Source organism: Thalassophryne amazonica, chromosome 5 (assembly GCF_902500255.1).
Source record: "Thalassophryne amazonica chromosome 5, fThaAma1.1, whole genome shotgun sequence".
Lineage (NCBI taxonomy): Eukaryota > Metazoa > Chordata > Actinopteri > Batrachoidiformes > Batrachoididae > Thalassophryne > Thalassophryne amazonica.
In genome coordinates this window covers 20,732,928-20,805,016 of record NC_047107.1, presented here as the reverse complement: position 1 = coordinate 20,805,016, position 72,089 = coordinate 20,732,928, and the positions used below count along the sequence as shown (strand labels likewise).

The 72,089-nt window shown below is 40.6% G+C and overlaps 1 protein-coding gene across 1 annotated transcript; it reads right to left on the bottom strand.

Annotated features, from left to right (window-relative positions):
* Positions 1 to 20,598: 20,598 nt before the first annotated feature.
* On the bottom strand, positions 20,599 to 60,238 carry angptl2b (angiopoietin-like 2b). The gene is made up of 5 exons (XM_034169772.1): positions 59,697 to 60,238; positions 44,891 to 45,789; positions 30,082 to 30,275; positions 26,883 to 27,153; positions 20,599 to 20,999 (listed from the first exon to the last, which is right to left on the bottom strand). The coding sequence occupies exons 2-5, from the start codon at positions 45,762 to 45,764 to the stop codon at positions 20,800 to 20,802; spliced, it is 1,539 nt and encodes a 512-aa protein (XP_034025663.1). The 5' UTR covers positions 45,765 to 45,789; positions 59,697 to 60,238; the 3' UTR covers positions 20,599 to 20,799.
* Between the last annotated feature and the right edge of the window lie 11,851 nt (positions 60,239 to 72,089).

Below are 72,089 nucleotides of genomic sequence, written 5' to 3'. Positions count from 1 at the left end.
GTGCCCACCACTGTAAATGACACACTAAAAATTCTGTCAGAACTGTTAATTTCACTAAGCTCAGTGACAAAGAATGACAAGTGTCTGTAATTGTTAACAGCGTAAAAAGCGGATTTAATAAATTTGCTAAAGACAGGTAATGGGACAAAATAACTATTCTTTTCAATGCTGAAAGGATACAAATGGGCGAACTCCATCACTGAAGCAAGGGTGAAAAAGTTTCACTTGAAAGTGGATGGAAAAACCTCTTCTCACATCAAGCTTCACCGTCTGCATGGGAGAGGCTCAAGGTCCCAAAGATGAATGGAATATTACGTGTCATAAGTGCTTTTGCAGTGTGCCCTATGGGGGTTGTCTAGACAGGTCGGACTAAAGTCTATCTGCCATGTGCACCTCTGGGGGTCAGATTGTTGTCTCTTGCACTACACTGACCCTGCACTAATGAAGGATTATTTTTAAAAGGAATTTTGTTCAGCTATATTAATGAATTTATCATTACACTCATGCATGTACACATGCATCTTTGGGGACCGGTGCTCAAGCCCCCCAAAAAGAGCACCCATCGTCAAAATTTTTCATAAAATTAAAAAAGTAGGATATTTAACTTATTTTTATTTTTGTAAACACAATCAATACACATCTCATAACATATCTCAAATTGCCTAAATAAATTAAAAACAGGCAAAAACAAGGCCATATTTTTGCATGTTTTTTAAAATAACCACACCATACATTAACTAAACATCAAACAAGATTCTAACTTAGAACTAAGTAAGTAAGTAAGTAAGCTTTATTTATAAAGCGCCTTTCACAGACCAGGGTCATAAAGCGCTGCACATGGCATACAAAAATAATCTAAAAATAACATACGAAAACAATAAAATACAATATTAGGCTAAAAAGCTAACTTAAAGAAATGCGTCTTTAGTTGCCTTCTAAAAGTATCTATACAGTCCAGAGAACGAAGGGCACAGGGAAGATCATTCCAAAGGCTAGGCGCCACTGCTTTAAAAGATCTGTCCCCGCAAGTTTTAAAACGGGTCCGAGGAACCATCAACAGGTTCTGATTGGACGACCTGAGGCTCCTGGAGGAAGCATAAAGCTGGATCAGGTCCCTGATGTACTCCGGTGCCTGTCCATGCAGAGCTCTAAAAGTCAATACCAGGATTTTGTAATGAATCCTGTAGGAGACAGGCAGCCAATGCAAAGTATTAAGTAAGTGTTTACTTACTTAATACTAAATTAACTATTACATAAAAAAATACTAAGGAGGTGAGGCTCTCTACTGAGGTGAAGGAAGCAGGATCCTTCAAGTAGCATGTACATTAAATAGATGCTTCACAGGAGCATCCTGCTTGGTGCCATCTCTTGGAAGGTTTTTATGGCCTCACTGTGGTTTATTTGTATATCCTGTTTAATGTTCAAGCAGGATTAATTCAGAGAGTCCGTCTTCCTCACAGAGACTCCTGAGCCTGTTCTTTATGATCTTCAGTTTTGAAAATGATCTTTCCACTGAAGCTGTTGTCACTGGCAGTGTTGTGTAGATTTTTACCATCTTCACGAATGTTGGAAAGATGAGCTGCCCAATCTTTTCCTGCACAATGGCAAAGATTTTGCTCAGGTTCTTTGATGGAAATCTGGAATGGAACACTTTCAGCTCTGTCTTCAGCTGGTCCTCATTTCCCTCGTACAAATCGCAAAGAACATGGACGTCTCCCTCTGCCTCTGGATTTGGGGTGCTTGTCCAGTTGGCAGAGAGTAGAAGGACTGTATGATTGTGCCAGTGGGACTTCCACTTGATGTTCCCCTGGAATTTCCTGTTGTGTTCTGCAGTCAAGGTGTCTTTTTAAATGTATATGTGACCGACCTATTCTTCACTCTGCGTCGTGTTGTGATACTGGTTCATGTGATGCAGACGAACTCACAGGACACCATATGGCTCATTGGAGGGAGGAGGCGCTCACTCCATTTAATGACTGTGATCTGGTAATATGCATAAAACAAAGAAAAAAAGACAGGCTCCTTTAAGTCTGGTCCGTCCCAACTCTCTTCCATAAGAGCAAGCAAAAGAGGGCACACACAGATGACAAGAGAATAAAAGAACATGCCTGGTAATATGCATAAAACAAACAAAAAAAGACAGGCTTCTTTAAGTCTGGTCCGTCCCAACTCTGGATAACATACACACATATTAACATACACCACATGTGCACCCGACTAGATATACCAACTTAAGTGCACCATCCAGCTCCATAACACAATGCACACGTGGTTACATTGATGTAAATGATATTAAAAGTCGAAATGAGCAAAATAAACATTTAGAAACACAGGATGGAAACAGATGACATGGTCCACCTACCTCTTCCATAAGAGCAAGCAAAAGAGGAAGAGGTGGGCAGATACTCCCGAATTTATAGCGGAATCACACGAAGAAGAAAAAAGAAAACCATCAACGAAGAAGAACCTGGAGGACCAATTAAAATACAGAGCAATACACTAAATAAAATATAGTACCAGGTAATAACAAAAATACAAGGAAACAAAAGAACAATAAGAAAAAAACAATTTACAAGGATTTAACAGTCCATATTAACTCTGTTACATACACCCCCGTAAATCCTGCTAAATTGCTGCACGTACACCCAAAGTGTGGCACAGAGAGCAAATTAGTTCCAATCAGCATCAGTAACCATCCCCCATGGGATCAAGCTTGGAGAAGGAGCGGCTAACCCGTTCAACAGCAGGGACTCGATGGATGCCGTGTACATCCATCATGGGTGAACAGTGCTCTCAATTCATCAAAATAAAACAAAAGCAAAATAACTCTCGGCCTCTCTACCCAGCCAACATACATCCGACAACAGAAACAGAAACCACAGTACCCACGGAACTTGAATCATCCAAAGCTTGTTTGTTCATTTCACATATTAAACGAGCAGGAGGTTTAACCTGACGACCAGCCCTAGTCTGAAAGGGTCAAGACTGCTCATGGGCTTGTGTATGGCCACTCATATTGAACAGGGCCTGAAAGGAGACACCCTGGGGTTCATCACAGAGTGGAAAACTTCCACTAGAACCACACGCCACCGCTTCCACATCATCCTCAGCGACCCGGCCATCCACAGACTCAGCATCAATCTGACTGACAACAGTGTCCTTATCACTGGCATCGTCCGTACACAAAAGCCAGTTGATAGTCCTTGTCTCACTGTCCTGCACTTCCACAGGAACCTCCGAATCAGTATTCACCATGAAAGGGCCGTCAGACCCAGGCACGCATCGCCAGCTGGGAGGAAACTAACTGGAAGCAGGAGGTTCCTATGAACGACTTTGACTTTCTGGGTCTCAGGGTCTCTGATGGAATAGACATTGATTCCTGGATTTACAGAAATCACTTCATATACCTTAGATTCCCATCTGTCTGCAACTTTCCTTTTCCCTCTGTCTTCACGTTTAGCGAGCAGAACCTGATCTCCTACATCAAGAGGTGAGCCTTTAACCTTACAGTTGTAGTGCTCAGCCTGACGTGCTTGCTCTGACCTGCTGTGTTGTTGGGCAATGCATGCAGCTTCAGCCAGATCACGCCTCAACTTTGCAACAAACTCACAATGATCGACAGAATTGTTACCAAGAACATGTTTGAAAACTACATCCACAGACAAGTGTGGGATTCTACCAAACATAAGGTAAAAAGGCGCAAACCCTGTGGTCTCATGTTCGGTACAGTTGTAACAAAATGTCAGCATCTGTAACATTTGTGGCCACCTGGCTTTTGAGTTTGGAGGCAAAACACGGATCATGTTTCCAAGAGTCCTGTTGTATCGTTCAGCAACACCATTTCCCATCGGGTGGTACGGTGTGGTGTGAGATTTTTGAACACCAGACATTTCCAACAGTTCTTTCATGAGTTCAAAATGAGTTCAAAATTTGCAAGGCCTCACAAATGGCTCCCTACTAAGTGCATCTGCCACGACATTCTTAGCACCTGGGACATAGTTAAGGTCAAAACTGTAAGCAGGAAGCTTTGACACCTACCTCTGCTCACAAGCGTCCAATCTGGGCTTCGTCAAAATGTAAGTCAGTGGGTTATTGTCAGTCCACACAGAAAGTCTGTCCTTTCAACCAATGATTAAATTTGTCACAAACTGCCCACTTAAGGGCCAAAAACTCCAGGCAGTGTGCTGGAGAGTTCAACTGGGCATGAGACAGAGTCCTACTAGCAAAGGCCACAGGTCTGGTGACCTTACCACCAGGTGGCAGTTGTGAGAGGACTGCACCTATACCATCAAAAGAAGCGTCCACAGCGAGAATAAAAGTCCAGGTGAGCTAAGGTCACACTGTGCACCAAATCATGTTTCAGAGTCTCAAAAGCTTTTCTGCAGTCATCAGTCCAGTCAGCAGGAGTCAGCCACACTAAACCTTTCTTAAAATTAGGCCAGGGGTTCCGGCCCCTTCTCTTGGCAGTAGTGGGTTCTGACACAAGAGCAAACAACGGCCTAGCCTTAGCTGAACAACCTTCAATGAAGTGGTGGTAATACAGGGTCATACCTAAGAAAGATCTTATTTTCTTATCACTGGGAGTTATACCATCTGACTCCATAAGGCAGGGGTGGGCAATCATGTGCCATAAAGGGCCGAGACACTGCAGGTTTTCCGTGCAACCAATTGCCTCAGCAGGTGATTTCATTAATGATCAGGTGTCTCAGCAGGTGATTTCATTGACAACCAGGTGTTTATGTTCAGAGCAGAAGCTCATCAGCAACCCACCTGCTGAGGTGACTGGTTACATGGAAAACATGCAGTGTCTCGGCCCTCGATGCCCACTCCTGCCATAAGGTCAGATTCCTGGACATCACTGATGGCCTGGACTTTACTGGGATCGGTTTTAACACCTTCTTCACAATGTGACCTAGAAACTTCACAGAGCGCTGGAGAAAATTACACTTTTTAGGAGAAAGCTTAAGGTTGTTAGCAGCCAGATGTGAGAAAACCATCCCTAAGCGCTCCAACGCGACTTGTTCAGAAGGCGCATACACCATGAGGTCGTCTAGGTAACACAACAGACTGGTGAAGTTTTCATTGTCAAAAATTGACATCATCATGCACATAAATGTCGCGGTACTGTTTGTTAGCCCTTGCGGCATCCTGTTATATTTGTGCAGGCCAAACAGGGAGGAGAACGCTGTGTACTTCTTGTCCTCTTCATGCAACTTGACATTATAAAACCCTGAGGTAAGGTCCATGGTGGAAAAGAACACATTGCCACCAAGTGCAGCAAGCGCATCTGTCTGGTGAGGCAAGGGGTGCGCATCCTTAACAGTCTTTGCATTGAGCCATCTGAAGTCATTACAAATGCACAAGTCACCGTTGGGTTTCACAATGAGGATGAGGGGAGACGAGTACTCACTTTGAGACTTCCTCATTATTCCCAACTCCTCCATGTCATTCAAAGCAGTTCTAAGTTTCTCATAATGGCAAGGGGGGACACGCCTGTATGAGAATCTGAATGGCTTGTAGTCCACTAACCGTATCCTATGGACAAAGTCCTTTGCCTCCCCACAATCCATTTTGTGCCTTGAAAACGTAGAGTTGTACTGCTCAATGATGTGAAGCAACTTGTTCTTCCACTTCAGAGATACCTCACAAAATGTAATGTCAAGATCCTGATCCATAATCAACGTCTTATCAGAAGACACAGTGCTGCTAACCGTGTCACAAAAGGAATCATACTCAACATCCAGGTCCTGGTTGGTAGGTAGACTAACCTGGTCTGCGCTGTCCTCCCCTGAACGCAAACCAATCAGTTTCCCTGCTGCCCCGAGGGAGATGGCTTTTTGCCTTGAGGGCAGGTACGGCTAAGGTGACCAGGTAAGCAGCACTGAAAACACAGGTTATTCTCACGACAATGGGTGATTGTATCATGAAAGCTATCATTGCAAACAAGACATGGCGTCCGGTTTACGCCCCTGACTCTCGGATATTTCTGGTCACATGGTCTCCACCCAGTCTGAACACTACTCTGGTCCTGCAACAGGACTTTCTCAAACATTGTAATCAGTCTCTCCATGGCAGAGTTATCAGGAGCATTTTCCACCCCAGGGTCATCAAACATTTTACCCTGTTCTTTAAGACAGCTCACAGCATTATCAGCAGCCTTATTCAATGGCACTATGGAATAAAAGTCAGCAAGTGGTACAGAAGAACAAAGATTGGCACCAAAATGTTTGCGCAAAAGACTGTAAATGGTATTTGGATTCTCAGAAGCATCAGTTCCACCATTTCTTAAACCAAACTTAACAATGTCCTTCGCTCTGCCCCTGAGATGGATGAGAATCTCCTCAGCCTGATTCTCAATCATAACTCCACTTTTCCGAATGAAGTTTCTCATGGACTCATCCCACTTATCAACAGTCATAGTGTCTGAACCATCCCCCCTAAACACAGGTGGCTCTTTTGGACCTTTTGCCACAAGTGTGACTTGAGAGAGGTCCAAAGTGCGGCTATGGACTGAAGCAAATTTATCTGGTGTACTATCAGGACTTTTAGGCACTTCAGCAGTGGGGTTAGATGTATATAACTGTGTCATAATACTGTCTGCTAAATGCTACCCAATCTGTTTTACAACGTCACTCACATGGTTAACAAGATTCACATTTTCTGCAGCAGCCACCTGTGCAGTACTGCACCTAGGCACCCCCTGTCCCAAACCTACGCTGGGTTCATCACGTGAGGTTAGCTTGACATCACGTGTCACAATATCATTCAGATCACCAAAAGGAAAAGAAACAGGAGAAACAGGTGACCCACGCCCCCTACCGAACCCAAAGGGCGTGTTTAACTTGCTCCAACTCATGGTGATCGCTGCAACAGTCTATGTCAGAGAGAAGAGCTGTAAGTCTCCACCAATCAGCGTGACAGCGATGAAACGACAGCTGTCCCTTGGTGAAGCGGCGGAAGTGCAAACCCAGTCCAAAGGCAATGGGTCACGGCACCAATGTGACCGACCTATTCTTCACTGTGCGTCGTGTTGTGATACTGGTTGATGTGGTGCAGACGAACTCACAGGACACCATATGGCTCATTGGAGGGAGGAGGCGCTCACTCCATTTAATGACTGTGATCTGGTAATATGCATAGAACAAACAAAAAAAGATAGGCTCCTTTAAGTCTGGGCCGTCCCAACTCTCTTCCGTAAGGGCCATGTCCCACTGGCATTTAGGAGGATTTGCGCATGAAATGAGGAGACAAAAGCTGAGCGTCTGCAACAAAGGTGGGCGGAAATGACAAATGTCCCGGGGTGGATCAGCGAATACATAAGGAAGAAAAGCGGATATAACAGGGAACAGAAGCGAAGGCGACCGCGGAGGCGCCCCCAGGAGGGGCACAGCAGCCATGATGCACTCGCTTCATCCGTGCCCACTCTGTCTGCATGAGTGACATACCATTTGCGACCATGATGTGGCCGTGCTGGGCTTGCGTCATATCTGTTTTGCACGCTGTCTCGGTCCGCCACCAAGCCGCGCCAACCCGTCGGTTACGGATATCAGCGGATGACAGGGGATATGCAGCGCATTGATTGTGTATGTCCTCAGTATGTGTTCAGGCAGTGATGTGGATCTCATCCGCAGCAGGATTTTTGAGCCGCTCAAAAATCCTGGCTGCAGACATGCGTGCCTCTGCGGATGATCACGGACGTGTTCGGATGGCGGCCGACTCATACAGGAATGTTACACGGTTATTGCGGTTGTTTGGCAGATGTGGGCTACTTTTGTGTGCATTCCATCCACAAATCCTCCTAAACGCCAGTGGGACAGGGCCCTAAGAGCAAGCAAAAGAGGGCACACACAGATGACAAGAAAAAAGAACATACCTGGTAATATGCATAAAACAAACAAAAAAAGACAGGCTCCTTTAGGTCTGGTCCGTCCCAACTCTGGATAACATACACACACACATTAACATACACCACAAGTGCACCCGACTAGATATACCAACTTAAGTGCACCATTCAGCTCAGCTCCATAACACAATGCACACGTGGTTACATTGATGTAAATGATATTAAAAGTTCAAATGAACAAAATAAACATTTAGAAACACAGGATGGAAACAGATGACATGGTCCACTTACCTCTTCCATAAGAGCACGCAAAAGAGGAAGAGGTGGGCAGAATTTATAGTGGAATCACACGAAGAAGAAAAAAGAAAACCACCAATGAAGAAGAACTTGGAGAGCAACTAAAATACAGAGCAATACACAAAATAAAATATAGTACCAGGTAATAACAAAAATACAAGGAAACAAAAGAACAATAAGAAAAAAACAATTTACAGGCATATAACAGTCCATATTAACTCTGTTACATATAGTACACATTTGTCCTGTAGTATGGCTCCACAGAGTCAACCTCATCACTCACTTGAGTGATGCAGTTGTGCTATGTTGGAAACCCACTGGCACTTTGTGTTTCTTTTCTTGACCAGGCACTACAGTAGGTAAAGGAATGTTGAGAGTCTCCGAAAACCTTTTCTGACGCACCTCGAAATATCTCAGTAAACTTCTCCTCAGACCACTTGCATTGTGTGAAGTCCACCATCAAGTAGGCTTGTAGGCTGTGGAGAGGTCCAGGCTTTCTTTTGCAGAGAATCTGATGCAAGAGCAGTGACCTTGATTGATGAGGTGGTGATTTCCATGCAGAGGATGAATGAGAAGTTTTTTTTGTACATTTTTAACATTTTGCAACCCCTAGGGCCACACTCAAAACTCAATTCAATTATGTACAGGTTTTCCATCTAATAAATATATGTAGCCCCAACTCAAATAAAATACATCCTTGCAACATAATGCAATTTAATTTAGTTGGGACTACATATATTTGTTAGGTGGAATCCAGTCCAATGAGTCCAATGAGTTTTTTGAGTGTATCACTCAATCAACTGACTCATTGGATGAACTCAATTCAGTTATGGCAGGATTTCCATCTAATAAATATATGTAGTCCCAACTAAATTAAATTAAATTATCTCACATGGATGCACTTTATTTGAGTTGGGGCTACATATATTTATTAGATGGAAATCCTGCTCATAACTGAATTGAGTTCATCCGATGCATCAGTTTTGGAGTGCACGTCAGGTGGATCTCTTTCACAGATCTCATCATGGAGCACCATTATAGCTTTCAGATTTCTCTGAAGGGCCTTCATTGTTTGTTCCCTGCAAGCCCAGCGGGTATGTGACAGCCTCTTAAGTTCCCCAGTGGGTCCCTCTGCAATCAGTGACTGCTGGAATCTCACTAAAGAAGCACGGTGCTTTGGGGAGTCGTTGTAAAAGGCAAAAGGTGAAGAAGGTTACAAAGTGCTTCTTTGACTTTGAGAATTCCACCAAGACCAAATTCAAGCAGTGTGTATAGAGAGGGCCTTCGTATTGAGTGTGTGTATTCTGGCCTTTAAGACCTTTGTACATGCAACTAATGTTGGCTGCTCCATCGTAGCCCTCGACACATATTTTTCAGCTCCAGACCATTCTTCTGTATTAGGAAGACTACAGTATTCTTGAGCTCCTGGCCTGTTGTTGCATCGATGTTGAAAACTTCAAAAAATCTCTCCTTTATATGCTTTTATTGGAGATATTGCACTACAAATGACAAGTGTTCTTTGTGGGAAACATCAGTGGTCTCATCCAAGAGAATAGTGTCATGTTTTGGCCCCGGTCTGGCCCTGTGCCATGTGTATGCCTTTCTATGTCTGCTTCCCTCTCTTTGTTCTACTGTCTGACCCCGACTTTTGTTTAGCTGTTGTTATAGTCACTTGATAAGTCTTGCCTTCGTTTTGTTTTGATTATCTCTATTCTGTATGTTATACTTTTGCCACATTGTTAGTTCAGTCCTAGTTTAGACTTAGCCTTCCATTTTCTTGTTGGTCTCTTTTCAGTTTTTACATTTGGTTCCTGGTTTGATTCTTTGTTCCTTTTACATGTGGGTTTTGCATTTACTTTGTATTATTCTTGCAATTCTGGTTTTGTGTTTTTCTTACTGTACTATCTTGCACCAGCTTCCCTCAATTTCATTCTAATTCTGTCTGCTTTGTCTTACTGCACTGTCTTGCAGCAGCTTCCCTCATCTTTCATTCATTCATTCACACCCCTTCCTGAATATTCTCCACGTGTCTAATTTTCTCCTATTGCCACCAGTGTATTTAAACCCTGGTTGTCCTCTGCTTGTCCTCATTGTGTACCCTGCCTTGTGCATTTGCCCTTAACAGTTTGAATTAGTGCACCATGAAACATCACACTGACAGGCAGGCGTGCACGATTCCAGTGCGAGGGTTCATGCACGCAACGGTGTCTTTCAAGCAGGAACTCAGTGCGAAGTGCGCCACATCGCGCCGCTGATGTGGATTAAATAAAACATAAAAACCAGCTGGTACCTGTGGAACCACATCGCGCTGCTTATGTGGAAAAAAAAATATCACCCACAGGATTCATACGTGCACTTTACTGATTTCCAGCCTGAAGCTTTACTGCTGAGCTACCATTACTGGCCTATAAATGGTGCAGGGAAAGTGCCTGAAAAAACAAAGAGATGGACATATTTTAAAAAAATAAATAAATAAAACCATATACCATAAAAAACAGAGCATTTTATATTGACTCCCTCTTATCAAGCAGGCAATAAAAATATGATCCGTCTGTTCCTCTGCAGATGACCTATGGTCACAGACATGCAGTCATAAAATGACATGAATGAAAAGCAGTTTGTTCTTCTCGTGTCCACATCTGCTGCCACGTGTCCAGCTGGCCCGTGCGCGTGTCCTGCCAACACGCATGTCTTGTGGATGGTGTGCCAGAACTAACACTGCATCATATGGAAGAGAGCTCATGTGGGTGAAGTGAAAGTCAGATCACTGTGTGTTCTGATGTGACGGCTCATTTCAACCTGGGGCAGCCAATGGGCTGCAGTGAGGGAGCACGCACATGCTACAGCCCACAGCACATATCACCACAGTGATATATGTATTTATTTATGTCCATGTGATGACAGCAAACAGACACACAAGCGTTACAGTGGGCAGTTGTTAGTCCATGTCTGTCCAAACACAGTATGTGCTGTCCAGCTGGGATGTCCAGATTGACTGATCTCCACAGCTGCTTCTATCGACGGACACACTTCCTGTCAGTTCACCGCACACACCAAAGCCACACTCGTGGAGATCTTAGACAAATTTCACTGCCAGCACAACAGTGATTGTCTGCAGTCTGTTGTCGTGCCAAGAGTGCGACTGGCCATCACAGTACACAAGGCATATATATATATATATATCATTTTGTAATTCATTTACTGGCAGGGATTTTCATCATTCTGCAAATCTGCTGTACATTGCTGATGTACAGTTTTGGAAACACTTGCAGGCAGTGGATTTTATCATTGTTGGACCAGAAACAAAGGAGCAGTATTACATAGAAAGTGGAAGTTATTGTGTAAGGAGGTCATCTCACAACTGCTTTATGCAGTATAGCTTTATGCACTGTTTTTTCTCTCTCTTTCAGTGTGTTTTTATTACTATTTTATTTTTTGTGGGTGGATATTGGTTAAAAAAAAAAATCAAAAGTTACAATCAAACAGTTCCTGTTTGGCGCTGCTCTGCTGGCGACTCGGGCTCTCGCTGTTGTGACCGAAACAAAATTGTTTGTCTGTCGTTTATTGTCTTTTGTTCCTTTTTGTCATATATTGTTTTGTTTTTGGGACTGAGTGGCTTGTTGGTGCTCCAAGCAGTGGTTCTCCAGGAACTGCCAGCGTTTTTCTGCGCAGGGATTGGCGTTGCCAGTGTCGACCTACAGGGCACGACATGGCGCCCAGTTCCGTATTCTTCCTCCTCACTTTGCTTCTGATATATCTGGTCACTTCTTGTCAACAGTTAGCATGTGGCACAACTGCAGTATCACCGCTAACATACACGAGAGATATCCTTTTGTCCCTGCGGTTCTCAAATATCTCCGTTGCTCCGGACCTGCCTAATGAAATTAGAGCCCAGTTCACAGGCGGACGCCAACGGAGGAGAGGCCGCAGAGGAGGCGTCAGACAGCGGGTTCGCCGGCGTCAATACAAACCACCCTTGCCGTCAGTGATCCTATCTAACAATATGTGAGATGTGCTACACGAAATAACAGCATATTAGACAAATGCTACGGAAATGTTAAAAATGCCTATACTGCCACCTTGAGGCCCCCTGTAGCCAACTCGGACCATAGCACTGTTCACTTATTATCTTCATACAGGACTGTATTAAAGAGCTCTAAGCCAAAGACAAAATGGGTAACATTATGGTCTAATGACAGCATTGAGACTCTAAAAGGTTGTTTTCTCAGTACAGACTGGAACATATTTCACAGCCAGGACCTTGAGTCTGCTACAGAGGCAATTACAGACTATATTCATTTCTGTATTGAAAGTGTTGTCATAAAAAAGGATGTTGTTATATATCCAAATAAACCCTTCATTACTAAGCAAATCAAAGACTGTATTAACAGAAAGAAAATTGCTTTTAAAACTCATGATAAGGCTGCACTGATATCAGCACAAAAAGAACTTAATCAGCAATTGCGTGTAGCAAGGAGAAAACAGAAAGAGCTTTTAGAACTTAATTTTAATATTTCAGACACCAAGAGAGTCTGGGATTCTATGAAGGCTATCACAAACATGAACCCTTATAAAAAGCATTTTATATCACTTGATGACTCCAAAATGGCCAATGAGTTAAATGATTTTTATTTGAGATTTGAGACACATGATTTCTCTGAAAAGTGTAACAAGGAGCTGGACTCCCTACCCCACTCTGATAATGCGTCACATAGACTGTGGATTGATCCACAACAGGTCGAACGTCTCTTTCAGCGTGCTCCGTTAAAAAAGGCTGCAGGGCCAGATGGGATTTCATCATTTTTGTTAAAAACATTTGCACAGGAGCTTACTGCAGCTTGGTGTCCTGTTTTTCAACAGTCTATAGACACCCATACAGTCCCTGCCCTGTGGAAACGTTCTGTGATCATCCCGGTGCCCAAGAAGGCAAACCCCAGCGAAGACAATGATTTTAGGCCTATAGCATTGACATCAGTTGTGATGAAATGTTTCGAGAAATACATTGTGAGCAGGCTGAAAATAGATGTAGATGACAAATTAGATCCATTTCAGTTTGCTTACAGACGAGGGCGATGCACAGATGATGCGATTTCCACCATCATGCATCTTGTTTTAAAACATCTTGATGACAAGTCATCATATGCCCGATTACTTTTTATTGACTTCAGCTCCGCCTTTAATACGCTTTAGCCATACTTACTAATTCAGAAACTTAAAGCATTGGATGTCAACCCGTCACTTATACGGTGGTTTCACTCTTTTTTGACAAACAGAACACAGCAGGTTAAGGTAAATTCTAGCCTGTCCCAAATCAAAGACATCAGTACTGGAGCACCACAGGGATGTGTGAGCTCACCTGTCCTTTTTACTTTATATACTAATGAGTGTTCAGCCAAGCACCCTGGGAACTAGTGCCACCTTAATTGATAATATATTCAGCAATGATATTGAGAATAACACTGTGAGTGGATTATTAATCAATGACATTAGTGATCATCTACCAGTTTTCATCGTTTATAATAGAAACCATCGGCGGAATCAGCCAGAGGAGAAAATAAAATACAGGCGAGTGCGGACAGAGGAAAACATGAACACACTAAAGAAGGATTTACAGGAGCAAAACTGGGAAAAGGTATACAGTGAAAGTGATGTTGATAGTGCATATGAAACTTTTTTACAAATATTTACATCATTATATGATAAAAATTGTCCAATTAAACAAGACTACAGAAAACAAAAATACACTGTATAGAGAATTCATAAAACTAAAGACTAAAGAGGCAGAAAATAGATATAAGAAATACAAAAATAGATTAACTAATATTATACGGGTATGTAGGAAGGAATATTATAGTAACATATTATATAATAACAAAAACAATATTAAAGGAATATGGGATATATTAAATAGCATTATCAAAAATGGTAATAAAAAACAGAGTTACCCTCAGTATTTCATTGTTAATAATGTCAAGAAGGAAAATAAGGATGAGGTAGTCAACGGTTTTAATAATTTTTTTGTAAATATTGGACCAAGCTTGGCAGAAAAAATTCCCGATTCCCAATCTGAGGATTGGGATAATAATCTTATAGAAAGAAATCCCTGTTCAATGTTCCTCACAGCAGTGGATGGAAATGAAATTATAGACATTGTGAATAATTGTAAATATAAAACATCTACCGATTTAAATGAAATTGATATGGTGGTGGTAAAACAGGTCATTGAATGGATTGTAGAACCATTAACATACATCTGTAACTTATCATTTGAAACCGGTAAATTTCCCAATCAAATGAAAATAGCTAAGGTTGTGCCGCTGTATAAGACTGGGGATAGACACCACTTCACAAATTATAGACCTGTTTCTTTGCTTCCACAATTTTCCAAATTATTAGAAAAGTTATTCAATAATAGATTAGACAAATTCATAAATAAACATAAATTACTTACTGATAGTCAATATGGATTCAGAGCACATAGTTCAACATCACTTGCATTAATAGAATCAGTTGAGGAGATTACAAACGCCATAGACCACAAATTACATTCAGTTGGAATATTTATAGACCTTAAAAAGGCTTTTGATACAATTAATCATGACATATTAATCAATAAACTTGAACAGTATGGGATTAGGGGGTTGGTGTTGCACTGGGTGAGAAGCTACTTAAGTAACAGAAAACAGTTTGTGAAGTTGGGGGAATATACATCATGCTTGGACAATGCTTGTGGCGTCCCACAGGGGTCAGTATTGGGTCCAAAACTGTTTCTAATTTATATAAATGATATTGTCAATGTTTCCAAAATATTAAAATTAGTATTATTTGCAGATGACACAAGCATTTTTTGTTCAGGGGGGGATTTGCAGGAGTTACTGAGGAGGATCAGTATAGAAATGGGAAAATTGAAAATATGGTTTGACAGAAACAAATTATCATTAAACTTAAGTAAAACAAAATACATGTTATTTGGCTATTGTAATACAGACATACAGGTTCAGTTACAAGTCGAGGGGGTAGATATTGAAAGGGTACATGAAAATAAGTTTCTGGGGGTGATAATAGATGATAAGATAAACTGGAAGACTCATATAAAACATATACAAAGTAAACTGTCAAGAAGCATTTCAGTTCTAAACAAAGCGAAACATATTCTGGACCACAACTCACTCCGCATTCTTTACTGCTCACTGGTTTTACCATATTTACAGTACTGTGCAGAGGTATGGGGTAATACTTATAAAGGTACAACACAATCACTATCAGTAATGCAGAAAAGAGCTATAAGAATTATTCATAATACTGGCTATAGAGATCATACAAATCCACTATTTTTACAATCCAAATTCTTAAAATTCACAGACTTGGTTCATTTTCAAACAGTACAAATTGTGTATAAAGCAATAAACAATTTACTTCCAGCAAATATTAAAAATATGTTTTTTAACAGATCAGGGGATTACAGTCTGAGGGGGAAATTTCATTTAAAGCATCAGTGGGCACGAACAACATTAAAAGGTTTCTGTATTTCTGTCTGTGGGGTGAGGATGTGAAACAGATTGGGAGTGGGGCTCAAGCAATGTCCAAGCATGAACCAGTTCAAACAGCGGTACAAAAATATGTTTTTTTCTGGGTATAGGGAGGAGGAAGGGTAATGAGGGTTAGGGCGTTTTTGTTTTTTGCTTCGGCTTGTAAATATATAGTATTTTGTATGTAAGTAGGTATGTGTAGGTGTATATTTATGTTTGTGTATATATATGTGTATATATGTATATGTGTATATATGTGTATGTATATGTGTATGTATGTTGATGTGTGTATGTATATATATATGTGTATGTGTATGTATATATATATATATTGATATCGGTTTAGGTGTGTAGGAATCTATGTGTATATGTGGCAAAGGGTATTACTGGTTGTGGGGAAGAAGGGGTAGGGATAAATAAGCTGATGCTTCACCCTACCCCTTTTCGGACATGTTGGGTACACAGTAGGAACTTTTTTGTTGTTGTCTTTACTGATCTATCTTGTAATTGTTGTTGTATCAATTGTTCGAAATAAACAGTTTTCATTCATTCATTCATTCAAAATATTCAGACGACTCAGCACTTCTGTGCTTACTTCAACAGAATGATGATTTGAATATCTATCATTCAGAGGTGAGGCAGTTTGTTGAGTGGTGTGATTCCAGTTACCTTACTTTAAATGTTAAAAAGACAGAGGAAGTCATTTTTGACCCAAAGTTAGTTGGCAATCACAACCCTGTAATTATACACCAGCAACCAATCACACTGGTGCAATTGTACAAATATCTTGGTGTCTGTATAGACAGTTCCCTTACATGGAACACTCATGTTGACTGGTTATGTTCCCGCTTGAATCAACGACTCTATTTTCTACGGCGTTTGCGTTTTCATGGAGTCGACCAAAAAATTATGTTACTGTTTTATCAGACAGTTCTTGAAAGCATTCTAAGATATGGCATAACCACTTGGTTTGGGAACCTTCCTGTGTCCCTAAGATCAAAATTAAACTACCTTGTTCTCACAGCAATGAAAATCATTGGTTTGAAACAGTATAACAATCCTCAGTCAATTTTTGATCAGTGCGTGATGAAGCAAGCGCACAGAATTCTTTCTGACTCCTCCCATGTTCTGCACACGCAATACGAGTTGCTACCATCGGGCCGGCGTTTCAGAGTCCCCCATTGCAGACTGAATAGATATAGGAACTCTTTTGTTCCTATATCAATCATAGCCCTTAACAAATATCATAATAAACACCGCTAACAATCAGGCACATTAGGTTTTAGTACTTGTATGTTTTTTTATTTATTTTTATTCTTTATTTATGTATTTATTTATTTATTGTTATGAACTGTTTATGTCTTGTTCTGTATCTTTGTATGGGTCATGATTTTTGAGAAGTCCAAGACAAATTTCCCCATGGGGACATTAAAAGTATATATCTATCTATATCTATAAAAAAACATGGCTGCTGTTACAGTGAATGTTTGTTTTTAATTATAGTAACTGTACCATGGCTTACGAGGTGCCTTAAATAAGTTTTGAGACTTTTTTTTCATAGGGACAATTTTTCTCAGACAAGCATGAAACTCTAGTCCCCTTCAAAGTACTCCCCTCCAGATGCAACGCACTTGTTGTATCATTCCAAAAACTTCTGGAAGGCCCCCTGGAAGTCCTCTGGTGTGAATGTGTCCACAACCCTTGTCACAGCCTCTTTCATCTCCTCAATGGTTTCAAAATGACTGCCTCTAAGGTTTTCCTTGAGCTTGGGGAACAACCAAAAGTCACAGGGAGCGAGGTCTGGACTGTAGGGAGGGTGAGGAACTGTCTTGATGCCCATCTCAGTCAAATAGTTGGAAACACGGATGGAGTTGTGGACTGGTGCATTGTCCTGAACTTCGCACAAATCTTCCGCATGTTCAGTTCATCATGAATAATCGTGTGCACAGTTCCCACACTGACTTCAAACTCTACACTTATCCTCATGTATCAACGTTGCGTACGGCGATATTTGAGCGTATATGGGGTGTACGCCAAAACGGCTGCGCTACTTGGCATTTATCAATGTGGTCGTTGGCGTACGCTGCACTGAAAATATACACCAGGTCGAGAGGTGGCGTAAATTATACACCAAAATGAACCAGCGCTGGAATCCACATAAAAATGAAGATGATCAACATGATAAACAGTGCCATTATACAACATAAATAACACTTTCCTGATTATACTACATAATAATCAATACAAATCCCGCTGTTGTGGGATTGTTATGGAGCACGAGCCGTGGCTACAGTGCTGACAGGAAGGAAAGCGCTGCACACCTTTTTCTCCAGACGTCGAGCCTGGAGTCAGAGCAGCGCTGAGCTTAACTTCATGTGGTGTGATCGTTTTAGACAATGAAATTTATAATAACAACTGTAGTTTCGTCATTCCCTTAATTCGCCCGTGCTGCAACCAGGTTTTGTCGTCTCCATTTGGTTGTCACAATAAAATAAATACAGAAATACATTTAAAAAATAAAGAAATCTGACAGATTAGGCGTGTCTTATTAATTGAGCAAGCAAATATCCACATGTCAAGAATTATTGACATGTGAAAAGAGAATACAGTGGTCCCTCACTATAACGCCGTTCACCTGTCGTGGCCTTGGAGTCTTGCGGAGTATTTAGTCCAATTTTGCATGCCTTTTTTTTTTACAGTGTTCTGTGTTCTGTGTATCTGTTTATAAGAATCTTGTTGCCCAGAAGAGAAAAGAGCACCAACAACTATTCACAACTGTGTTTGTCACACGGAAACAAACACCTGCTGCAGCGAGGTGTGAGTGGGAAAAGGCGCAGCGCCAGGACGCAGAGGCGCGATCTGTGAAATACTGGTGAGTCACTATTAACAATTTCTTATGTGTCCGTCCTCATTCGTTGATCGTTAAAATTAATTTGTTAGTTCTAAATGCCATCATAATTATTTATAGGAAAACATTCTATTTTTATTTCTTAAACAAATGTTTGGGCCTGAAAACAGTTCGGTATTATTTCCCTACTAAGGTTTGAACTTTGAGAGTGTTTACACACGAGAGAAAAGTGAGAAAATGTTCATGCCTGATTGAGAAAGTGTATAAACTGTGTAGTGAGGGGTTTTACAGCTTTGAAATGTCTATAATAATTGTAAAAATAATGCTGACTACGTTGCGGATTCGCGTATTACAGGCTATTTTTTAGAACGTAACTCCAGCGATTAATGAGGGACCACTGTAACACTTTATTGATTATATACTACAAAACAATTGATACGACAGCCGCGTTTGATGCTCTGTTGGCACGCGTCGTGATTGGTGGAGTTCTTTTTCATTGCTGTCTTCCCGGCTTCCATGTCGTAAAATGAGGGTGTGTCTGAAGCGGAGTCTGAATATTTATGGGCGTGTTTATTATAATTACGATCGTTTCCACCCGCCGCATTTATCAAGATCACATCAGGCGTACGCCAGAAATGGGCAGGTGCGCACTGCTTGATACATGTCACGGCGACTTTAGTGTATTTCAAGTTTACGCCGTAAATTTATGCCACAAGTGCGCAACATTGATACATGAGGCCCATTGTCTCTATTGACACTTGACGGTCCTCATCCATAAAAGTATGACTTTTCCTCACCAGCTCCAGTGTTCTGACTTCCCTCCCCCTCCTACACCTCTCATCATCTCTCACAGACTCTCTGCCACCCTTAAACTTTTTGTGCCAATGAAACACCGATGCTCTGCCCATGCAATTTAATCCATGAGCAGTCTGAAGCAGTTCATAAGTCTGCGTAGCGTTCTTTCCGAGCTTAACACAAAATTTTATAGCGTATCACTCTTCCAAAGTGTCCTCCCGTCCCGACTGCATTTTGCAAAAAAGTCAGCTGTGACGAGCGTGATTTAGTAGGGTCCACTTAATGTCCACATACAGCCGTCTCGTTCAACCTGGATTATCTCCTTAGACATATGGTAATGACATATCAAAATTACAAGAGTGTGGGATGATTATAACTGCCCCTATGAAAGACTCAAAACTTATTGAAGGCACCTCGTACATCTAAAAATACACAAGAAGAAGAAATGCACAGGCTGTACATATTTTATTGCAACTTAAAATGTGACATAATGGGATTTAATACATTATATTACAAATCTTTATGTACATACGCCTTGTGTCGACTCAGTTGACATCAACAAACCATTCAATTTATACAGTAAATACAGCGCTTGATTCATACAAGCAAATGGGTGATTAACTATGGGAACTTGACTTTGAAGAATGTATTTCAAAGTTTTTGTACTGAGTTCATTTCTACTACTGAATGTAAACATTAAATGTATGATAAAATATGTAACCCACAACAGGAAGTGACGAGTAAATATTAGTATAATTGAGAAGCCTGGCCAAAATGTCACCCCTTTATCACAGGTCAGTAAATATTTATTTTTCCCAATAAATTATATACCTGAAGAGTTTGGAATGAAATTTAAAATTATTCACTGGATAGAATTCCTGTGTCATCCTCATTTCTGTGTTACTGCATTAAACACTGCATACCTATTACATAACTAAAGTAAAACTACTACTTCAAAGCTACTGCACTCATTTATTCAATCAAAATTCGCAAATGAAAATGCAAATGGAAAATAAAAGTCTTACTATAAAATAGATGTTTTTGGGGGTTTTTTTCTGCCTTTTTGATTTTAAAACCTTTATTCACACCCCGATTTCTGTTCTAGGCCAGGCCCAACCTTTTCAATGAATTCTTGCGGAGTGGGTTGTGAATCGAGTAATCCTGTTAACAAAACAACCAGTATTATACAGAACACAAACTATATATATATATATATATATATATATATATATATATATATATATATATATACATATATATATATATATATATTAGAACTTGTCAGAGGCACCAAAATAATGACCTGATACTTCAGTATTGCACTTTGGAAAAACAAAAATCACCTTTCTCTCTTACTACTTGTTCAGTATCGTGCCATTCCAGCAGTAATAACGAAAGAAAGAAAGAAAGAAAGAAGTAACCGGGATTTTAAGACCTCTGAAGTTCTTTGCTTTGTGAGACATACTAGATATGTTCTTTGGATATTCTTAGTGGAAGGTGTTGGGGTTTGGACGAATCATCATGACCACTTTTTTTAGTGAATAGGCCCCTCCTCGGAACTCAGCCCAGTAGACGCCATCCTGGTAGCGGCTGCGGTAATGCCCCCCTCTATACCAAACTCCATTCAGATTCGAGTGGGCACAAGAGTTGTACCACCAGCCTCCCTTCTGGTAGTGGGCGCAATTACCTGGAAATGTGGAAAAATAAAAAAGTCACACTGCATGCATAGAAATGTGCCAAGAAGTGTTTTTAATGCTGAAAGTATTGGACTGTTGTGCTGAGTGTTCCACGAAAAAAAAAAAAAAATTAAATAAAATAAAATACTATCTGTGGTTTTATATATGAGATACATAAAAGTTAATTAGATTTATTTTAGAATAAGATGCACTTTCAGTGTGAAGAGAAAAAGAAGGCTGTGGTCAGCCTGAAATCAGTTTAGCCACAACATTTTCATGTCTGAAAGAAGTATAAAAATGAGCACAATAGCTTTTCAGACCACAATAGCAACAACATGCACATCTCCACTGACCACCCAAAAATCCAGTGTATTCCAAAAGACATATTATCTCAAAATACAGTGGAATATGGCTACAGACCACACTCCCCTTGGACTGCTAATGTGGGTAGCAGTTTATACTGACTGTTTGCATGGTTAAGTGCTCAATACCCTGCTCCTCCATTTTACTAAATTAGAGTATTTTCTAAACAAAGCACGACAATGGATTGCACATGGGCGTTGTAAAATTTCAACAGAAATTTTACTCTACTTTGTTTTTCTTTGTCACGTCATGATCAAAAGCACAGCCAACACACATCTCCTGCAGTGAAGGTAGGTACTGTTTGTTTGTAAAACAAAAGATTACTTTATTCATTCATTTTGTAAACCTGCTTATTTTAATTAAGGGCCACAGTGGGGGGCTGGAACCTATCCCAGCAGTTATAGAGGGAGAGGAGGGGTATACCCTGGACATGCAGAGCCTACACAAGTAGACAGACAATATGGCCAATTTTGAGTAACCAGTTCACCTAAGGCTGGTCTGCCATTACAGATGTTTCCCTTCCCAATTCCAAAAAATAAGGAAATTGGGCCAAATTAATCACAACAGCAGTCCAAAGTTGTGAGTCATTGTATTGTACATGATTATGCACTAGGTCCCTGCTGATTACAAGCAACCCTCAATGCAACACCATGACATGGGATTTACTGGGCATGTTCACAATAGTACTATGTGCAGACTGTGTCCTGCCCTTCAGACACAGCTGAAGCCAGAACCAAAGGTTCTGAAACGAGATGATTGAGTCCACGGTGCATTTTGCTGTTGCATCATTAGCTTTCCCCACCATTTTATCAACCGTTTTGTCTAAGAAAAAAAGATTGCAATGACTGATGAGATTGTTTAAGCTGTGAAGGATACACCTGATGTGTCATTTGCCTTATTAAAAAAGAAGGCTGTGCATGCCAGTCGCATTCCAAGCAGCTTTCATAAGTGTCTGACAATTGCAGCTGCCGAGTTGGGATACAGCCTATGTGCTTAACATTATGAAGTTAAATTGTATCTGCTAACATCTGAAAACTGTTCTGCCGATGAATGCTGCATGCCTTTCATGGAATTGTGAATGTACATTATATTTATGAAACTGATTCAAAGATGTCAGCAAGCGGTGAGTCTATGAACAATGAACACACATACACACACGCAGACAGGCTGCTGTACTGCACTGAGCTCTGCTGGCTGCTCTGGTTAATGAAATTGCTGTGCTCCAAAACAGAAAACAATCTGCATTATTTTTGAAGTTTGCCTTTAGTTTTAACAAGTCATCAAATTGAGTGTGCAGCCAAATGGGAGTGGGTGTCTTCTTCTGCAGGCCTCCCGTCCTGTACACCAGCATGGAATCCCAAAATTTTGTGCATATTTGTATTGTCAATTATGTAGGTAGCATAGCCCAAGCAGAGGGTCACCCCTTTGAATCTGGTCTGCTTGAGGTTTCTTCCTCTACTCATCGTAGGGAGTTTTTTCTTACCACTGTCGCCTGTGAGCTTCCTCTAGGGGTTGGTAAGGTTAGCCCTTAATTGTATGAAGCGCCTTGAGGCAGTTTTGTTGTGATTTGGCACTACATAAATTAAATTACTTGAAATAAATTAAATTAATTTACAACCCCAATTTCAATGAAGTTGGGACATTGTGTAAAAAATGTAAATAAAAACAGAATACAATGATTGCAAATCCTCTTCAACCTATTCATTTGAATACACCACAAAGACAAGATATTTAATGTTCAAACTGATAGACTTTATTGCTTTTGTGCAAATATTTGCTCTTTTTTAAATGGATGCCTGCAACATGTTTCAAAAAAGCTGGAACAGTGGTATGTTTACCACTGTGTTACATCACCTTTCCTTCTAACAACACTCAATAAGTGTTTGGGAACTGAGGATGCTAACTGTTGAAGCTTTGTAGGTGGAATTGTTTACCATTCTTGCTTGATGTACGAATTCAGTTGTTCAACAGTTCGGGGTCTCCGTTGTCATATTTTGCGCTTCATAATGTGCCACACATTTTCAATGGATGACAGGTCTGGACTGCAGGCAGGCCAGTCTACTACCTGCACTCTTTTACTACGAAGCTACGCTGTTATAACACATGCAAAATGTGGCTTGGCATTGTCTTGCTAAAATAAGCAGGGACATCCCTGAAAAAGACACTGATTGGATGGCGGCATGTGTTGCTCCAAAACCTTGATGTACCTTTCAGGATTGATGGTGCCATCACAGATGTGTAAGTTGCCCATGTCATCAATCAATCAATCAATCAATTTTATTTATATAGCGCCAAATCACAACAAACAGTTGCCCCAAGGCGCTTTATATTGTAAGGCAAGGCCATACAATAATTACGTAAAAACCCCAATGCTCAAAACGACCCCCTGTGAGCAAGCACTTGGCGACAGTGGGAAGGAAAAACTCCCTTTTAACAGGAAGAAACCTCCAGCAGAACCAGGCTCAGGGAGGGGCAGTATTCTGCTGGGACTGGTTGGGGCTGAGGGAGAGAACCAGGAAAAAGACATGCTGTGGAGGGGAGCAGAGATCAATCACTAATGATTAAATGCAGAGTGGTGCATACAGAGCAAAAAGAGAAAGAAACACTCAGTGCATCATGGGAACCCCCCAGCAGTCTAAGTCTATAGCAGCATAACTAAAGGATGGTTCAGGGTCACCTGATCCAGCCGTAACTATAAGCTTTAGCAAAAAGGAAAGTTTTAAGCCTAATCTTAAAAGTAGAGAGGGTGTCTGTCTCCCTGATCCGAATTGGGAGCTGGTTCCACAGGAGAGGAGCCTGAAAGCTGAAGGCTCTGCCTCCCATTCTACTCTTACAAACCCTAGGAACTACAAGTAAGCCTGCAGTCTGAGAGCGAAGCCCTCTATTGGGGTGATATGGTACTATGAGGTCCCTAAGATAATATGGGACCTGATTATTCAAAACCTTATAAGTAAGAAGAAGAATTTTAAATTCTATTCTAGAATTAACAGGAAGCCAATGAAGAGAGGCCAATATGGGTGAGATATGCTCTCTCCTTCTAGTCCCCGTTAGTACTCTAGCTGCAGCATTTTGAATTAACTGAAGGCTTTTCAGTGAACTTTTAGTGTCATGGGCACTAACACATCCCCATACCATCACAGATGCTGACTTTTGAACTTTGCACTGGTAACAGTCTGGATGGTCTTTTTCCTCTTTTGTCCAGAGGACACAACGTCCATGATTTCCAAAAACAATTTGAAATGTGGACTCATTAGACCACAGCACACTTTTCCACTTTGCATCTGTCCATTTTAAATTAGCTCTGGCCCAGAGAAGGCGGCGGCATTTCTGGATGTTGTTGATGTAAGCTTTTGCTTTGCATGGTAGAGTTTTAACTTACACTTGTAGATGTAGCGACGAACTGTGTTAACTGACAATGGTTTTCTGAAGTGTTCCTGAGCCCACACGGTAAGATCCTTTACACAATGTCGGTTTTTAATGCAGTGCCGCCTGAGGGATTGAAGGTCATGGGCATTCAATCTTGGTTGGTTTTCGGCCTTGCCACTCATGTGTAGAAAGTTCTCCAGATTTTCTGAATCTTCTGATTATATTATGGAGTGTAGATGATGGAATCCCTGAATTCCTTGCAATTGAACATTGAGAAACATTGTTCTTAAACTGTTGGACTATTTTTTTCATGCAGTTGTTCACAAAGTGGTGATCCTCACCCCATCTTTGCTTGTGAACAGCTGAGCCTTTTGGGGATGCTCCTTTTATACCCAATCATGACACTCACCTGTTTCCAATTAGGTGTTCATCAACTTTCCCAGTCTTTTGTCGCCCCGTCCCAACTTTTTTGAAATGTGTTGCAGGCATGCATTTCAAAATGAGCCAATATTTGCACAAAAACAACAAAGTCTATCAGTTTGAACATTAAATATCTTGTCTTTGTGGTGTATTCAGTTGAATATAGGTTGAAGAAGATTTTCAAATCACTGTATTGTGTTTTTATTTACATTTTACACAACGTTCCAACTTCATTGGAGTTGGGGTTGTAATTGAAATCCACATTCAAGCACAAATTATTCGTACTGAGATGCAGTAATGAAATTAAAACTGAAGCTCTCTGTAAAATTAACTTAAAAGACATATTTTACCCCTCACCTGCACAAATTACATTAGTTCAGTGCCAGTGTCAATGTGTGTGTGAATGAGTGAATGCAAGGCATCACTGTAAAATGGTTTGAGCTTTTGATTCTGATGGAAAAGTACTATATAAATGCAGTGCATTTACTATCTATATGAAGACTGCTATGATGAAAGGTGTGACAGTTTTTCTACCATCCGTATGTGAAGGCAACATTATAGTCTCTATCTTGATAACCAATATATTCCCACACTCCTTCAGCCGTGAGGCACGGGTTTTACCTACACAAAGCTTACAAACTTAACCATGTCCAGTGATGCCAGCTTTGTGTGTGGAGCTCAAACAATGGAATGGGAAATCTGTGTAATTTTGGAAATGTGGAATTTTTAAAGTATATCAAAGCCATGTTATTTAAAATTTCATTCAATAAATTTATCATTGTCTTTCTTGTATACTGAAGTTTTCTTCAAGATCATTTTCTTACAACCTTAATTATGCAAAACAATTATTTGGAATCAAACCTATGGCAAACTCAGCCGAGTGCCCATGTGTCCACCCTGACCAAACCATGCATCATATTCTCCATGATTGCAAACATGGGCCCAAATGTCACTCAACAAGACCTATATGAAGCCAACCAATAAGCCCTGAACTGGTTGCAGCACTGGCATGACAACATATGATAATGATGAGATGTCCATGTTTTTTCTGAAATTTTGTATCAGTAATATGGTGATTTAAAAAGTAGCTGGTGAGTGTAATTTTGTTGCTCTTTAATAATCCTACAGATGCTTAACTCCAAGTACAGCTGCTATGCTGTCCCTCATTCTTTACTTCTGAAATCAGTATTTCAACAAACTATTTCTCTTAAACAGAGCAAATGGCAAAGGTGAAAACAATAAGCAGAGGGTTGATTGCTCACAAAGCACAAATAGGACTAAGAGGAAGAGTCAGTCCTGCATTGGATCTAAGGCCCATTGAGGCTGGTGTTTATCTCCACATATCAAAGAAGCAGATGGGAGTCTACAGGATCTGTTGTATAGGTTGCAGGTCCATCGCATGATACTTCCTCAGCTAAGGCTGGTACCAATTTACAGCTAGGTGGACTGGGACAATGCAGATGTCTTGTCCAACAATAAGAAGCATGACCAAGAATTGAAACCAGGTCGATGTATTGGTGGGGAAGTAACCTGCCCTCTGGATGGAACTGGCATCCCATCCAGAGGGAGTCACAGACTCTTACCTGCTTTCCCCACAGAATTTGCCGAAACTATGGACACCAACAGGCGTCAGGACCTACAAAGGACTTACTTTCACATCTTGGAAAATTCTTTCAGCTCTACTTGGTTTTACAGTGCTAAACATGGTCTCATGCAACATTTGCTAACTGTGGTTCGCTGAGTACCTGTATATGCATCATGGTCTCTGTCCAGTGTTGTGAACTGTTTGCCATTATGCCAGGTGAGGGAGTCTCCAGCATTGCCATGGTATCTGCCTACTCTGAGCTTGTAGAAGTCAGCTTCAGGTTCCACTCTGAAGCTGGCGTACTCTGCAAACACCTTCCGACCAGACCAGTCCTCCAGTGTGATGAGCAGTTTGTAGTTTCTTTGATTTGTCAGCCAGTAGATATTCTCCAGACCCAGCCAGTACTCGCCGTCAATATTGCCAAATCCTTGCTGTGAAGCACAATGATAGAAAACTTTATTATGATGAAATCCTATCTGAATTACCTTAGAACAGGGGTGGCCAAGTTCGGTCCTCGAGAGCCACATTCCTGACACTCTTAGTTGTCTCCCTGCTCCAACACACCTGAATCCAATGAAAGGCTCATTAAAAGTCTGTTAATGAGTCTTTCATTGGATTCAGGTGTGTTGGAGCAGGGAGACAACTAAAAGTGTCAGGAATGTGGCTCTCGAGGACCGAACTTGGCCACCCCTGCCTTAGAACATCTTAGAACTGTTAGATTGGATATCTACTGGATGATCCAGGGTCATTGGTTTGTGGTCTGGAGGCAATTATGAATTCAGCTCCTCGATAGAGTTATTTATCATCAAAGAACATTCAAATAAATGGACCTTTTGAGTCATGCTTACTGCTACCATCAGGTTATTTTCCTTTATAGAACAGCTTAGTGGATCCTTGTCATTTGATTGGTGGCTTGTATGTCACGTGACATGCATTATTCATACCATTTGCCATTGTAATTCATTTTCCATGCAATAGTTCTTTTTAGTGTGCAATTTTAGTGTTATACAAAATGTGCTATTGCACGCCCCGACCACTGCGCATACTCACACTACCAGGGGTGGTATTTAGCTAAAGATGACAGAGTTTGTTTTGCTGGCGGACAGCGATTTGAAGGAGCTAGTTGATGCTACTAATTACCGTCTGGAGGCATGAAGAGCTGTTAGGATGAAGTTAGGATGTAAAGCTGGAAAAATTTCTGACGAGATTTTTCACTGGAGTGAGGAAAGCAGACGGCAGTCTGTACTGAATTCAGCACAATGGCATCACAGACTACATCATCAGAATTGTTTTTTTCCAAGTTGACTGAGAACAATTTTGGACTCCTACTTAGAGCCCCTTCACACATCATGTGAAGTTTGGACAAGGTGCGCACTTAGTGCGCATGATGCAGGAATCGTGTGCAAACCGTGTGAAATCGTCCCTGCCTCAAACACCTCATACACCTGTTGCTACAACTATTTGCGCACACCAGCGGCTGAATGAGAGAGTGTGCGCTGTACGAATCCATCGCACCCTCTTGCAGCAGGTGTCACCCAAATTACAGGTGACACACACAAACATCAAACACCACTCACATGCCACTTAGAAAATGTGTGGCCAGTCGCACTATTGGCACGACAACAGACTGTAGACTGTCTACTGTCGTACTCGCAGTGAAATTCGACTCAGTTCCCCATGACTGTGGAGTTGCTGAGATGTGGCGTGCTGTCGGCTCCCCCAATCAACGTGTGTGTGTGTGTGTGTGTCGCATGCTCCCCCGCAGGCGAGGCGCATCTCATCCGATCAGAGAGTGACACTTTGGTCTGTACTCTGAATGGACGGGGGCGTGGCAGTTGTTGACATGGCTGGTCCTGGACATCAGAGCTGCAGAACATGCACCATGTTTTGACGGACACGCACGTGTGCGCTTGCTGTACTCACATCAAAAAAATATATCGCTTGTGATGGGCTGGAGAGGGCACACACTGACAGGTCCAGCTGGACCGGACCATCAGTTTATGTGGACATGCAGCAGGCGATCTGCATGTCATGTCTGTTTGACAGGACAGTGAGCTGTGCACTGCAGAACCATATGCCAGGCCAACAGTATGACAAATACGCCACTTTCAGTCACATATCAGCAGAAATACACCATAGCAAATGCTGTTTGGTCAGTTATCACAGTGCTCTTCTTCTTTTTTTCGTAAATATGCTTGTTGATTAGAGCCATTTCATGCTCCTGTTATTAGACAGTGATTGTGGTGCAGTGGTAGAGCTGCTGTCTGGTAATCAGGCGGTGTGGGTTCAAATCTTAAGAGTGGTGTTTGTTTTTTTACCAGGGTTGTTTAACCACAGAGTTCTGTATTGTCCCCCTTTTATGTATTATTTATATCAACCCAGTGATATTCACGAATTATACAGCTGGTTTTTATTTAATTTTCCTCCAGATTAGCAGTGAGATGTGGTGCAGCTCATCCCATGGAACGCAATGCGAGCTGCTGCAGCAGTGTGAGATGCTGTTCCTGCTCGACAGACACTGTCATGTGCACAAACCGTTGCGCCGGCATCATGCACACCTGCCTGTTGGCGCGACGTTCCGTAGTGCGCAAATTCAAAGTGTTTCGCGCTGTTTCGCCGTATTTGTCCAAATGTCACCCAAACTTTGCACTATGTGTGAAGGGGCCTTAAGGTTCATGTTGGACCGCTGATGACAAAGCACCAGCGAGGAACACCAAAATGTAAGTCCCTTTTCTGTTGTTTATGACTTCATAAAATATCAAATGACAAGGATCTGTTTTCGCCGTTATTATAAAAGCAATAATGAATGCTTTTTTATTCCACACTATGGATGCTTTGAATCACTGAAACACATTTTCTGATGAGTTTATGCATGTGGTTCAAAGAGTTTTCTTAAAGTCTTCGAAAAGTATTATTTTTTGTTGTTTTTAGGGAAGATTTAATCAGGAGTCTTGAAAATCGTTGGCCTAATGTTGTGTCATTGAACTGTTTCACCCTGTTCTCAGGATTTCTGTTTCAAAAGACAAAGAAAATATTTCCCCACTCTCCTTTCATGTTTGCCTCAGACCTGGTCATTCGATTAAATAAGTTACTTATTGATGAAAGATTCAAAATCAGGAAATAGGATTACTTTGCATGAAAACAGGAATGCATTCTGTCAAGTAACTTTACTAAAACCAGCTGATGCTGCTGGAATAAATGACTCAATAGACTCCAGCAGTGAGACGGGGACTTCATCAAACATTTAGAACAAATACCTATTCATTACATTTTCACATCTGGTTAATATCAACACAGTGTGTGTAAACTCGCTTCCCTCCAGACTATGAACTCCTTGATTTGGTGTGAAGGTGTCACACCTTGTATGTCTCCCAGTTCCTGAAAAAGTTGACAGAGCCGTCCAGTCTCCTCTGGATCACAGTCCAACCACCGGGGTCGTGTCTCTGGTCACACCACACCTGCATGAGGCGGTTGGCATTCTCTGGTTTCAGTAGGCACATGCCGCTGGTAGTCTGTCCATCTTCCAATGCCTGCAGACAATCCTTAAATGGTCCTGAATATGAAAAACGAGAGCGAATATAAGTTAACACACCAGCACGTAAAATGCAGCCCTTTACCTCCCTGCTTGTGCCATCCACCTACAGATTTTCTCAGAGGCAAAAAAAAAAACCCATCCATTGTGACAGTGTTTATAGTCAGCAAAGGGGAACACCATTTTCATTTCAACACTAGATTTGACTTTGGCTGCGAAGTTAACAAAGGAAAATGTGCCGAGTGAGCAGCCAAAAGCAACACTGGCGTGAAGGCAAAGGGAATCCTGACTATTAATGATGAAATGGCAGCAAACACCACTTGATCATTTGGGATCGTGAGCTGAGCAGCACTACAGATGTTCTCGTTTTACTTAAATGGCAAATTGGATATTTTTCAACATAGTCATCTTTTCAGCTGGTACAAAAATGTATTTATTCTGCACTTAATTGATTTAGAACACAAACACCATCACGGGCTAACTGGCTCTCTTTTGCAGTCGGCGAGTAACATTTTCATATGTTCAGTGCAACAAGAAGCTGTTTGATCTGAATGATGCTAACTGATCCCATCCAATAACATTAATGTGAGCCCGAGGCAGTGTTTGTGTTCTAAATCAGCAATGTACTGATAGCCTCAGTTTTTGATGCAAAACATTAACTATATATATTGAACAAAAATATAAATGCAACACTTTTCTTTTGCTCCCAATTTTCATGAGCTGAACTCAAAGATCTAAAACATTTTCTATAAACACAAAAGACCTATTTCACTTAAATATTGTTCATAAATCTTTCTAAATCTGTTAGTGAGCACTTCTCCTTTGCCGAGAAAATCCATCCCACCTCAAAGGGGTGGCATATCAAGATGGTGATTGGACAGCAGGATTAATGCACAGGTGTGCCTTAGGCTGGCCACAATAAAAGGCCACTCTGAAGTGTGCAGTTTTGCTTTATTTGCGGGGTGGAGGAGTCAGAAAATGAGTCAATATCTGATCAGACCAACATTTGCCTTATGCAGTGCAACACATCTTTGCATAGAGTTGATCAGGTTGTTGATTGTGGCCTGTGGACTGTTGGTCCACCCCTCTTCAATGGCTGTGTGAAGTTGCTGGATATTGGCAGGAACTGGAATGCGCTGTCATATACGCTGATCCAGAGCATCCCAAACATGCTCAGTGGGTGACATGTCTGGTGCATATGCTGGCCATGCAAGAACTGGGATGTTTTCAGCTTCCAGGAATTGTGTACAGATCCTTGCAACATGGGGACATGCTGTAAGGGTTCTCAAGACCAGGCACCTAAGTGGCTCAACTCTACTCTTTTCTACTCTCCTATTTTACTCTTCCTTTTTCGATATTTAGATATACCTTTGTATACTGGCATAGTTCCACCTTAGAATTGGAATACAATATATAAGATATACCTTACTGAATTTTCATGCATTATCATGCTGCAACATGAGGTGATGGTTGTGGATGAACGGCACAACAATGTGCCTCAGAAAATGTTTTAGAGCTTTGAGTTCAGCTCATGAATAATGGGAGCAAACACAAAAGTGTTGTGTTTATATTTTTTGTTCAATATATATATATATATATATATATATATATATATATATATATATATATATATATATATATATATATATATAGTAGAAAAATAAAGTTCTCCTTTAAGGGTTTATAATTTACATCTTTGACTACTCATGTTCAATCATTATTATTATTATTATTATTATTATTATTATTATTATTATTATTATTATCAATATTTATTTTTAATAACCACACTTATACTTTGAGGATCTTCAGTGCAAATGTAGCTATCTGTTTTGTTGATATTCTGAAGAAAGGATTTATGCTCAAGTGCTCACAAACCACCTTCAATAATATAATGCTTTTCCAGCAGACAAGACAAATATATAAATAAAAAATAAAGTATTTTGACTATAAATATTCATCCGTTGCCCTTGCTTATTCTGTGCATGTTCACATTGTATGAATGGATTTTCTGGTTTAAATCAGAAATGGCTAATTTCTCTCTGCGTAGTTATTATTGTACCCTAACATTCCAAACACAGTATGGAAAACACAATGAAGCGAGCTGGCGCCTCTTCAGAATGCACGAAGGACCTGTTTGGGACACCGGAGCAGGTGTTGTTTTTCAGGGTGTTTATTGACAAAATGATTATTTATGTTGATTTCAGACTGCAGCGGGTCTGCTTGAAGCAATGAAGCAGCGCTGGTTCTTTCCAAACATTATAATACAAACAATAAACTACAACCGACCAAAACCATTTTTTTCCCAAAATGAGATGTCCTGCGTTTTTTATGAATTACATCCTGACGTGCAGTGCAGTGGACTGAAGAGCTGAGCTCAGAGTCTATGGAGTTACATTTGTGTCATTAATATCTGAAAGGAAATGCTTTTGACAAAAACTACAGATTTTGTTTATTTCTATTTATGTCCAGAGATCAAGGATCCGTCATGTACATCAACAATCTAATGGCCATGTACTGATTTTAATGATTTTTATTTTTGTCCAGAGATCAAAGATCCAGTAACCAATTTCATATTTATTTACTTTAAGACTCAATAAAATGCTAACATAGAAAACCTGGAAAGCCTACTTTTAGTACACAGAAAATTCACAAGAGGTAGAACTGATAATGGCATCGATATTGATAAACTCTTATCAATACCCATGCCTAATCATATTGCACCAAGGTGCATCGTATCGCATTGTGAAGAACTGAATTGCCATCAAATATATATTAAACCCATCAAATTGGGAAGTGGGGTGAATCGTATCGCACTGTATCATCAGTGTCATCATGTATTACTATATGTATCGTATCGCAGGTAGTGTATCGAGGTGCATATCGAATCATTGTCAGTGATGAGATTCACATGCCTATTACACATGCTTCAGTATGATTGGTTGAATATTTATGTTTGTTTGTTAAAATCAACAAATAAATCACACATGATTCATATACAGTCCACCCAGAAAGTATTCACAGCTGTTCATTTTTTCCTCATGTTATGTTACAGTTTTACTTCAAAATGGAGTTTTCCCCTCAAAACTGTATCCACAACACCCCATAATGAAAACATAAAAAAGTTAAAACTAAGAAATCACATGTACATAAGTATTCACACCCTTTGCTCAGTACTTTGTTGATGCACCTTTGGCAGCAATTACAGACTCAGTTCTTCTTGAATATGATGTCACAATCTTGGCGCACCTATCTTTGGGCAGTTTTGCTCATTCCTCTTTGGAGCACCTCTCAAGCTCCATCAGGTTGGATGGGGAGCATTGGTGCACAATCATTTTCAGATCTTGACAGAGATGTTCAATTGGATTCAGGTCTGGGCTCTGGCTGGGCCACTCAAGAACATTCACAGAGCTGTCCTGAAGCCACTCCTTTCATGCCTTGGCTGTGTGTTTAGGGTCATTGTCTTGCTGAAAGATGAACTGTCACCCCAGTCTGAGGTCCAGAGTGTTCTGGAGCAGGTTTTCATTCAGGATGTCTCTGTACATTGCTGCATTCATCTTTCCCTCCCACAGCATGATGATGCCACCCACCAGCTTCACTGTAGGGATGGTACCAGGTTTCCTCCAAATATGACACCTGGCATTCACGCCAAAGAGTTCAATCTTTATCTCATCAGACCAGGGAATTTTGTTTCTCATGGTCTGAGAGTCCTTCAGGTGCCTTTTGGCAAACTCCAGGTGGGCTGTAATGTGCCCTTTTACTAAGGAGTGGCTTCCGTCTGGCCACTCTACCATACAGTCCTGATTGGTGGATTGCTGCAAAGATAGTTGTCCCTTCTGGAAGGTTCTCCTCTCTCCACAGAGGAATGCTGGAGCTCTGACAGAGTTGACCATCAGGTTCTTGGTCACCTCCCTGGCGAAGGCCCTTCTCTCCCAATCCACTCAGTTTCGATTGGTGGATACCTCTCTGAAGAGTCCTGGTGGATCAGAATGTCTTCCATTTACAGATGATGGAGGCCACTGTGTTCATTGGGACCTTCAAAACAGCAGAAATGTTTCTGTACCCTTCCCCAGATTTGTGCCTCAAGTCAATCCTGTCTCAGAGGTCTGCAGATAATTCCTTTGACTTCATGCTTGGTTTGTGTTCTGACATGCACTGTCAACTGTGGGACCTTATATGTAGACAGGTGTGGTGCTTTTCCAAATCATGTTCAATTAAACCGAATTCATCCCAAGTGTACTCCAATTAAGCTGCAGAAACATCTCAAGGATGATCAGTGGAAACAGGATGCACCTGAGCTCAATTTTGAGCTTTACGGCAAAAGGCTGTGAATGCATATGTACATGTGATTTCTTCTTATTTTTTTATAGGTTTGCAAAAATAAAAAAAAGAACTTTTAGAATGTTGTGCGTAGAAAAAACTTTTGGAATAAGGTGGTATCATAACAAAATGTGGTAAAAGTCAAGCACTGTGAATACTTTCTGGGTGCACTGTACATCAGAAATACCCCAATATTGCACTGATGTGGAATCTCAATGGGCTTTTTTCAAATTCTACAAGTCAAGCAAATGTTGTTTTCTTTTCTTAAAATTGCTTTAAGTCAAAAGCAATAAAGCTCATTTTATGAATACAGCTACTTTATAAAATTGTTGGGCAAAATAAGCACCGGAGGAAAGATTTAGTTTTTCCAAGTCTGACACCTTCACTGCAGGTCCCACACTTGGCTGAGTTTGGTTGTGCCAAGTGGTGACCTCACGGTGGCATAGTGGACATGACAAGGTCCCAGGTTCTCTTCCCACCTGGTCCTTTGTGTGGGACCTTTGCATGTTTCCCTGTGTTTGAGGGGGTTCGTCCAGGTGCTTTAGGTACTTTCCATTTCCAAAGACATGCAAGTCAGGTGAGCTGGTGACTGACTCTAAATTGATTTGAGTGAGAGGTGTCTGCCCTGCAACAGACTGAAGACCTGCCCATGGTGTACCCCACCTCTTGCCCACTGACTGATGGGATAGACTCCAGACCCTCGGTGACCCTTACCAGGAGTAAGCGGGTTCAGAAAATGAATGAATGACTTGGCATGGCTAATGAGCGCCTTGTGGGGCAGGGGCTTGCTGTTCTCTGGCATGTCATGAAAGGAAACTCGGACTGGTCCTTAACAAGCTTAAAATCTTGCCACTTCTTTCGGACACCTCGCTACTGTAAAAAATATGATGGTGATTTTATTCTTATTAGTTTCCACTTTTCTTTTTCTTATGCTTAGCTTGTTTTTTCTATTGTGACCCTGAATAACGGACCACTGTGCCTTTGCGTGCTAAAAAGTGCTGATATAAACCAGTATTGAAGACGGGATGTGAAACATGTTTTTTTCTATTTTTCTGATGATTCATGAAAACTGAGAACAGGCCAAGTTTGGTTTGTCTTATTGGGTGAGAGAGACGAGGTCCAGTTGTTTTCTTCTCATTGAGGCAGGGTGACACTGTGTAGCTTGAATCTATTATCAGGACCGCAGGGGGGGGGGGGTTATGATATTTCCTTTGTACGGTCATGATCAGTGCATGGACATACAAGAAGAAACAAGACTGCACTTGCGCCCGTACCAAGCAGAGACCAGTCAAGAAATAACACAACATCTTAGCGTAGTGACGCAATTTTTAGACAGAAACTCACATAGTATATATGGGTTCAAGGAGAGATAGATGGGGTTCCTGCCTCAGAGCCTAATTGCTTGGGCAAACTAATCATGAACCTAGAGACTCTCTGTTATTGTTACTTTGGCTCATTCTCTCTATTAAAGGTGAGGTCAATCTGAGAAACTGGAATGAGTCCTGGTCATCTTTTCCTCTCTCATCAACGGACGCATGGGGTGAGACCAACATAAATTGTTAAATAATTTCATGTTGATGTTTGGGTTTACAGTTGTGTGATACTGTAGTACAAAGGTCCACTCCAGCATACCTCCATCTTCACTCATACTCGGTCCAGGGTTGCATGGTATAGGCTCAGTGCAACATCACATTTTTATGTCAATCAATCGGAGTGGGCCACGGCCTCAACTTTATCTAAATTCTGGGTCTTTTCGTGATGCTTAGGGCTAGTGGCAAGCGATCACCTTAGTATTTCTTTGTTCTTCTTGTTGCTTAATGCTGACAAATTATAATGTATTTCTTGTCTTTCTGATGCCTGATTCTGTTTTTATTTCTCTCTGTTTGAGGTGCGGCTCCATCCAGAGATGGGTGTGGTATCTGTTTCTGAAACCCTCCTGTCCTGTGCACCTGCAACATTTCCTGTATATTCTTTTTATTGAATTGCTTTGGAATTTGTGTCAGTCACATGGCCCAAGCAGAGAGTCACCCCGTTGAGTCTGGTCTGATTGACGTTTCTTCCTCAGAGGGAGTTTTTCCTTACCACTGTCGCCTGTGTGCTTGCTCTAGGGGTTGGAAAGGTTAGACCTTACTTGTGTGAAGCGCCTTGAGGCAACTTTGTTGTAATTTGGTGCTATAAATGAATAAATGAATAAATTAAATTAAATTAATTAACTAATCATGAATGAATTACCCTGAGGTATCCAGAGTTGAGAACAGTTACACTTGGAGTGTGCACTGGGTTTGTCTCTTGCTCTTCTGAGTAGCACCGGGCGGCATACCCCAGCCTGTCCTATATTGAGTGTGGATTTAATCAATGTGGTTGAGAGTTTGAGCGGATAAACAAACAAAGAAACCACTGTGCATAATCGTGTGCCTCCTCGGGAGGACTCATCACAAAACACACCCAGGTGAGACCTTCTTGGGCAAATCAGCTGAGGCATGCCAAGTTACAACTTGACCCACTACAGCATGAAACACAGCCAATCTCAGTCAGGTAGTAGAGTTGCTTAAGGTTGCAGTGCTTCAACCTCATAGCATCAGGATTTACTATTTCACTTATGTTTGGCCATTGTGTACCATAATTATGCCTTATGCTTACAGATTCACGCATACAATCACTGATATTAGTGTACTGCTATGCAATATGCTCACCTGCACACCAAGAACAATGTGGGAATAAGGGACTTTGATCAAGGGGAGAAGAAAGTCTTTCACAGGCCCTGAGGCCTGTCGCACTAGTGCTTATCTCTTGCAACTCAGTCTCACTCCCAAACTGTCAGATTTTGATGCAAAAATTTCCTTTTGACCAAATGTCACTATATGTGACAAGTTGAGTAGCTCTTTTGCATTACTATGTGTGTTACTATGCATTACTATGGCAGCACAATGGCTTAGTGGTTAGCACTGTTGCCTCACAACAAGAAGGTCATGGGTTCAATTTTGTGTGGAGTTTGCATGTTCTCTCTGTGTTGTGTGGGGTTCTTCCAGGTGCTTTGGTTTCCTCCCACATTTAAAGACATGCAGGTTAGGCGAATGGAAATGTTATAATTGCCTAGGTCTCCCTTGCAAAAGAAACTAATCCAAAGATAGATAAATGTTCCCTGATAGCACAAAAGTCAAGCACAGTTCTGTCTGTTATTATAGACCAAATGATGCTGCTGTGAAAAAATGCATTTCCTTGCATGTCACTATGTGACATGAACAGGCTGCTTAACATCACACATATTGACGCAAATAATGAGTTGGGATCACAGATTACTTCTCCATCCAAGTCCAGTACCGATTTCCAGCTGGGTAGACTAGTACAGCAGTGGATATACTGGGACAATATCTCCTTTTCGTATCCCAAAGATTCATGGAACCCTTGTGATTTTCCTGTCTGTTTCTGGAATTGAACCTGTGAAGTTGTTATCACAAGCCCTCTCCTACTACCACTTATAATGAAATATCATCTCTTAGATGTGCTGCTACAACTTTAATGTAGAATGCAACTCTGAATGAGGGTACCTTAAAGAGCTTGTTTCTTTTAGGACTTGAATGAATGTGATGAAATCTAAATAAAATTGGTTTATCAGTCATATTTTCCTCTTGGTAATACTGGTAATAGTAATTGTAGCATTTACCTTGGAATACTGAACAGTTTTACATTGCACATTAGTTATACTGAGGACACAACAGTATATCCTCAAATAAAACTGAAAATGTGATGAATGGATAAGCCACCATTGCTAAGTGTCAGACATAGTTGCCACTTCTGGCATTGAAGCATGCATCATATGTTGTTGATGTCCAAACAGTCACATGCTATCTTCTTACTAAATATCCTTGAAAATATAAACTGCTGTTGACTAGTTTATTTTAATGATGCAAGAGAATTCAGGCAAATACTTGCACCTGAGGAAAGTATCAAGAACATTTTGTGTTGTTCCATCCGTGGACACTTTTACAACATTGCTCAGTGGTTTTGGGTTTGGGTTCCCACATCATTTCATCATAATATTATAGCGTTTTCATACAGCCCCAAGCTGAACCTCATTCCAGATTTCTGGACCCAAATTTGTGTCTCGGCTTCAAAATGAGGAAGTCGGTCTGATTTATTGCAAAAGAAGCCAAAATTCATGTTTCCTACAGTTTTTGCCAACTATACCCAGTTACAGATGAGTCCCAAGACATGAGCGCTTTGTACGCATTCACCGCTCTTCACTACTCCATACCGCCTACGTGGTATTCCCATGCTTATTACACCGCAGTTTTCCACAAAGCTAAAATGTGTCTGTTAGCTTCTCAAAACTGACATAATTGAAGAGTGCAACATGCTTTTCATTTGATTCATGCTAATCTTGCAGAGGAAAATCGGGAAGTCTCTGCTCGGAGAACGGCAGATCCCTATCACTGCATTTTGTACCTGCATATCCACCATCACCTGCTTTTTCCACATAGATGTCATAGGGCCCCTTCACACATAGTACAAGTGTGGTGAATTGCACACGGAGCAGGAAACGTATGCAATTCATGTAAAATCGGATCTGCCTCTAATGCCTCGTACAACTGTCATGACAACATATGCACACCAGCGGCTAAAAGACATAGAGTGCCCTGTGAGAGCCCATTTGATCCCTCTTGCGGCAGGTGTCAGCCAAGTTCCAGGTGACACACATGAACATCTACATCTTTCACTTGGCGCTTAGAAAATGTGTGGCCATTCGTGCTGTCAGCACAAAAACAGTCAGCAGATGATCACTTTCGAGCTGGATGTGAAATTTGTCAAAGTGCTCCCACGAGTGTGGCTTTGCAAAAAGCAACACACATGTGGCCTGCATGTGTATTGCACATGTATGCATGTCGCGCCCCAAAACACATGTGGCATATGTGTGGTTCCCTCCCCCCGCTCCTCCAACCCATGTGGCATGCTGGTGGGTGGGGGAGCACACTTGCATAAATAAAATGCTGATATGTATGCTGCTCAGACATGATCACATGGTGGCCGGACAGGCATGTCTGAGCACACACAGCATGGGGAGGTGCCTATCAGCTGCTGACCAGAGACTCCCTGACAGCTCACATAACGCAGAAGAGAGTGACACGTTGGTGTCTGCACTGGACGGGCAGGGGGCGTGGCCACTGACAGCAGCAGCTGTTAAGATCTCTGGTTCTGGATGTCCCAGCTGGAGAACACATACCATGTTTGGATGGACAACAACTAACAACTGACGGACTAACAACTGTCCACTGTGAGGCACATGTCTCTGCTTGTTGTCCTCACATGGGCATACATAAAAACATATATTGCTGTTGCAATGGGCTGCAGCAAGTGAGTGCACGCCGTGCACATTGACAGGCCACCCCAGGTGAAATGGGCCATCAGATCATAACACGCAGTGGTCGATCTGAATGTCACATCACTCATGTGAGCTCTGTTCCACATGACACGGTGTCTGTCCTGCAGTGCGATGTGGTTACACATCGCCGTCGTAGCAGCATTGTTCACCCCTGACCATCGGCTCGATGTTTTTGTGGTTCGCTCATACGAGCTGTTCTGCTGTGATTTGCCCTGATTTGTACTTATTTGTACTATGTGTAAAGGGGCTCTTAGAGATATCACAGAAAGATGTTGACCTGTACACAAAACAGGCATTGGTTTCATTAAATTTTGTAATAGGGGATGATACACGTCTGGTAAATTGCCATTCATTTGCTCCAACAAATGTCTGTGTTAAGAGGATACAAACCAGGCAGCTTCCTTGACTGCACTGTGCTGACTGATAAAGTCTTCTGCTTTGGTGGAACATATGACTGATTCTTGCCTGGCGGAACTGGAATATATGACATCATCGACTGCTGGTATCTCTTTGTGTTTTACCCCCTCCCCTTTTCCTTACACTCCATCCCTCTGTTCTTCATCTTCCCTCTTTTCATACTTTGTGTACAGCCCTCAGTTTGTGTTAAAGGTTTATGTCAGTTTTGGGTGTTAGTTGCACGGCTGTGGGCAGGAAATTACTTGCCCCCTTTCAAACATTCTGCACAAAAGCTACTGTTCACATACAGCCTCTCAAAAATGGCAAGCAGTAGTTCAAAATGTCAGTGGAAAAAGGTTAAAGAAGGCTTGTTGGGAATGGTGTGGTCTTTTCCCACCATTTCAAACATACAGCAGTGTTTTAATGAAAGGGGGGATGCAAATAAGCCCTTCATGACAACTAATGTCACAAAAACACATTTCATACTAGGTTTAAGGCTTTATTGTTTACTAATGTGTTTCAGAGACCAAAATGCTTGCAGCCAACCATGCATCGAGACATGTATTTACCATTCTGCTATGTTTTGTGCATGAGTTGAATAATGGCAATTAGATGATATGCATCTCAAAAGATTGCAGACAACAGGATTTCTGTTCTCATTGTGCCGTAGGAATGTGACGGATTTATCCAAACTGAAGGAAGGATCGGTGCCCGAGGCTGTCTTGCAATTAACTCTTAATGGGATCCTAGAGGTTTATGCAGCTTTGTTAATAAATCTGTTTCCCCCTTCTAAAACATTTAGTATAATGAAAGACATCAGAGGGGTGGTGAATACCATGTGCAAACACTTAATACTGGTGGTGTAAGAGTTTGGCGATCATTTCAAGACACAGGAGGTGTGGTAGCAGCGAAACCAAAACAGATATTAATGTAACTCCACTGGTTGCAGATATACAGATTGTTGTTTTTTTCAATACACTCAAAAAACTGACTCATTGGATTTCCATCTAATAATTTTCCCAACTAAATAAAATAAAATTATCTTGCATGGATGTGCGTTTCTCGAGTTGAGGCTACACATTGTTAAAGCCCCTTGGCATTTGCATGCACATCGTCGTGACGATCCCACCTGCTGTGCTCCCAGCTGGATGCCACGCTTTGTTCCACTGGCTGCCACGTGTTGTGTGCTGGACGCTGCGTATATAAAATAATTATTTTGTAGCGGATTAATCACTTTCTGTCCGAGTTAACGGTTGAAAATGCTTCTAATCGCTTCCAGAATCACAGAGGAGTGCTCTAGCTGCTGCTTTTCTTGTGCGTGCACGTGCTGAATGAGGTGGAGAAAGCATTTGGAGCTGTCTATAAAGGTAATTATTTGTCATGTTTACATTGTCATGGCTTGGTAAACCAGTTGCATGTTCTTTTCTTCTTGGGAGCAGCTGTAAAAGTAGGTTTGTGATAGATTTAACATCTCATTATAATCATTCAGATGAGCTGTGCTGTTATGCGGTGCGCTGACGTAATCACTCACACTGTTCACTTCTTTACTCGACTTGACGAGCTGCATGTAGTGTTGTGAGTAGATCGCGCAATGTTCACTACCACTTCACATTTGTTGCATGAAATTTATGCGTGAAAGATTTTTCTGAACATTTCAAAATTCTCTTTGCACAATTGCACACGCCAGCACCCCTCTCACATTCAGTGTCCACCCGTTAACAACGGGTTTACTCTCCTGCACGGCACAGTGCGTGCAAGTGCGTGCAACAAAGTTGTGCAAATGTCAGCAGGCCTTTAGATGGAAATCCTTCTCTTAATTGAATTGAGTTCATCCACTGAGTCATTTTTTGAGTGTAGTAAGTTAGTAACATCATTGATATAATTTTCTCCAACGTAATTGGTGTTTGAAATGTCTTGAAAGTGTGTTTTCAGAAAAATTATTGCATCATTTCACGACATGTTTATGATGTCGTCATAACACCACTCAATCAAATAATTTGCTGATTGATATACAGTCAGATCCATAAGTATCTGGACAGTGAGACAACTTCTGAAATTCAACTTTTATAAATTTGCCTCTGTACGCCACCACAATCGAGTTTAAATGAACCAATTTAGATGTGCTAGTTGTGTAGACCTTCAGCATTAATTCAAGGAATTTAACAAAAAGGAATTACAGCCCTTTGTTTTTATAGTACTTCCATTTTCAGAGCCTGTAAGTATATGGATGAACTAAATATATGGATTAAACTGGTCAACATTTTTTTTTCTTGCATGGACTTTGAGAACTGATTTAGAGTAATTTTGGGGTGCTGAATCTGAATCTGAGCTCAGATTTCCTCTATCATATCACATTTTTTTTGCAATGTGCATGTTCCGTATTAATGGATTATGCCAAAGTTGCTCATTCAGTCACGAATTTGACACTATTAATCACATACAAAATCAGCTTCAAAAGCAGTTTTTGAACCAGGTTCGCAAAATGTGAACGTGAGCCATAATATTGTTAATGATGCTAAAGAGGTGTGCGAGACTGCAGCTTTTGCTTCAATGCTTCATATGAGGAATATGTTTTCATATTTCAAAAATGTGACGTTATTGACAAAAACTAACACCAGATTCGGATTCAGTGCCCCCAAATGATCCAGAATCATTTGAAAAACTCCATGCAAGAAAAATTGTGATGACCAGTGTTGTTATTCTCTTACTTCAAATTATCACCTCTCCAGCAAGTGTTCTTTAGACAAGTCTCGATACCACAGCACAGTGGTGGACACAGTTCTGCTAATCTACTAACTGGTAATTAGTGAAGCTAGCATTTTTTCCACAGTTCTGCTAACTTTCAGTCCCCTAACATTTTTTTTTTTTTTTCTGGTAAAGTGAGTAAATTTAATTGTCAAAAACGTTTGTCAACCCTAAAATCATACGTTAGTTTCTGTTTACGAATGCAGAGAGCTAGCTAACACTTCCAGTTCACATGTCAAAGCATACAAGCGCTGGTAAGAAAGCAAGAAGTTACACTGTGGACAAAAATGGTATGTAAGCAGCTCAAAAGTCAGTATTTTATGTATTTATTTTTTGCACATTTGTTTTTTGTGTGTGAACGCAATATGGGTGAGCCGTAGCTCCGTTAACAGTTTATAAATATATAATATAGAGATAAACTGTGATTTCTAAGACTGCGACTTACTGCTTTTGATAAAGATGATGACAGTGTTTGGGGTTTCATTTTTTATTTTTATTTTTTTCAAGCGTTTGTTTTGTGTTTGTGATTGAATTTGAATTTACCCAGCAGCCCTTGCGGTGCTTAAACTCAAAACTGAATTATCAGTAGCTGACTGCGTACCGAGTCAGTACTAAAAGTTAGCGGCTAGTGGTAACTTTCACTAAATTATTTTAGCGATTTATTGGTTTAGGGTTATAAAAGTTAACTTTTCAGTTAGCAGTTTAATGGTTATTGAAGCTAACTTTTCAGTTAGCTGTGCCCACCACTGCCACAGCACTGTGGACCTGGCACAGCCCAATGTAAAGGGACTGACAGGTGTCACTCTGATTGGTTGATGTCAAGTTCAGACTGCAAATCGCCCATGCCCAATGAACACAGTGAAGCTGAGCCACTTGCACCCACCATCTGAATCTGATTTTGTGCCAGTATTTTCTGCAACTTGAATAACACAATGTGCTCCGACATGCCACAAATTAATATGCACCCTTTGCACAACTTGTTTTTGTGTCCGCTGTCAACATAAGGTATAAGGTGGTTGCATAGCAAGACTGATTGAATCACCACTCTTTCCACTGCAAGTGGAGGGGTTACTGCAATCTGACAAATGTATAGCATTCAAAATAATTGATTACATTTATACTCCATTAAATGGATGAAGTATGTGTCCATTACACTTTAGGGTGTTCTACACACTCCCTACAAACCAAAATCCATAATGACTGTACCTTATGCAATATTTTCCCTCAAAACTCATGAGTCCAATTTTCATTGTACTCCTATATCACCATGTAAAGCAGGGGTGACATGTTTTTTCCTTCTAAAGGTCTTAAATTAATCTAGATGGAGAGCAGTGGGCCAAATACTGTTGAAAAGTTAATCTGATGTGATTTACATATAATCCAAATACTGTTGAAAAATTAATCTGATGTGATTTACATATAATTACCTTAAAACTACTTGTAATATATTTTATAGAAAATTAACATTCTGAATCTCAAAATTTTAGGGCAGCAGATATTCTTTTATATTTGTGTATTAATTTGCAGAGAGAGCTTGTCAATCACCATTGGCATGCGGGCCCCAAATAGGGCAGTCCTGGTCTAAAAAGTTAATACTGAATTGTGGTGAAGTGGGAATTCAACTGAAACTGTGTCTAACTTCTCAATGGCTAAAATTTACTTAATTTGCCCAGTTTTGTTAGTTCGATGGATTAAAGAATATATAAAAATTTGTAGCAAAATGGTCATTAGAGTTTAAATAATAAACGTTTTAAGACGTTTCATTTTAAAGGTAAATTTTTCCTCTTTTACTTACCGGAGGGTTTGTCAGTGGTGGAAGGGCCATGTGTGCCAGTGGGCATGGTAGGAAGGAGAGGCGTCAGAGACTTTTGGTCACTCTGGATCTCATTGGTGATCTGGTTGTTGATGCGAGGAAGCACAGGGGGTTGATAAGGCTTGTTGAGAGGTGGTGAAGGAGGTGGGTGTGGCCGTGGTTGTGGGATGGGCACATGACGAGGGGTAGGGCGGCTCTGGCACTGCTCTTCCAATAAGGCAATAAGAGCTGATTGATTTGTGGCCAATGAAGCCAGGTGTTGGTATTTGTGTTCTAAGTCTTTGTAACGGCTGGTGAGCAGCTGCATCTCAGATGTTTGGTTCAAGATCTTGTTCTCCATCTGAGCCAACTCTAAGGCATTATCTCTCTTCCTGATGATCTCATGGAGCAGCTGCATGTACAACTGGGTGACTCTGGAGTTCATGTTTCGACTCTCTTTCCTCAGAAGCTTGACTTCATTAACAATGCCCCCGTCCACTTCCACTAGTTGCTGCAGGGTTTCAATCTGCCTCTTCTGTTTCTGTAACTCCACATTTAGCAGCTCTAATTCCTGTTTGTTGACCCGGTTCTCCAACATTGCATCTGGTTCCTTGGAATTGACACAGATGGCTCCAGTAACTTTTTGTTGAGGCACAATGAAAGTGTAGGAACACTTGTCCTGTTCGTAGTCAGTTGGAGCGCGTTTGCTCCTCTTTGTATAGAGAAGCTCTCTCTCCAGACCATCCTCACTATTGTCAATTTCTTGGGTCCTGCCCTTACCATGGCTGCTGTCTGATGAGCTCCCCTGAGTGTGTTGGACACCACAGATTAGTCCATAAACTAGGAGTCCCAGCAAAACCAGTGAAGGGAGCTCCATGAGTTTCTGTCCAACTCACCAAACCCTATGGAAAATTGGGAAAAAGATAAAGCATGTCATTGTCATGCACAGAAGAGGTTGCTATAAGTGTCTCACTGTGTCTGTTACAGTAATTAGTAAAGCAGAAAAAAAATATATGGACATTATATCAATTTTTTTTTTTTTCTGATTGCAGTTCAGGTCCCGATGCACAAGACTCATTTGGATAAGACATTAAAAAAGTCCTCCACAGATATCCTGAGTGAGAACAGAAGATGGCTATTGGGGGCACTGTTGTTATTTGTCCAATGACCTTCCAGCAGCAAGCAGGCAAAAAAAACTACTTATGGATGCACTCAATCTATGCATTATGATATAACAGCTGAGTGGATCCTTGTCATTTGATTGGTGCTTTTTATGTAACGTGACATGGATTGTTCATCCCATTTGTGTTGCATTGTATTTAGTTTGCAAATTTGGTTCCATTTACTGTGCAAATTTGGTTCCATTCATTTTGTACCATTGCACTACGACCACTGCTCATGCACACACTAGTGGGGGCAGTGTATAGCTAAACATGGCAGAGTTTGTTTTGCTGATGGACAACAATTTGAATGAGCTAATTGATGGTGCTAATTTTTCTAAGACAAAAAACAAACAAACAAACAAACAAACAAATCCACTATGCCATAAGCTGTCTGGAGGGATAAAGAGCTGTTAGGATGACATTAGGATGAAAACCTGGACAAATATCTGACGCGATTTTTTCGCTGGACTGAGGAAGTATACAAAGTCAGTGCACTGCATCACATACTACTTGTACATCGTCAGAATTATTTTTGAATTATCTGTTTTTTCAAGATGACTGAGAGCAATTTTGGGCATCTATTTAAAGTTCATGTTGGACTGTTGACATCAAAGCACCAGTGAGGAACACCAAAATGTAACTACCTTTTCCGTGGTTTATAAATTAATACATTATCAAATGACAAGGATCTATTTTAGCTGTTATATAAAACAAATAATGAATGTTTTTTTCATTATTTCAATGGAATGAATATTCAGTGAAAGCCGCAATGTACCATTCAACTCGGTGTCACCTCATCCTTTCATCTTTCACCTCATGAAATATCCATACCACTGAACTCATAAACATTCATTATTTGTCACAAAAAATATTCCCCATACATCCACTACAAAAGCAATCACTTTCTGTTCATTTGTAGCTTATGCAGTCAATAGGTAAAACAGTAATTTTATTGGTTATTACTAATATGATGACCACCACAACTACTACTACTAGTAGTACTAAAACTATTAGGTCCTATGTAAATCTGAGGCCCTTTGGTTTCATTGCATAGTGTGAAGTGGACGAGAGACTCCATTTGGAAAGACACCAGACCATCACAAGTTATTTGCACAGCCAAGCTTGGCCTTTTAACAGCTGGATGGACAGAGACATTTGGGCAGCACAGTCTTGTTTGGGAGCGGGCACTAAAGGGGTAAAATATGACGCATATGATGCAATTTCTCTACTTCTGGGGTACAAACCACAGAATTTTCAAAGGGTTTTAGAAAAATTACACACAAACAAAATGAAAATGCAAAGAAAAAGTGACAATGCGGTGGGAAAGTGGACATGTGTTGTGATTTGTTTATGATCCGGAGCACGTGTCGAGGCGGTTTTGCAGGCGAGAGAACGGAGCTACTCTGGTTAGCTGTGTAGCCTAGCACTTACCGACACAACATCTCCCACCTCCTCGCCTTTACTTCTCCACCGGGAACCAAAAAAAAAATTGCGCAATTACTTCGGTGATTATAGCCGAAAACAAAACGGGGAAAGATGCTTGGAACACCCCCCGGCAACAAAACCTTCTTGAAGTTATGTTGTGTATATATTAAATGGAGGTCCCCATAAGTGGTCAAATCCCACAATATCACAGAGGATTCAAATGAGACTGCGGTCTCCTATTAGCCTGAAGTACACACCTGGAACCCAAGTCTAATGGTCCTTAAGCCTTTGCGACCAAAGGCTTAAATTCTTTGAGTACAGAGCTTCCACTCTGCTTTTGTTAAATAGAACTTCTGTTCTCAAATGTGTGCATTTACCAGTCCCTTCACTTCCTAAAATAATAATTGTTGTCAAATGAAGTGCTGATTTCTGTTGTCAGTTACATGCCGTTTGGGTAGTATCTACAGCTTAGTTTGTAGTTCTGGATGAGGTTCTCTTTGGGTGAGTGCCACTGCTTGGCCTTGGCATACAAACACTCCTATCTGTACCCTTCTGCAGGCCTGGACATATTTGCTTCTGGAAAATATGAGACACTTGCCAGTGATGCTATTCATGGAACTGTTTTAAATATCAGACATGTCACATCAGACAGATCCAATAGCTTTTATCAAAGTAGGGAAATAAGGCTCACGCAGACATACAAAGGCAATTAAACATAACATATCTATACAATTTTCAAACTCGTTTCTCTTCAGACTCTTGGGTAACAGTATTGTAGATTATCTGAAATGACAAAATGCATCTCTTTTACTTTTCTCAGGTTATAGTAAATACAATTTATTTATTACAAAAATAGTTGAAGGCATATAACAGATGTAAGATTTTTTTTTTTTGACTGCAACTGGTAACAGACTTTAGAAAATCAGTTAATGAGTGCCAGGGCATATGTGGATGAGTTGACACCTTTTTAGTTTATTGTGTGGGAATCTGTAGTATGATCTCTTGATCCCCAGCACCTTATCCTTCCCAGATGAGTTGGTGCACAATGGAGCATCACAAAAAATTACCTATATGAACCACTTTCTTTCTTTTCAGACCACTTAATTTCAATGAATCACTCAAAACAAACAAACAAACAAAAAAAATGAGCACGTTCTGTGACTGCCATCGCTCTAGTCTTTACTGGAAAATGCTGCAAAATCATAGTGCACTGTGGGAAAATTACTGTGGATTGTTGGAAATGTTGTAATAGTCGATAATTACTATTTTGAATGATGTGTTGTTGGTTCCACCTCATCAGTGCCATTCTGCCTTCTTTTGTTCATTGTCGTGAAGCATTAAAGTGGATATGACACCTAAAAAATGAGGTAAAACTGATATAAATATCAAAAATATACATACAGTATAGTAAGTTGAAAGTGGTTTTAATCATTATCACTGAGAAATAAAGTTTGTACAGCTTCTCAAAAGTGTGTTTCTTGGAAAGCGCGATGGCAGCGTTCTATCAGCGGTCACGTGATGCCATGAGGTCACAGCGTGTAGAGTCCCACCTTTCTCTGTTCGACTGACAACAAGAACAGATAGGCCTCAGCATGGACAGTGACGAGATCGAGAACTTTTCTGAATCCTCTTCAAGTGTGGATTGTTTCTGTGAGGAAATCGAGACTGACTCCGATCCTGAGGATGTCGCAGCAGTGATTAGACCCTACAGATTGGAGCCGTATCTTTCGGAACGAACATTCAAACCAGGAACATTCTGACAGCGAAAATAATGCTGACGGTGCTTATGGCAGAGCCAAAGTAGAGGCAAGAGATGTACCAATTCCAATGGATTTTGAAAGCCTGCAGAATACGGAATTGTAAGGGAGGCTTTGATTTTTGTTGCTGCTGTTTATAACACTATAATTATAGCATTTTCGATTCTAGCGTCTGTTTACCGCCTTTGTTATTTTTCAGGACCCGCGATAGTGTAGCTACTACTTGCGGACCACCGTCATTACAATAACATTAATGTATGTTTCATGCTGCTGAATCACGTCTTGCCGTGAGACTGGGTTGTGGATATTATGGTTCCATGTAGGCATGCACATGTGACATGACAGTACAAGACGTGAAATGTTTGCCACTGTCTCAGAGGAAGATTTGCCGTATGGAATTGCACCATGCACTACGAAAGAACGCATTCGAATTCTAGTGCTCGAGACATACAAAATTCTACAAATCCACCTCCATTCTCTGCCATTTCTCTAATGTAGCAGATTTTCTACGCTTCATAGGCTTTGCCGTGGACGTCGATGTGCTGCAGGGAAAGATGCTTGGAACAGCCCCCGGCAACAAAACCTTCTTGTGACATACATTTATCCCAAGCTGCTCCTTCAAAGCTGGGACGGCATTGAAACACCCATCTTCAAAATGTGCACACCACAACAAAGAATACGCGGTCGGCCTCCATAGCGTCCCCTTTGTCAGACCTGATCTTGTACGACGAACTTGCTGAACCCACTTTTCGCGGAGATTTTCATCCTGTGGAAACTTGAAAAGGCTAAAACCTTTCGCCCTTGTGTTTGTGCAATATGCTGCAACATGCTGGTCAGGTATATCGACAAACACGTCCCTGAGAGCTGTGTTTAATTAAAGTTTCTGCCACTAAAAAAAGTGTAAACAACGGCCGCCAAGCGTGCAAGCCAATATGGTCTACAGGCAGTGAGGTATTTCCGGTTTTATGCTTAGCGGGAAGCTGGTCATGAGGCGTGCAGATTTTTCAGTGGCGGGACGTTCAAATGTTGTATATAACGGGAGAACCGCGTCCATTTTCCATAAATGCTTAGGTTGATCGAATTATATAACCTTTGTTACATGTAAAAAGGCTATGTTGTCGTTAAGTGTCATATCCACTTTAAAGCTAGCCCAGTACACCAGTTCACACCCTCCTTGTTCCTTCCAGGAACCTGCGCTCCATCGGTGACATTTACATCAGCTGCTGCAGGAGCAAAGCCTCCAGTATTAAGAAGGAGCCCCTCACCCCACCCATGGACTGTTTGTCCCTCAGCCTTTAGGGAGAAGGCTGCACAGCACCAAGGCCAGAACCTCCCGTCTGTTGTCTTTCTTCTCAGAAGCAATCAGACTGATGAACAAAACATCATATGTCTAATGCAACGCTGCTAATCTGGAATGAGCGCAATATGGTCACAATTTATTTATTTTTTTTTTTTTTGCAGTTCACCACACTGGCTCTTATGTTTACCTTATTTTAATTATGATTAACTTGTGTATTTTATTTGTATTTGTATGTATGTTGCTTATCTGTTTGTTTCGTGCATTACATGCTGCAATGACAATAAATGAACCATGACCTTGATCTAAGTCAAGCAACATTGACATTTTCAGGTACATTTTTCAGCCATTTGGAAAGCTACCACATTATTTAGCTAGTTGGCTAAGTTAATAGTGAACTTTTCTTGGCTATAAAAGTACCCCATAATACAAGTACCAAGAATATTTGTTTTCTTGCTTGTTCAACAGCCAAGATGTAATACAAGATATTGCGTGCTTGTCGATGAGGATGAAAGATTAGGTGGAAAGCTAACAAAGGTTGTGATTCAGAGAGTTTAGCTTGTCTTCATGGAGAACTGGCATTCTAAAGGACACAAGGACAAGATTATGAAGGAAATACAGTATATATATATATATATATATATATATATATATATATATATATATATATATATGCACCCTTAGTGATTTTCCAGTCAGGCTGGGATTTGAACCGAGGATCCTCTGGTCCAAAGCCCAATGCTTTAACCACTACACTAGACCATCAGAGTAAAAAGTAGTAGGAAAACATTTAATTTCATTTAATTTATTTCATTTACTTAGCACCAAATCACAAGAAAGCTGCCTCAAGGTGCATCGCACAAGTGAGGTCTAACCTTACCAACCCCTAGTGCAAACACACACACAGCAGTGGTGAGGAAAAAAACGCCGTCTGATGATATTGAGGAAGAAACCTCAAGCAGACCAGACTCTGCTTGGACCATGCTACCGACACACTACACAAATATACAGGAGATTTTAGAATCAATATCCTCTCCGGTTTAAAAGGTCAGTCAGCGCTTGCACTTTCTCCGCAGGTTAAAGAGTGACAATCTGAGCCCAGCTGTCCTCACCTCCTTCTATAGAGGAACAATAGAGAGTGTACTAACCAGTAGTACCTCTCTGTGGTATGAAAGTAGCAGCCTTGCAGACAGGAAGGCACTGGGGAGGGTCATGAGGGCAGCAGAGAAGTTTATTAGGGCCAGGCTGCCAACCATTGGTGAACTGGCAGAACAGCACTGCTTGTCCAGGACAAGAAGGTTAATCAGGCACACTTCACACACCTTTAACAATCTGTTTTCCCTCCTGCCATCAGGAAGACAGTACCATAGCCTGAGTTACAAAACATGAGATAGTTAAATACAAATCGATAGAAAGAACTGTGCAATATAGAATGTAGGATATAGAACACACTGTAGCATCTGGTAGCAACTTTATCCTTGTAGCATCTTCATATGTTCAAAATCCTTTATTTATTTATTGTATGCTGTGTATACACATATACAGAGACAGTTATTGTTAGTTTTTTGTTTGTTTTTTTGTATCAGTATTTCATTCTGTGACATCTGTGATGGTTTTTACTGAATGACTATAAAAACAAGTCCAAGCCTAAGTCTTAATCTGTTAAAGTATTTTTTGTTAGACTGAGTGATAAATTTAGGTAGTTTTGCAGATAGGTGCAATGTTATTAAAAGTGGAGCAGAGAAGAATGTAAGTGTTGTCTAAGGATAACAAGGCCTTGCACTCCTGGTGAAAGTTAATTGAAAGCTGCTGTATGCTGGATTACAGAGGGGTCTTGTGTAACACCTCCTCTGAGCTAGCAACCAGCGTGACTAATCACAGTGTTATAGAGAAGAGCTGAGTAAGGATTCCCGACCTTGAATGTGCTTTCCTCATAAATACGCCATAGCTTATCGCTACGTAAATGATCTTCAATGATATAATACTCAGACCAGCGCTGGGAGGAGAGCAGAGATGTTTTTGTCTCATTAATCCGGGCGTGCTGCCAACATATTAGGTTGGAGACATGGAGATGAGAAATGCAGAACATGACCCTTGGCACATTCGATTCGTCTGACTTTATCTGTCCAGAATAGAATGCGTAAACACTTTTCTTTTTGGGGAAAAAAAAACATGAACATACACGTCAGAGTTTCTGCACGCTTGTGGAGAAAAATTCGTTTTCTCATATCCTGTTAAAAAGGCTCTAGCAACCTTGACTTATGCCATAATTAAAAACAAAACTTCAAGGAGTCTAGTTCTGTTTTAAATTTACCATGAAACTGTTTCCTTTTAAGCTCAGTTTGCCTTTTTTTTAATACTTCTAATCCTTCCAACAAACCCTGGTGGGATGATGTCACCTCAGCACTGCTGATTGATGCGGAGTATCTGGCATTTTAATGACTTTTTTTTTTCAAAGATGCATCCTTGTTATCAGTTAAGAGTGAAATACCTCACAGATCATCAGGCCCTGCAGAAATCACTCATAATGGGTTTCAATGAAGTCCAGATGAAGATGATACAACAAAGCCTGTTTCATGTAATGTGCTGATGATGATTTGGCCAGCGGTCGCTGCGGTTTCCCCTCCTGGAACCGGAGCTGTGTCTCTGACATACGCAGTTGCGTTTGCCCCTGCTGAGGAGGAGCCCCACGCTAGACGTCGTTAGCCTGGCTTCACTACACTTCAAAAGCTGAAGGGAAAATGTTTGCAACTTATGATGAAGCATGTGTGTTTTTTTTTTTTCTTAATGCATGATTTCAAACAACAGCTCTTGTTTGTGTTTGGCTCCCAGGAAGCGGAGAGAGTCCCATCCGTCTGTATGGATAGCGTGTTATTTACCCATCAGTCTGCCACCGGGAGCAATGCTATTGCCCCAAAGTCGCATCACTTTAACAAACTGCTGTTGACAGTAATGACAATAATTAACTTGCCTTGAAGAGTTTCGTATATGTCACTGTCACTGCTCATTTCCTAAAAGTGCCTGTGAACAAATCCACTCATCCCGATTTGACTGGCAGCTTCTCTGCTGTCGTTTTTAGACGTTTGCCTCACACTCAGATGTTTGAATTTACTGTCTGTGTTTACATGAATTCACCATCTGGGTTTTCCTCAATGTTAAGTTACGTGCGATGTAGGTCAGCGTATCTCTGTGCTCTGGCCTTTTTGCTCATCTTCAGCACTTATTAATTACGAGGCTAGAAGGCAGGCACCCCCTCGTTTCTGTGTGAGTGTGGCATTCTTCACATTCTTCATCACCTCATTACACTCCTCTGCCATAGATGTGTAAAGAGTTGACGGTGGAGCAGACAGGTATACATTCATTAAACTCACAGCACACATTCACCAAGAGATATGAGTTGCGCGATGACATGGAGCATCAACCAAAAAGCCAATCGAATGCACGCAGAAATGTTACACCAAGGCACCAGCCAAGTACTCATACTAGCTTACTATGTCAAAAAGCAGCGCATCACAATCCCTAGGGTGCCTAAATACTCAGGGAGCTTTTAGTAGTTGACGGAAGAGCTGGATGATTTACTACCATCCTGGCATGCAAATAGACTACACTATGTTATCCCATGAGACAGCCAGGGCCTGGAAACCAAAGAAGAAGAACTTCCCAAGAAAGGTAGCAGATACACTGTATTTTCTAAGGTATGAGTCACATATTTTTTTTTTACTTGTTTGGGAGGTCCTGCTACTTACTCAGGGGCACGTTATTAAATGAAAAATTGGGCATTTGTTACTACTATTACTACTACTATTACTACTACGACTAATAATAATAATAATAATAGTAATGATAATAATAGCTATATGGATTGGGCTTTCCCAGCAATCATAGTACTACACAAAATTAATAAGTGAATGAATGAATAAATGAATGAATGAACAGTAATAAATGGCCCTACAATTGACTAACAGCCTGTCCAGGGTTTACTGTGTCTCATGCCCTATGACTGCTGGAATATGATCCAACCTCCAGCGACACTTAATTGGAGTATAGAAAAATGACTGAATGAATGCCAATAATAACACTACAACAGTTCCAAAAAATTCCAAATTAAAGAGCTGATAAAAAAGATCAAATTGACTCACAGTTTTATTGTAGCATTTCCAACATTGTAGGCCACCAATCTGCATCCATCGGACATTTTCTTTTGACAAAAATGCATCAAGTAGCATCCAATATTTTGTCCAATACATCCTTATTTGTCCATGTTGCTTGCCTTTAGAAAAGTCCTGATGCTAAGTAACAGCACAGTCTGTGGTGTGCACATGAAGATGAGATGCCCTGTTGCCTGTGACAGCAATTTCTTTAACTATCTAAGAAAGATACTGTAGCTCAGTTTTCATCAGAAATAATGCCTTCAGGAAATATTACATTACAATTCATGAGAAAAGTAGACAACACCAATAGTACTTGACTGCATCCCTCCAATACACAAATAACATGAATTAACTTGACATTTAATGAGTAATATATTCTTGGATCTGTAAATGACTCTTCATTTATTCAAGTATTGCAGGTAAGAAAATAAATAACTTGTGTAAAATTGATTTTGCTGATTTCTTTTTACAATGGTTTGCATTTAGGCCACCAATAATCTTTGGTGGCCTAAACTTTGTTAAAACTGTATTTGGTTTCTCATAAGGCCAGTGCTTACAAATATTAACATAAAATCATGGTTACACCTCTCGCCTGCTTTTGGCTGTTATGCTTCATGTATTTTTGTTTCCTTAACACTCAAGATTCAGTCAAAATAACTGGTGAATACTTTCTATGTTAATCATCCAGTGACTGTCGTTATAGCTACAACTCTAAGCTGTGTGTACAGCTGTATTTACTCCCCTTCAATGAACATGACCCTGGGCAGGGGGCATAACTTTACTTCTACATAAGAGCACAAAAGAAAACATTTTATGGACCATTCATTTAAGTGCATACTTTAGAGGCTGGCATCTCTGCATCCATCATAACACAGAATCACCCCACGCCCCGGATGGCAGTCACACAGCAACCATGAACCATGCCTCCGGACCCCCCAGTTACGCTTCACGCTGTTGGCATTCACGTTCATGCGTGGGTATCCCACAATGCAGATGTGGGACAAAATTACCAGCAAGTCTCTCTCAAGTCATGAATAGGCAAGTCACAAGTCTCAAGTCCCAAGTCAAGTCTCAAGTCATAATGGCCTCCAATTGTTTGCAAGCTTACTTGAGACTTGTAACTTGCCGATTCATGACTTGAGAGTGACTTGACAAGGACTTCATCCCACCTCTGCCGTATTGGTAACGTCAAATGTTGGCAGGTATGGTGTCCCCTTTGTCTCAAGTAATAATGACCACCAATTGTTTGCACGCTGACTTGAGACTTGCTGATTCATGACTTGAGAATGACTTGACAGTGACTTCGTCCCACCTCTGCCGTATTGGTAACGTCAAATGTGGCAGGTATGGTGTCCCCTTTGTCTCAAGTAATAATGACCACCAATTGTTTGCACGCTGACTTGAGACTTGCTGATTCATGACTTGAGAATGACTTGACAGTGACTTCGTCCCACCTCTGCCGTATTGGTAACGTCAAATGTTGGCAGGTATGGTGTCCCCTTTGTCTCAAGTAATAATGACCACCAATTGTTTGCACGCTGACTTGAGACTTGCTGATTCATGACTTGAGAATGACTTGACAGTGACTTCGTCCCACCTCTGCCATACTGGTAACATCAAATGTTGGCAGGTATGGTGTACCCTTTGTCTCAAGTCATAATGACCACCAACTGTTTGCAAGCTGACTTGAGACTTGTGACTTGCCGATTCATGACTTGAGAATGACTTGACAGTGACTTTGTCCCACCTCTGCCGCATTGGTAACGTCAAATGTTGGCAGGTATGGTGTCCCCTTTGTCTTCTCCAGCCATTGAGGTCTCAACACTGAGGCACCTACATGTTGGACAATGCAGAGTAAGTGTCTTGTCCATGGACGCCTGGTTAGGAATCAAACCGAGGTCTTCATATTGGGACTCCAACATCTATCCCATTGAGGTACCTGTTCTACCATATTTAGTGGAAGAATTAGTTTTTTATGGCCCCAGCATTATTGTTTCACCCTGTTGGTGCATCCGTTCTTTTGCAAAGTTTTTGTTTTGGCACAATAACTAAAGAACAGGGTGTCTGATTGACACAACTTCTTGACACTGAATTCAGGGAGGCTAGAGGAAGGTTCCATTCCAAAATGACCATTATCCCAAACCCAATTTGGCCAATACGGACATCATCTTGATTTTGATTTCTTTCACAGTAACTAAAAAATACGTCATCTTACTGATACCGGTTCTTGGTAGTGTATTGATGAAGGCTAGAGGAAGTATCCTTTTGAAAATTGGGGTCAATACACCACATACCTATTGCACAGCAGCAATCTTTCACTATACAAACAAAGCACTAGTATTGTGCTCTAGAAATTATTTCCAAGCTTCATTATCACCACTACTGTAAAACCACACACCAGCTTAACAGAAAAATGGGGGCTTATGCTTTGCATTGCTCTTGCTCTCTACCATTTGCCAAAAACAAAATCTGGACCTGGTGAATTTGCAGGGGCTGTAGATTTTAATACACTGACTGACTTGAATACACAGTTAATCAAAAAGGTCACCTCATTTGGCACACTGGTATGACACACTCCGTGCAACCAAATGAACAAACCTTTGGCAGAGAGGGTTTCTTTATTCACTTTTGTTTGTTAACCTTTAGTCATTTTAAAAGAACTTTTCTAAGCATCTCATTTTCCAGTAGCTGAAAAGTCTTTGAGTCAACTTTCCACTCGCTTCAATTAGTGCCAAAACTCTCCAGAGCTGCAGAGTCTCCTGCATGACACCCATATGCGTTGGATCAGAGTCAAATTCAATCTGCTCACGGAACTCTGCACTATTACATTACCTTGAGGGTGACCTCATTCTTTCCTCAAGCATGTAATCCTCGTAAGCCTCTAACATGACATTTTGATCATGATTAACCTCGCTGACCTGTTCTGTTTGATGGTGAAGGATGGCATTTGTTTTGACTGTACTTCAAGTAGTGCAATCCTCATTTTATTGAGGTTTTGAATTGTGCGTCGTGCGTCTTGATGTGCTCTCCCGTTCCGCACTTGTGATCGGAGTCAGACAGGTAGGCAGGGGGCTGGAGGAATTGCTTTGGTAACTTCCAGTGTTCTACCTCAAAGTTCCCTTATCCAAACATGACCCTGGCAATGGAAACAAAGACGGAATTCAGCTGCGTACTTTCCTGTCCTCTTGAGCCCAGGGGAGCATTCTGAAGAGCAGACTGCTTGTCATAGTTTATCTTTTTTTTTCTTTGACTATGAATGGTGCTCTTTAGAGAGAGAAGAAGTAATATCATCAACACCATCATTTAATGCTTTGAAGTCTTCCTCTGAATCATATTCTAGGTATGGAGACAAAACCACCTTTATAAAGTCCAAGTCAAGAAGATGAAGACCTGAAAGGGTCACATGTGAGTCAAGACCAACACTTTGGGTTTTGGAGTGGTTGAGACCCAGTCAAGACTGTTTTTTGGGGAGGCGAGACCGAACTGAGATCAAGACCTTAAAAAAACACTGTCTCTTTTTGAAATTAATGCAGCAAATAAAGTTTTTGTGAGTCATGAAACCACAATTAATGACAAAAGATTCTTTGCTCATTGCTCGAGTGGTTCACAAGTGGATGTCCTTTCAAATATAGTGTCATTTAACACAATGTGAACTATTCAGTCATTCAGTTTCTATACCTGCTTACTCCACTAAAGGGTCACGGAAGGGTAGGAGGTGAGGGGTAGGGAGCTGGACCAGCAGCTATAGGACATTTTAATTTATCCAGGTTCATCCCATTAAGATTGAGACCTCTTTTGCAAGGGAGACCTGGACAATTATGAAGTTTCCAATTCGCCTAACCTGCATGTCTTTAAATGAGGGAGGAAACCAGACCACCCGAAAGAAACCCACGCAAACATGGGGAGAACGTGCAGACTCCACACAGAAAGGCCACAGATGGATGGGAATTGAACCATAACCTTCTTGCTGTGAGGCAACAGTGCTAACCACTAAGACACCGTGCTGCCCAATGAGGCAGGGTACACCGTGGACAAGATGCCAGTCTATCCAATGCAAATTCATTTATTAATTTTGGTATAATAATTCTTAATTAACGTGTCTACTAATTCTAATTCACGACCGAGTCAAGATTGAGTTGAATTGCTTTAACCCCTTAAGCCCTAGAGCCTATTTCACCAAAATCACATACCCATACATTATGATTCATTTCTCAGCTTGTACAAGGTCAAAAATGCAAAAGTTTGGATCAGCTAAAAGACAGGTCCTAGGGGATGTTGTGGATGCAAAAAAAAATTAAAAGTAAATAATACTTGGTAGGAGTAAATGAGGTTTTTTCCCCAACAAATGAATTCCGCTTTATGTCTTTTATTTACTTTGCGTTTCAGCTGTGGTTAGTTGATATGTGATTGAAGTGGATACTTTTGTAGAGGAGCCTTCACTTGACATTTCGATATATAATAAGTGTATGTTGGTGTCAGCACTGGTTAGTTATGAGTGTTCAAATGTTCCAAACAGGGCAAGTCCCCAAATTTGGGGACTCTGGGGTTTTAAGAGGTTAAATTCAGAGATCAGACCAAGCAAGTGAAAATGTCTCGATTCCAAAACCAGACTCAAGAACTAGAACGCTGTCATACTGGACCCTTCTTGACAAGCTTTATTTAACATCACCAGAGTCCTGTGTTTGCACATGATGCACTGTTTCATCAGTAGCTGAGAAACACTGAGCCTAAAGATCCTGCTCTCCAGCATCCCCCTGCGCCAAATTAAAACCCCTCACAGGGTATCAGTTGTTCTAGTTAGTCATCAACTCGGCATCTGGTTACTTATCAACTGGGCAGTTTATGAACATTGCAGAATGTCTGTGATCACACAATAATATTAGAAGCATCACACGAAGGTATTGATTTTGATTCAGGAACAACTTCAAATGATCACCCTAAGAAAAGCTTTGGTATTACTTCTTACACACATCCAAAACCTTGTACAGTTAGATTTGTAAGTTATGCAATGCTTACGAGATAACTGTAGCGTATTGATGAGTCTTCTTCAGTTGCCTTGCCCTCCTGGCAGAAATGATTGATTTTTCCTCTTGTAGAAAGTCATTCCTAGTGTCAAAGCTGCACTCCGGCACTCTGTCCGTCTTCTACTCACTCTCTGTCACGTTGGTCCATTCCAGCAGTGGACAGGTAGCACTGATTTAAAGCTTAATTTTACTAGAAAGAGATTTAGTCATTTAGCAACTAACAAGCTCAACTCTTCAGCAAACACTGGCCAAAAATCCACTGTGAAAAACAAAAAAACAAAAAGTTGCAGCACCTTCGAGATACGAGCGGAGATTTCGGTTTGCTGGTGGACGTTGTTCCTTGATAAATGGTGAGAGCTCAGGTCAGATTGTTTACTGCCTGTGTTAGAAGATTGTCACTGTTCTGTGTGCTGAATCCATCACTTCTGCCTCACAGCTCTAAGAGGCTGTCTCTCTCAAACGCACCCATCTCTCTCTCTCTCTCTCTCTCTCCCTCTCTCTCCTTCCTGCTTTTAAATAATGAAAGTCCTCTAGCAGTGTTTCAGTAGGCAGACAAATTGTGCACAGTGCCTCCCCCTCTCTCTGTTAAAATGAACACATTCTTGTTTAAAGCAACAGCCTTCTTTCTCCACCCCCCCCCACCCCCCCAGTACAAAGGAGATCCACAACATACACACATGCACACACATGCACACCCTGCTCAGATTTCCATGCCCCTGCCCCCTACTATGCCACCACTTTATTTCTGGCTCAATCTGCATGTTTTCCACAACCGTGCACAGCAGTGATGCCACAGTGATCAGATCCAAATTGGGACTGAAGATTTTTTTTTTTTTTCCACCCAGACAGGTAGGAAAAAGTAAACGGTCGCAAACACATCCAGGTGTGTGTCAGATGCTGCATTCACATGCTGATGGGAGAAAAACCATCACGCCTTTCATTAAAACAGAATCTGCTGTTCGCAGGGACAGAAGAGAGACAATGACATGAGGCCTGGCGATTTTGCAGATGTAATGAGACAATAATCATCTTATTTGAGTGATGGACCACATTTAGCATTTTATGCACTGTTGTATTAAAACACACAACTCTGGCTCGACTTGTTTAAGAAGCCAATTTTTTGTGATGTTACAGCTTAATTTTTTTCCTATTCATCTGATATAAAATCAGTTGTCTTTGCTCTAATATGATTGATTTCTTGCTGATTGATCTCTTGCTGATCAACATCGGTCTTATCAGATGGTTTCACCATGCAGCAAAGTACAGAAGAGTTGGGAGGGTGAGGATTTTAATAAGGTTAGACCTTACTTGTGTGAAGCACCTTGAGGCAACTCTGTTGTGATTTGGTGCTATATAAATGAAAATAAAATGAAATTGAAAAATGGTGATTTTACTGTGTACAACACACCAACACTAAATTCAAACCCTTTATGACCTTTGTGCTTTATTTCCTGCTACATAAAAGTAATGTGCATTCAGAACCCCCCCCCCCCCCCCCCCAAAAGGATTTGCATTTTAGTCTTCATTGTAAAGATGGGGCCCCAGATCTTTATGGCAGACTGTTAACAGTGAGTTACGACTGACTCTCCTTGTGGAGCTGAGAACTTCAAGTCCTCATTGCTGTTGGAATAATTAAACACTTACATCCAGTTGTGCGGTTTTTAGTGTTATCCATGTGTGCTGGTGACACAAGTAAACCAATAAACATCATGGCGTGTCAGAGCGTGCAGGACGCTGCCACTGCTCTATAAATTTCTCAGGCAGGGGCTTGGCTTTGGGTACTGATGCAGATACCATTGATTTGGCAAGGTTTACTAGCTTTTGTGTTGCTTTCCTGTTTTCAGTCTGAAAAAGGCAATAATGCTGTTACCAGCTTCCCTATTTATGCATTTTCTAGTCAGTGTCTTTAAAATTGTCACAGTTGTGATTTTTGCAGAATGACAGGAGAGTGAGACGTGTTCCAGCAAGATGCCTTTAATGGGATTTTGTTCTTTGTTGGCTGTTAAAATGTGTTTTCTCTACTCAAATTGCAACAAGAACATCAGATTGTCTGTGTCAGACAAGCTACCATGTATCAAATGAAAAACAAACAAACAAACAAAAAATCATGCAATTTACACATACTGCAATCTTTCCTTTTTATATTATTTCTTTTTTTATTGTTGGTTTGTGTTTTATACAATGTCCAAATTGGGCTGTTGATTTTGTTTACACTACACAGGATGTGCGATTCTTTTCCTACAAGTATAAATGTTAAATATGTTGCAGATGGTAACTTTAATGTGTGCACCATAAACTCCAGCAGTGTTGGGATGCGTTTTCCTTTACATTCCCATTTTATCGAAGAGTAACGGAAAAAATGTTAATGAGTGATGAAAAATATGCACGTCTCCTTTATTTTACTTTGTCTATTAATGTTGTGTCTGCATCACTTTCATGAGATGTAAAATGTCATTTGCACCCACGAGCAAACTAAAAAGTCTGGATGAAGTGCAGAGCATGTACCCACATGGACATCTGAGGTCCAGCGGTTTTATGTCTGAATTTCTTTCTTCTTTTCAATCAATCAATTCAATCAATCAATTTTTTTATATAGCGCCAAATCAATCAATCAATCAATCAACTTTTTTCTTGTATAGCGCCAAATCACAACAAACAGTTGCCCCAAGGCGCTCCACATTGCAAGGCAAGGCCATACAATAATTATGAAACACAGTCTACGTCTAAAGCAACATAACCAAGGGATGGTCCAGGGTCACCCGATCCAGCCCTAACTATAAGCCTTAGCGAAAAGGAAAGTTTTAAGCCTAATCTTAAAAGTAGAGAGGGTATCTGTCTCCCTGATCTGAATTGGGAGCTGGTTCCACAGGAGAGGAGCCTGAAAGCTGAAGGCTCTGCCTCCCATTCTACTCTTACAAACCCTAGGAACTACAAGTAAGCCCGCAGTCTGAGAGCGAAGCGCTCTAATGGGGTAATATGGTACTACGAGGTCCCTAAGATAAGATGGGACCTGATTATTCAAAACCTTATAAGTAAGAAGAAGAATTTTAAATTCTATTCTAGCATTAACAGGAAGCCAATGAAGGGAGGCCAACACGGGTGAGATATGCTCTCTCCTGCTAGTCCCCGTCAGTACTCTAGCTGCAGCATTCTGAACCAACTGAAGGCTTTTTAGGGAACTTTTAGGACAACCTGATAATAATGAATTACAATAGTCCAGCCTAGAGGAAACAAATGCATGAATTAGTTTTTCAGCATCACTCTGAGACAAGACCTTTCTGATTTTAGAGATATTGCGTAAATGCAAAAAGGCAGTCCTACATATTTGTTTAATATGCGCTTTGAATGACATATCCTGATCAAAAATAACTCCAAGATTTCTCACAGTATTACTAGAGATCAGGGAAATGCCATCCAGAGTAACGATCTGGTTAGACACCATGCTTCTAAGATTTGTGGGGCCAAGTACAATAACTTCAGTTTTATCTGAGTTTAAAAGCAGGAAATTAGAGGTCATCCATGTCTTTATGTCTGTAAGACAATCCTGCAGTTTAGCTAATTGGTGCGTATCCTCTGGCTTCATGGATAGATAAAGCTGGGTATCATCTGCGTAACAATGAAAATTTAAGCAATACCGTCTAATAATACTGCCCAAGGGAAGCATGTATAAAGTGAATAAAATTGGTCCTAGCACAGAACCTTGTGGAACTCCATAATTAACTTTAGTCTGTGAAGAAGATTCCCCATTTACATGAACAAACTGTAATCTATTAGACAAATATGATTCAAACCACCGCAGCGCAATGCCTTTAATACCTATGACATGCTCTAATCTCTGTAATAAAATTTTATGGTCAACAGTATCAAAAGCAGCACTGAGGTCCAACAGAACAAGCACAGAGATAAGTCCACTGTCCGAAGCCATAAGAAGATCATTTGTAACCTTCACTAATGCTGTTTCTGTACTATGATGAATTCTAAAACCTGACTGAAACTCTTCAAATAGACCATTCCTCTGCAGGTGATCAGTTAGCTGTTTTACAACTACCCTCTCAAGAATCTTTGAGAGAAAAGGAAGGTTGGAGATTGGCCTATAATTAGCTAAGATAGCTGGGTCAAGTGATGGCTTTTTAAGTAATGGTTTAATTACTGCCACCTTAAAGGCCTGTGGTACATAACCAACTAACAAAGATAGATTGATCATATTTAAGATTGAAGCATTAAATAATGGTAGGACTTCCTTGAGCAGCCTGGCAGGAATGGGGTCTAATAAGCATGTTGATGGTTTGGATGAAGTAACTAATGAAAATAACTCAGACAGAACAAATCACAACAAACAGTTGCCCCAAGGCGCTTTATATTGTAAGGCAAGGCCATACAATAATTATGTAAAACCCCAACGGTCAAAACGACCCCCTGTGAGCAAGCACTTGGCTACAGTGGGAAGGAAAAACTCCCTTTTAACAGGAAGAAACCTCCAGCAGAACCAGGCTCAGGGAGGGGCAGTCTTCTGCTGGGACTGGTTGGGGCTGAGGGAGAGAACCAGGAAAAAGACATGCTGTGGAGGGGAGCAGAGATCGATCACTAATGATTAAATGCAGAGTGGTGCATACAGAGCAAAATGAGAAAGAAACAGTGCATCATGGGAACCCCCCAGCAGTCTACGTCTATAGCAGCATAACTAAGGGATGGTTCAGGGTCACCTGATCCAGCCCTAACTATAAGCTTTAGCAAAAAGGAAAGTTTTAAGCCTAATCTTAAAAGTAGAGAGGGTGTCTGTCTCCCTGATCTGAATTGGGAGCTGGTTCCACAGGAGAGGAGCCTGAAAGCTGAAGGCTCTGCCTCCCATTCTACTCTTACAAACCCTAGGAACTACAAGTAAGCCTGCAGTCTGAGAGCGAAGCGCTCTATTGGGGTGATATGGTACTACGAGGTCCCTAAGATAAGATGGGACCTGATTATTCAAAACCTTATAAGTAAGAAGAAGAATTTTAAATTCTATTCTAGAATTAACAGGAAGCCAATGAAGAGAGGCCAATATGGGTGAGATATGCTCTCTCCTTCTAGTCCCCGTCAGTACTCTAGCTGCAGCATTTTGAATTAACTGAAGGCTTTTTAGGGAACTTTTAGGACAACCTGATAATAATGAATTACAATAGTCCAGCCTAGAGGAAATAAATGCATGAATTAGTTTTTCAGCATCACTCTGAGACAAGACCTTTCTGATTTTAGAGATATTGCGTAAATGCAAAAAAGCAGTCCTACATATTTGTTTAATATGCGCTTTGAATGACATATCCTGATCAAAAATGACTCCAAGATTTCTCACAGTATTACTAGAGGTCAGGGTAATGCCATCCAGAGTAAGGATCTGGTTAGATACCATGTTTCAATAATAAGTACAATAACTTCAGTTTTATCTGAGTTTAAAAGCAGGAAATTAGAGGTCATCCATGTCTTTATGTCTGTAAGACAATCCTGCAGTTTAGCTAATTGGTGTGTGTCCTCTGGCTTCATGGATAGATAAAGCTGGGTATCATCTGCGTAACAATGAAAATTTAAGCAATACCGTCTAATAATACTGCCTAAGGGAAGCATGTATAAAGTGAATAAAATTGGTCCTAGCACAGAACCTTGTGGAACTCCATAATTAACTTTAGTCTGTGAAGAAGATTCCCCATTTACATGAACAAATTGTAATCTATTAGACAAATATGATTCAAACCACCGCAGCGCAGTGCCTTTAATACCTATGGCATGCTCTAATCTCTGTAATAAAATTTTATGGTCAACAGTATCAAAAGCTTCTTTTCTGTGTGCATTTAGTATTTCACAATTTGCAACCAGTGTCTGTGTGTAATTCTCTTCAAAGATTCCATGCAAATCATAGCTGCAATGAAAATAATCAAAATAACTTTATTTATGGTATGTCAAGGCTCCACAACAGAGCCCTTCACTTCATCCACAAAACACATAATAACAGACCTTTATGGCCCAATTTAAAAAAAAAAAAGTTTGCACTTGTAAAAAAGTGTGCAAATGCCACTGTACTTGCAAATACACTTCCATGATGAGTTACTGACAGTGCACAATTGGGAGAGCATCAATCATATGTGCAAAACATTTAGTACGTTTGCATTAATGCATATGCAATTTGGGGTTTGTCCACCTGGATACACAAAATCCTGAAGGGAACATACAAGCAGTGGAGGTTTGCACATATAACACAATTTATCAAGGTCAAAAACAAATTTAGCGGGTGCTGACAGCCTCTAAACAGCACCTTATGGCCTGCTGTGAATTGTGCAGTAATTCCTAGTAAATCATCCACAAACCTGGCTCCACCTCAATGACAACATTTTTTAAATCCATGCAATTTAGCACTTTAAATCTGGGACCTTAGTAACTCAAGCCCAAAAAGCTTAAAAATAAATTAATAACAACAAAATCATAGCCATAATTACATCTGTGAAAGTGTTCTCTTTTTAAAAGCACGCAGTACACATACTGTGTGATTGTGAACCACATGAAAGACAGTTTCCTGCTATGAAGTGAATGCACTATTGTAAGCCTGGAAAAGTCATTTGGAGCCTTTTTGAAGACCTTTGCTGAAACCTCCTTCGCAGACAAATGATACATTTTTGGATGTGACATAATGTGGAAGATAAATCAGAAAAGTAAAAGGCTCATCCAAAGCAGTTACTTTGTTTGAAGATTTGAACAGCTATGTTTCCTGTTCAATTGCACATTTGCACTGGTAACAGTGCATTTGCCCTATGAGCAAATGTATTGGCAGCAGCAGTAAGGAAAAATTGCCTCAGTATTGTTTTTATTACAGGCAGAAATATAACATATGTTAAAATTCTGTATACAAGGAAGGTCTAGAGTGTAGTCTTTACCCACCCCATGATCAAACTCACTGGTGACACTAGGAAAGAAAAACTCCTTCACTGTTGCACTGTTAAAATACCCTCAGCCATATGAGCATAAAAATGGGAAACAGAATGTGATCTTTTGACCACTTAAAATAGAACAAGGTTAGCCATCTTTGAACTTGTCCAAGGTCTGTGTCCCAAGAATGCTCTCTGTGAATTTGAAGACCCTGGCAGTTATAAGAATGGAGTTATGCTGAGAACAGACATACGGACACACGGACAAATGGACAGACACATTGCCTTCGCAATACCTGATGGCCATATTTTGGCCTCGGGTAAAAATCAAGCAGACCAGAATGAGAGTGGTAACCGTCTGCTGTGGCACACTAAAAAAAAAAAAACAAAGCAGAAGGAAAAACACAAATTTGATAGAACAGGCATGATAATACCCATGATACGCTGGTCAGAGGTTGAGAGAAGTCCAGAGGAACAGGTTATGTTACTTAGTCACTCAGTAAGTCAGTCAGTGGGTCAGTGTCTGCTGTGATGCCAGAGCTGTCACTATAGACCACACTCTAAAACAGCAGGACCCCAAATTTATCCACAAGATGCACCATCACTCAGCAACGGAGATCCTCAAATTGAAGGTTCCTACTAGAACAGTGCACCTGTTGATCTTTGGTCTCAGTTCCTAAAGCCCCATTCCCACATACATGATTTTGACCATGACTATCTAAGAATACGCTATTTCAGAGTTGCTGTGGTGAACCTTGACCACATCTTGTCAACTCGCAAGACTTCTCCATAACAGCAGCACGATCTTTGTATGATGGCGAAGCCGAATCAGTGCGATGGAACCAGGAATCACCATGATTTAGCATATGTACCAACAGGACATAAGAGTGTTCATGACCCACCGTGACATCACAAAGGCTATCCCCCAGGACCAAGCTGGGTCAAGTTTTGGCTCCAGTTTTGTTTGTTTTTTTTGTTTGTTTGTTTTTTCTTTCTGTTTTTGATGAGTATTTTCACTCTGTATTATTTAATCATGTTTGGGCAGTGTAGTGCCCAAGACGTTAGTGCACTTGTTTTGTGAGTCATGGCTGACTCACATTAAAAAACTGTTAAATCTACAAAAAAAGAGAGCCTAGTCTATCGTATCACATTAAAATTAAAAGAAACAAAGCATGCAAGGATTATGACTGAACAGAAGTACTGACTAGTGATAATAATTTCATATAGGCCTACTCCCTAGCCTACTCTACAAGCTGCAAATAGTCTACCTGTAGCCTATAGGCCTACTCAAATTTGCATTGTTTCATCAATCATGTTAAAGTTAGGCTACAGCATAAACTTGTAATGTAACTTACATATAATTCTTGTATTTTTAAAAACAACTGACTAAAACTATAGGTTTCACAATGCTTGCATGTCAATTTACCACAATTGTTTTGTAATGAGTATTTCTCAGTTTTTGTTACAAATAGTTGTAGTTTCAACAAATACATTTGATTAGAATCACATATTGTTGTACATCTAACAAAAACATTCTGTTTAATAGTTTACAAAAGTCCACTGTGATTGAAACAAAAACATATGTGTTTTGGGGTTTAAAATACTTTTCTGTAGTGATTTTGTGTTGTTTTTATGTAAATTTCATGGCATTTTTTTACAGTGTAGAAGCAGAAATAATACAGAGTATTAGGTGGAACAGCAAAGCTAAACATGATATTCCGCCCCAGGATTTCTGAAGGCAGTGTAATGTCACTATGATGTTGGTTGGTTGGTTGGTTGGTTGGATGGATGGATGAAAAAAATAATAAAAAATGGCAATATGTTTATCTTTTTTTCTTAAATTTTGTGAACGTTAACAAGAAACAAACACTTCTAAATCAAAAAATGCTGTTTTCAAAGCAGATAATAAATCTGCTGTGATTTATAATGTACAACACATCTTATGGAGATGTTAGCATGCTAACTAGTGGCACAAGAATGTCACCATGAAACACGTTTCATTAGTACATAAGCTATACTACTGAAACAAATCAAACAATTTGGCTGATAAGCCATGATTTCATAGTCATAATCAGTGGTGGGCACAGCTAACCAAAAAAGTTAGCTTTGATAACCATTAATCCAATAACTGAAAAGTTATCTTTTATGACACTAAACCACTAAACCGTCCGCTGACTGTTTGTGTCAAATGGATGGCAACAGTGTCATGTCCAAAGTGACCCTGAACTACACTACCCACAATGCTCCCCGCGTCGACTGGCCAGTCACGTCTTGCACTTAATGATGATGTCATCAGCAAGCAACAGGTAGCCAGTCTGCCACAAATACACAACAGACAGACGAAAGTGTTTGATTTTAGGGTTTACAAATGTTTTTGACTGTTAAACTTTGCTTACTTTACCAACAAAAACAATGTTATCGGACTGAAAGTTATCAGAACTAAATTTATCGGAAGATAATTGTCCGATGATGGTTTCAAAACTTATCTGACAAGCAAATCCGCTAGCAAAAACATTAGCTTTGATAATTATCTGTTATCAGATTAGCTGAACTGTGCCCACCACTGGTCATGATGGCAGTGGTGTATTTTTGGAAGGGGTCTTAGTCAGCAAACACCTCCATTCAGGTTCACCGCCATTCTGAAAGAAGTCACTGTGGAAGCCACTGCACACCAGCAGAACCTTGTCCATGAAGTGACCTTCTAGTTCTGAGAGTGACCCCAGTCCTTCCACATCGATGGCAGCCCACAGACTGTGGAAATTCCTTTGATAACATAGTTTTCATAAGCTGTATTTGAAGCAGCATTTGTTTCACATTCATGCCTGGCTTCTTTCTTATAATCATGGTTGACTTATTATTCCACAGCAGACAGTCTGTCACTGATTTTGCTTGTGGTTTTATTAGTTTTTTTCCTTACGTGAATGGAACTGAAATGTTCCGCTAAATGTTTCCCCTGGTGCCAAAACTAGCATAAACAAGTGGCTTCATAAATTAAAATTCCTGGAAGAAGATACAAGAGAGAGGGGGGGGGGGGGGGAAAGCTAAATTTACTTAATGTCCTTGATTGGAATAATGAAAGAAAAGGTTAAATATGAGTGTGCGTGTTGTTCTGTTGCTTCCCATGATGTTCTTTGTTTTTTTCTCCGAGACTGCAACTGACTTTGTGGTTCCAAAGCTGATGGTTTTATCCAGTAGTGAGGAAGCTGAGCCTGCACTCCGTGTGGCGTGTTTGAGTGACTCTGGTTTTGAGCCAAAGCCAGGGTGTTGGTGCAGTGATTAGCTCTCTTTCAATCCCTAATGCCCAGCAGGTGGGGGAATAGCAGATAATAAAACTGTCACTGGGAAATGTTACTCCCTTAATGAAATAGCGATCAATGCATTTTAAAGCTGCTTGCACCATATGTGAGAGATGATGGAAAATGGGCTCATGGTGGAAATGTTTCACAGATGGGTTTCTATGTAGGTGAATGACTGAGCATGTTGGGAGTTTTCTGCTTGTTTACGGCTTCATCTGGGAATGGCAACATGAAAGCGGCTGCATTTGTGAGAAGTTCAATAAAAATGTAGGGATTTGTTTAAAGGATGGACAGAATGCCTTACATAATTCACTGTTGTGTGTGTACAGTTTCATGGATGATTTGGGAATATAAGAAAGACAGTATAACTACAAGCTTTGAGTGAATTGTTTGAACAAACTCAGATGTCTATTTGATAATTCTCAGTGGCAATCAATTAACGCCATCTACTTTTTGAATATAATAATAAATAGCATTCTTGATACATTTTATTTTAATGTCTGAATCCAAAAAATTGCAAATTCATCCCAGATTAGTTGACTTTAAAAGAAAATTACATGGAAACCCCTCTGCCTGGAACTACTTAACGTTTTAATATATCACATCAAGTTATATTAACATAGAACTTTAACTGGATGTATCAGATTCACATTAATACAACTTAACCTTTAAAGTTTCCCCTCTTGGGAAAACAAAGATAGTTTCTAAAAAGTCCACTAATTCAGGGGCTTGGACTACATGAAAGAAACTAAACCACCTATTTTCGGTTCATTAGAGGACCTTAAAACACAACCAGGCTATGTCCCAAAAGTATTCAAGATACTACCCACCAGCCACCAAATTACACATTATGCATTAAAACAACATATAAAAGACCTAATTTAAGTTTTAAGTCACAATAAATACATATGTGCAGAAATAATTACACTAATTAAGTTTTAATTCAGGAAAATGCCCAAAATGGCTGCCAGTAGAATTAATAATAGACACTGGCAACAGGGAAGGGAGACAGAATGCGTCTGATTGGTTGATTGGCATCAAGCGGCAACTCTAACACTAACCATAATGGACTTGAGGTCTCCCTCGAGTTTTATAAGGGGCGATGGAGTGATGTCATTTAATAATGGCACATCTAAAATTTAAGGCCTTTTTGCACAGGATAAGAAATCTCATTATAAATGACAGATATGGGAGTGGCTACTCAATAAACAGGTCTGACACACCACCATCATCCCTCAGTGATAGATAGATAGATAGATAGATAGATAGATAGATAGATAGATAGATAGATAGATAGATAGATAGATAGATAGATAGATAGATAGATAGATAGATAGATAGATAGATAGATAGATAGATAGATAGATAGATAGATAGATAGATAGATAGATAGATAGATAGATAGATAGATAGATAGATAGATAGATAGATAGATAGAAAAGAAAGTGAACAGGCTTCTGCACTTTTTTCTTTGTTTTCGGCTCAGTGAGAATGGACTCCTTACATTATTCTGTCTGCTTTTTTAAATTCATTTATTTATTTACACACTCCATGTGCCAAAGCAGAGCTCTGAGTTTAGTTTATAGTGCAAAGTTTTTGTGGTGACCTTTTGTTTTGTTTTCTCTAAACTCATATTTGATTAAAACTCCAAATTACTGCAGAAGCTAATTGGTTTACAAAATGAGTTTGCATGTTCTCCCCGTGTTTGCGTGGGTTCCCTCCGGGTCGTCCCACTTGCAAAGACATGCAGGTTCAGTGAAATGGAAACTGTAAATTGCCCGTAGGTGTGAATGTGTTTGTCTGTATGTGGCCCTGTGATAGACCAGCGTCCCATCCAGGGTGTACCCCGTCTCTCACCCAACGCCTGCTGGGATACGATCCAGCTCATCCGTGACCCGGTATAGAAAATTAATGACTAAATGAATGAATACTCTGATTGGTTGATTGGTGGCCATGAAAACTCATTGATTCCACATTTAGTCATCATCCCAATGCGTCATAGCTTCAGCTGAAGATGCCAGACAGTATTTAGTGCTGTATGAGGGTGAGTCTGTCCCTGAATGGGTATTAAGGAGATCAGCCTGGTTTTGCACAGCTGAGGGTACAACATCATGTTTCGCAATGATAACAATGTTACAAATAAAAGTAAAGTTTATTACCCTGCATGCAGGTGAAGGGGTCAAGCAGGGTATTGAAATC

Bases quoted from the DNA above. Each gene is read 5' to 3' on its own strand.
- angptl2b (XM_034169772.1), bottom strand. From the start codon at position 45,764: ATGGAGCTCCCTTCACTGGTTTTGCTGGGACTCCTAGTTTATGGACTA. The intron at 30,276-44,890 runs GTAAGTAAAAGA...TTTCATATTCAG, and splicing joins CACCACTGACAAACCCTCCG to GACCATTTAAGGATTGTCTG. The intron at 21,000-26,882 runs GTACTCAGCGAA...CCACATTTCCAG, and splicing joins AGACCATGATGCATATACAG to GTAATTGCGCCCACTACCAG.